At 40.3% G+C, this 72,089-nt stretch overlaps 3 protein-coding genes across 6 annotated transcripts in view; 1 reads left to right on the plus strand and 2 right to left on the minus strand.

The window, feature by feature from the left end:
• Positions 1 to 2,028, minus strand: part of LOC131252885 (ubiquinone biosynthesis protein COQ4 homolog, mitochondrial) — a 7,384-nt gene extending 5,356 nt beyond the window's left edge. Inside the window, exon 1 of one of the 3 annotated variants that reach the window (XM_058253656.1) lies at positions 1,794 to 2,028. The gene's annotated coding sequence lies outside the window, so the exon portion shown is untranslated. Of the gene's footprint in view, positions 1 to 1,770 lie in introns of all 3 variants that reach the window. The other 2 variants (XM_058253654.1, XM_058253655.1) reach the window with 2 other exon arrangements.
• Positions 2,029 to 5,146: 3,118 nt separating this feature from the next.
• Positions 5,147 to 33,986, plus strand: LOC131252886 (AP3-complex subunit beta-A). 2 transcript variants are annotated; one of them, XM_058253657.1, is made up of 11 exons: positions 5,147 to 5,456; positions 11,263 to 11,339; positions 11,665 to 11,914; positions 12,230 to 12,856; positions 21,399 to 21,572; positions 26,193 to 26,319; positions 26,401 to 26,510; positions 28,024 to 28,224; positions 30,477 to 31,528; positions 32,084 to 32,350; positions 33,491 to 33,986. In XM_058253657.1, exons 1-11 carry the CDS (start codon positions 5,241 to 5,243, stop codon positions 33,855 to 33,857), a joined length of 3,468 nt encoding a protein of 1,155 aa, XP_058109640.1. In that variant the 5' UTR covers positions 5,147 to 5,240; the 3' UTR covers positions 33,858 to 33,986. The 2 variants fall into 2 exon arrangements, with proteins under 2 accessions (XP_058109640.1, XP_058109641.1); XM_058253658.1 differs by lacking the exon at positions 11,263 to 11,339 and having other exon boundaries at positions 5,317 to 5,456.
• Positions 33,987 to 53,754: 19,768 nt separating this feature from the next.
• Positions 53,755 to 58,482, minus strand: LOC131252887 (receptor-like cytoplasmic kinase 176). Its single transcript, XM_058253659.1, has 6 exons — positions 58,276 to 58,482; positions 56,367 to 56,692; positions 55,838 to 55,973; positions 55,576 to 55,718; positions 55,288 to 55,411; positions 53,755 to 54,622 (listed from the first exon to the last, which is right to left on the minus strand). The coding sequence occupies exons 1-6, from the start codon at positions 58,337 to 58,339 to the stop codon at positions 54,150 to 54,152; spliced, it is 1,266 nt and encodes a 421-aa protein (XP_058109642.1). The 5' UTR covers positions 58,340 to 58,482; the 3' UTR covers positions 53,755 to 54,149.
• Positions 58,483 to 72,089: the final 13,607 nt, after the last annotated feature.

Raw genomic sequence — 72,089 nt, forward strand, 5'->3', positions numbered from 1 at the left:
TAAATTTTATTGCAAATTATAAGACTCATTATTAACAAGGCTTAGGCCTATGTAAGATAGTCGAATGATGTTCTCTTTTATGAAAATTCTCTTGTTTTCTCTATGGTAGTAGTTGTTGTTGGGGGGGAGTGATCTCTACTTTGAGACTAGAGGACTGTTGATGTTGCTCACGGTCTTGCATTCTTTTCTCATTTATGGTTTGAACTTCAAACCAGTACATTAATTCTTATTGCAATTAGCTTCTTCCTTGATCTGGATGCATTACTCATGACGGTTTCGTCTCAAAAAGCCAATCCATGGAGATTTCCACTTTATTAAGGAAATCAATTGACCATTGGGAGATTTATAACTTCTCCCCTACTCATTATTACCATTTACGATAGACAAATCTACCTCCTTCCTCCATTATAGACAGCTCTAGTTCAGGTAAAGAAGCTCCTCAACTCCATCAACGACCTCCATCCCTCCCTTTCGGCCCAAAAAATTTGCAGGTGCCTCTACTGGCATGTCTGTTTTGATCTATTTCCGGTGAACCGAAAAGAATAAGTAACTCTTCAAATCATGAGAATTAGATCATACGTTCTGTTTCCCTTCAATCATCTCCCCTGTATCATTACTTGAGAGCTCCATCTAGACTAGCAAACATGCAAGAGAGAGAGAGAGAGAGAGAGAGAGAGAGAGAGAGAGAGAGAGAGAGAGAGAGAGAGAGAGAGAGAGAGTCATAGGAGTTTCATTATCATATTTGTACATGAAATTGGGTTTGAATTGTGCAAGCTAAGAGATCCAATTTGTACTTTTCCATGCAAATCCTCAAAAGATATTAGATTGGGGTTGAAGGCAAGATATTTCCAACGACAGATTTGAGGGTTTTGGGGTGTTTTTTTATTAGCTTTTTGATTGTGCCAGGGTTCTTTGTGGGTGTCCTAAAATGTTGACTTGTGGGTTTATTTTTGTTTGTGAATTCAATCTGTTGGCTGGTTTACAAACTTCTTGGTGTGGTACATTTGCCTTAGGTCCTATTTGGTAGATGCCTAAAAATTAGTTTTTCATTTTAATTAATGCTAATTATGTATTAGAGATCTTGGTGATACATAATAAGTTCATGTTAACAGTAATTTTGTATTAGAGATCATGATCTCAAATAAATAATTACTGTTAGGTAAAATGAGATAAACTCATCTTTAGGCGTCTACCAAGCAGGCCTAGTGAATTGTGTTAGAGCAGCTTACGAAACAGTGCAACAGAGTGCCAGAATTTTGTTCTTACTTTTCCATGAAAATCTCAATTGCAAAACACAAATCAGTACTGCAGGATGTGGAACAAACAACAGAATGCCGATTTCATTCCCACCGATTCCCACGTTGTCAGGTGCAACTCGGGCAGGTTGGGTCAGGTTGAGGGTTAACCCGAGCCCAACACGCAACCCAACCCAACCCTAGCTTTTTCCAAACTGAGTCTAAGACATGGGAGAAAGAGGATCTCAAGCTGAAGCAACAGAAATTCCAACCCAAGATGCCCAACCTGAAGTCATCTATACTCTATCCAACCCGATCAAAATACATGTGATTATTCCCAACCCGACCTAACCTGACCCCGATCTGGAGTTTTTCAACCTAACCCAACTCGACCCAGCCCGATAGAACTGGGTTGGGTCAGTCGGGATTTGCCATGTACTCCTTTAGATGTCACCCCAACCAAACAGGCCCTAATCCAGACATGCATAAATGAAGAAAAGGATCGAAATTTTATCGTGGAAGAGAAAACACGAACCGGATTGGAGACGTTTGCCGGACCTGCGAGTCTTTTGAAATTCTGGAATAGAAGAGAAATCCGGCAATGTAAGATAAAAATTCCTTTGAAGAAACCCTAATACGACGGAGGGAGAGGGCTTCAACGTATGTGTAAAACGAAAGTAATGGCCGCGGATTGTGTGGGGTGAGGCGCTTCTTCCCTTACACTGGTGCGAAGACTCTGTCAGGCACGACCATGACGTATGCGTTTTTTCCACGCCGTCCATCCGTTTTGTGAGCTAATTGATCTCTGGGACCGCGATTGCATACGGACCATGGCAGCGGTAAGACGGGAACGGATTGGCTACTCCCCCTGACACCAGCCAATGGCTGGTGGTCGGTGCTCTGTGGGCCCCAACATGATGCATGTGTTTCATCCATGCCGTCCATCTATTTTTCCAGATCATTTTATGGTATGAAATGAAAAATAAGTATATCCAAATCTCAAGTGGGCCACATTACAGGAAACAGTGTTGAATGAGCGTTGACCATTAAAAACCTTTTAGGCGCCATAAAAGTTTTGGATCAAACTGATCTTTGTTTTTTCCCTTCATCTGGGCCTGTATGACCTAATTAACAGATTTGATTTTAAATAAACAGTACAGTGGGCCTTAGGAGTATTTTAATGGTGGATATCCAATCACTATTTTTTTCCTGTGGTGTGGTCCACTTGAGATTTATATCCATCTAATTTTTGGGATCAAGCCCTAAAATGATCTGTAAAAATGGATAAAAGGAATGGATGAAACACATACATCATGGTGGGGCACACGGCACTGACCATCAGCCTACAGGCTAATCGGTTTCCTGGGGAGACGGTGTCGTGTGGGCCCCACAATGATGTGTGTTTTATCTACGCCCTACATCCAGTTTGGATCATTATTTTAGGGCGTGAGCTTAAAAAAGAGGCACATCCAAGTTTCACGTAGACCAAACCACGGGAAAATAGTGGTGATTAAACAGGGAAACGGATTGGCTACTCCCCCTGCCACCAGCCCGGGAGCTGCTGGTCGGAGTTATGTGGGCCCCACTATGATGTATATGTTTCATCCATGCCGTTCATCCATTTTTAAAGATCATTTTATGGCTTGATAAAAAATGAGAGGGATATAAATCTCAGGTGGACCACACCACAGGAAAATAATAGTGATTTGATATGCACCATTAAAATCCTCATAAGGCCCACCATACTATTTATTTCACATACAATCTGTTTATTAGGTCATACAGACCCAGATGAAGGGAAAAAACAAAGATAGCTTGATTCAAAACTTTTATGGCCCTCAAAAAGTTTTTAACGGTCGATGTTCATTTAACACTGTTTCCTGTAATGTGGACCATTTGAGATTGGGATATATCTCATTTTAGTCTCATAGCATAAAATGAACTATAAAAATAGATGGACAGCATGGATGAAACACATACATCATAGTGGGGTCCACATAGCACCCACCATTAGCCATTGGCTGGTGGAGGGGAGTAGCCAATCCGTTTCCTTAAACACCCACCAATAAAAACCACCAGGGGGCTGTACAATGCAGATAAAATACATTTATCATGATTGCTACTTAGCAATGCCAGAATGCAATTAACACCTTGTGGGACCATTGTAGTTGTGAACCAGGTTATTTATTTATTTATTTTCTTTTTGTATTTTGGAATAGATAATTATATCACTCACACCACACTGGGCAGTCGAATCCATTGCCTCTCTAGTTGAAACTCTGGTAAGTCTACCATTGAGCCATGAGTTAAGACCTTATATATTTTCTGATTCATCTCAGTTGAAACTCTGGTAAGTCTACCATTAAGCCATGAGTTAAGACCTTATATATTTTCTAATTCATCTCAGTGAGAATGACCCTATCATTAGTTTATAAATAATTCAGATGCCATAAATGTCATGCCAATAAGCATTTCCATTCCTACTTTTTAAAAAATGTGACCGACTTGAGTTTTGGATTTGTTTTGTTTTTTATGATCCTAACATGACATGCAAAGTGCGATGGATGATAAGTATATGCAGGTAAAAACTGCTGACAAACTGCATACATGAAGTACAAGTAATTTAATATATAAAAAAAAGGCCCAGAATATAAGTATTGGCTTAAGTGCATTATTAAGTATAATTTATTCTTAGCTGGTTGTCCAACTATTAGATTGATGGAGGCTTATTGGACAGTTAATAATAAAAATATTTCAAAGGTTTCATTTTGATAAGCAAGTGCAAGGAATAAAATGCTAGGATTGTTCAACCAACCCCATCTTGAAATTGTAACATAGAGCCAGTGGCCCCACAATTTAATTTAATTTGATAATATTTACAATGTGTAGTACTCTAACAGCACTGAGTATCAAGCATCTTAGGCAGTCAGAGTATCAAATAATTCCCCTTGCTTAAACCAGCTAATTGTGGAACCACTGTAGCTAACAATCAGATTGGTCCAACAATCCTAACCTTTTGATTCGCTGTTGAAACAGGAAAATTGAATACTTTTTAATTTTCAGTTTAACTGTCCAATAAATATCCACAAATCCAATGGCAAGATGATTAAATAAATACTTTTCCATTTTCAGTTCAACTGTCCAATAAATATCCACTAATCCAATGGCCAGACAATCGAATAAGTTATTTTTTCTTTTTAATTCATGGTGCATCTGACCTGTGACATAACTGGGACCGTTTAATTTGATTTATTCATGGGCCGCGTATGCAATTTCTAAGGCCTGCGCATCATCCATCCATCCCAGCTGGAGCATCAAAGTTTTCCCAACGCAGGAACATATATGTACGTACTCCACCAGCGTACCATATAACTGGACGCATATTTTGGATAGCAACGAACTCCCCCGTGGGGCCCGACGTGATGTACGAAATTAATCAACGCCGTCCATCCATTTTTGTAGCTCATTTTAGTTACAAACCCAAAATTGAAGCATATCCAAGGCTTAAGCGGACCACACCACAGGAATTAATGGGAATCGAACAACTACCATTGAAAACATATCAGCGATCAAAGAAGTTTTAGATCAAGTTAATTAAGTAATTTTACTTCATGCAAGTTTGTGTGACTTATGAACAAGTTGGATGAAAAATAAAAATCGCCGTGGGCCCTGTCACTGCTGACGTCATTATTCCGCTCTTTTCTCTGGTGTGGCCCACTTGAGATTTGAACATACTTCAATTCTGGGACCACGCACTAAAATGAGCTGGAAAAACAGATGGACGGCGCGGATAAAACACAGACATCACGGTGGGCCCCACAGAGTCAGCATGGCGGGATCCTCACTTCACCAGAGTTCCAGCAGTAGTTCAAGCCTCGCATGCCTATGCATTTCTCTTCTTCCCTGCACAGACAGGAGCGAATAGAGAGAGAGAGAGAGAGAGAGCAGCAGCAGCAGCAGCAGCAGATTGAGAGAGATAGCAGCAGCAATAGCAGATCGGGAGAGATGTTCCCCCAATTCGGGGCAACGGCGGAGAGTCTGAGCAAGGCGTCGGCCATGGTCTTCCGGATCGGTACCGACGCCCATCTCTACGACGACCCTGAAGACGTCAGCATCGCTCCCCTCCTCGACAGCCGCTTCGACTCCGAGAAATCCCAGGCATTGAAGCGGCTCCTTGCCCTTATCGCCCAGGGCTTTGACGTCTCCAATTTCTTCCCTCAGGTCCCCCCAATTACTCTTCCTTCCTCTTCAAAATTCCTTTATCCGAATCGAATTCTATATATCCAGTTGGTAGATCCACACCGTTCTCTTTTTATATTATATTTCTATTTCTCAAATGAAATTTTACTTGTAATCACGAGTTCCGAATGATTAACTTCTTCCATTCATTCATGGAAATCAAACACATATGCACTGTACGTGTGGCTTGCACGGTGGCCAATTGATGCAAACCCGAAAGTGAAAGCAAATAAATCAATAAGAAAAGAAAGAGATTGCGGGAAAAGATCCAACAATCCTCTAGCCGAATGCTAGAGATCACAAATGCAAGACTGTGAGCAAGCTCAACAGTCCTCTAGTACTGAACTCGGAACCACTCCCCCTCCCTTCAATAGCTACTGTAGAGAAAATAAGAAAATTTCATAAAGAGAATATTAATCAGCTTGTCTTATTCCATGGGCCATAGAAGAAGAAGATACTTATATAAGAAAATATCTAAAATTATTCCCCTGCCTAATATAAAGATATGAAAAAAGAGAGACTTTTCTAATCAAGAGATTTGAAAGAAAAGGAAAGTAGATATGAGCTAAAAAAAGGAAAGTAGGCATTTTCTTGTGCACACGTGCGGAGCTTGCTTGCGTGAGATGCGGGCCTTTTCTTCAAATCTTGATCAATCGGCATGTGTGGCCATATGGTTGCATCACCAATTCAATTCAGAGTGTCCAAATCACAGATCCCATTCACAAACAATCCTTTTGGTCAGTGTATATTAACTTGCACTGTTTGCTGTTTTCTTTTTTCAAATGGCCACTTGATGGCCGCTAGGTCAAATGCCTAGGATTGTACAATTGTCATTACACTGGCACAATATTTCTATCCGTAGTGTGGTCCATGATTTGGACGGTCTAGATTGGTGTGTGTGCAGCATGTGCATGCTGTGATCCACCATACTGTTGGGAACTTGTTGCATGCCATTTAATGTATCCAAACCTGATCAATGTGAACAGTTGATTAGTGAAGGTAAAGTGCTTTGAGGTTGGTGATTATTGGTGGGGGTGAAATGATTTGCAAGAGAGTTTTTGTGTAGCCTCGTAGTTAGTATTTTATCCGCTTTTTTACATGCATTTATAGAGGTAATAACCTCTTGATTTGCCCATTGCATCCCACCATGGAAACGACCCTGATTAATTGACAGTCCATATTAAATAGGCTGTAAACCCTATCTTCAAATGGCAAAGGTTTGTGATAATCCCTAATTAATAGGATCAATGAAGATATTTTTGGCCTAATGGCCACACGTGTCAACATCTCCCACTTAGCCATTAAGGCCGGGTTAACCGATATATCATAAGATTTGCTCTCACTAATTCGTGGTTTTGTCCATTATGATCATACTGCCCATCATGAGGTTTTTCTCACTTTTGTGGATATGTCATTCATTAGTAAATGACCGAGTGCTATGGAATTCTTGACTCACACATCCCCAAGTGCTTACGAATTCCTGACTCAGGTGTCCCCAAGTCCCATTAAGCGAATATTTCTTGAAAGTAACTCTGCATTTACCTTGCTTTGTCAAGGGATCAGCTATCATATCTTGTGAAGGTAAATAGCCTACAGTCACTTCACCCTTTTTAATAACATTGTAAATTTAGTGATATTGGTTTTCATGTGTTTTCCCTTTTAGCTATTGGCTCCATTTTGTATTAGTCTAATCATTACATAATTATCACAGAAAATGTGAATCAACTCATTGGCTATACCACCTTCATGTCCTTGATGAATTTCTTTATCCAGATAGCAAAGTATTAGTGTTACTATAGGCAATGTAATCAGCTTCCTAAGTATACTGGGCAACAAAACCTTGCTTTTTGCTAGACCAAACAATAGCAGCCCCTCCAAAGAGGAAAACATGTCATGAGGTGGATTTATTGTCATCCTTGTCCCCAACAAAATCAACATCTAAATATCCTACAACCCAAAGGCCCAAGCTTCTTCTCTTGAAAACTTAGTTTTAGATGCTTCGTTCCTTTTAAACACTTCAGTGTTCTTTATAATGTTGCTAGTATTTTATACCAGGATTACTTTGATATCTAGGGATCTTTGAAGTTTTCTTTCTATTTCTTTTTCTTTGAAATATTTGTGAAAATAAAAAAAAGGCGGCAAATGTTGTTATCATGGCTCGATGTTGCAACCTGTATATATTAACTGCTAGAGCACGAGGTTAAGCGCCTGATTCAGCAGCGGCAGAGTAAGAAGTGAAAAATTGAACCAAAACAAAATGGAATACAGTAAGAAAGTACATGGGAGATAAAAGCTCTCTTCAAATGCCTCATCAATATGCAGGAAAATCTCGCAAAATATAAGGAAAGGGGACTGTTGGGAAATCTCATCTGCCTTCTAATAGAATATGTTAGAAAGTTGAAGGACCAGTCTTTACTTAAAGTTGCTGGTACTTACAATTGCAAAAAGGACATTAAATGGGTATGTGGACATAATTATATCGAATGTATATACTATTGGTATAGGGACATGATTACGGGACATTACACATGTGCATACTATTGGTATAAGGACATGGTTATAGTACCTTTTCTATTTTCTGTTATCTCTCTCTCAAAAAAAATAAAATAAAAAAATCCAGTCCCTATGCCTACTGTCATTGTATATGCAGGCCTTGCACACACTCATTTTCCTGATACAATCATAACCTCTCGTTGTGTTTTTTCTGAAAGGTAACATCACTTGTAGCTTGCTAATCAAGGTTAAACAAAAAGGAAACTAGCTACTAACAAAAAATAGATAATCATGCTTTACCCACGCATGCATATGAACAGCACACATGTTTGAATAGTATGCACGTGTGAATGATGCACAGGTCTGAAAAATGCACAAATGTGGGGTCTATAATCCAAATGGACCACTTGTAGACTGACCAGTGTAATCTGATTGACTGGGGGACCTGCCAGTCTGGTCAGAGACAGTAGCTTTCCTGGTCAGGGGCCTGGAATATGCAGTAGTTGCTATTAGTAAACTGCAGATGGGCATGATGTGATGTCTTTATTCTTAGTTATCAGCAAGTACATTTTTTCACCTTTCCATGGTTTTGGTTGTGGATATTTTTTTTTGAAAGATGACGATTATATTAAAGGAAGAAAAGGATTACAAGTACAAAAGATAGGTCCACTGAGATAGCAGACAAACTTAAACACCTAAAAAAAGAAAATCACAGTCCTTCAGCCCTTCAACATAAGTGGCCCATTCGATCAAGCTATTCTTAGCCTTTGACGAGACAGCCCCTGTGGAATTGGTAATGTCCCTGAAGCATCTGTTGTTTCTTTCTTCCCATACTGACCACCAGACCACTAGAATAGCCATCCTCCAGATCTTCGTTCTATTCTTTCCAATATGAACCCCATGCCACGCTTGAAGAAGAAGATTGGCATCATCAGGGAAACACCAACTGATGTTGAACCAAAGAAGAAAATCAGACCAGATAAAAGATATAAAAGGACAGTTAACTAATAGATGGTCGACAGTTTCTTCTTCCCGCATACATCATAAACAGATATTGGGAAGAATCATCCCTTTTTTCTTCAGGTTATCCACAGTTAATATTTTCTTTTTGCCCGCAAGCCAACCAAAAGCAACGATTTTAGGAGGAGCAGCATACTTCCATAGAAAGGAGGACTGACTAAAATCAGAAGCAGACTAGGTGGATTGAAACCTCTTATATATAGATCTAACAGAAAATCTGCCAGATTTTTCCAGTCTCCAAATTATGCTGTCAGACAAAGACTGAATAGGATGAGAAGCATAGATACAGTCCAGAAGATCAACAACTTCTGTAATCTCCCAGTCTTGCAGATGTCTTCTACAAGTCACGTGCCACACTATCTTGCCATCGGTCACAGCGTAACAGTCAGCCACGTAGACTCCCTTATCAGGAACGATGTGATAGATATTCGGGAATCTATATTTAAGGGGCGAGTCCCCTACCCAAGTTTCTTCCCAAAATCGGCAAACACAATATCATTGAGCACCTCCTTTTTCGACTTTAAGATGTCCTTCCAGATAGCCGACGCCCTATAGGAAGACTTCTCATTGGTCCACCACCCTCCTGTTGATTTCCCATATTTGTGCTTGATTATAGTGTTCCAAAAACTCCGGTCTTCTGCCCCTAGCCTCCAAATCCATTTACCGAGTAAAGCTCTATTCATAGCCTTAAGATCTTTTACCCCTACACCACCATCAAATATATGGCAATACACCTTTTTCCAGTTAAGAAGGTGGAATTTCTTCTTGCTCTCCTTGCCATGCCAAAGGAAATCCCGCCTTAATTTTTCGAGGGTCTCCAAAACCGAATTTGGACATTTGAGGAGGGACATGAAATATATCGGAAGGTTGGAAAGAGATGCTTTGATTAGAGTGAGGCGCCCTCCTAACGATAAGTATCGACACTTCCATTTGGCGAGATGTTTCTCAAAGCGTAATATGACTTTCTCCCACATCCTTTTAGGCGGCCGACCTATGCACAAGGGAAGGCCAACAAAAGAGGACGGGAGGGCAGCCGCAGGACAACCGAAAACTCTCGCAAGAATGTCGATCTCCTCAGTCTCCATGTTGATCACAAACAGGCACAACTTGGATTTTGCCAAATTTATTTTCAGACCTGAAACTGCTTCAAAACACCGGATAGCGGTACGAAGGTTGTCCACCTTGTCTTTAATTGTGATACCGCTTAAGATGCCTTACGCTTGGCCTTTATGTAGCATTCTAGATAAGGCCTCACTAACTATAAGAAACAGAAAAGGGGAAAGGGGGTCCCCTTGTCTTAGACCTCTCGAGCTCTTGAAGAAGCTTTTAGGGGATCCATTGATAAGAACAGAAAAATGAGCCGACCCAATGCATTCTCCCATCCAAGCTCTCCACTTCTCCCCAAACCCCATCCGGGTCAGCATATACTGCAAGAAACCCTAGTTGACATGATCGTAGGCCTTTTCTATGTCCAACTTGCATATTATATTCTTCTTTCCGGATTTAAGGCTAGAATCCAAACATTCATTAGCAATGAGAGCCACATCCACGATCTGCCTATCTGCAATGAAAGCACATTGGTTACCTGAAATAATCTTTCCGATTACCTTTCTTAAACGAGACGCAAGAACTTTTGCGAGGATTTTATAGGGACCTCCCAATATGCTGATCGGCCTGTAATCTTTAAGAGCGGCCGCATCCGGCATTTTAGGAATCAAGGCTATGAAAGATGCCCCAAGGCCTTTCGATTTCCTGCTTCTACTGTGGAATTCATGGAGGAAATCCATAACGTCTTTCCGGATCACTTCCCAGAAATGTTGGAAGAAAATGATGGGGAAATCAAAAGAAATATCTTGGAAACAAAAAGCTCGGGCTAACTAGATAAAAGAAGGTGACGGAAATATCAGGTTTTTCCATAGTATAGCTAGTATGCATGCCGGGTATAATAAGATCAGCAGTCTTGTTGTGGATGGAGTCCGGCTAGTAGATAAAGACATTATTGTAGACGAGACAGTAGCATACTTCTCTGCTCTGCTTAAGGGGGAGGATTGGCGTAGACCTTCTTTGGATTCTCTTCAGTTTGATGGTATTTCGGCAGCTGAGGCTGATTTGCTAGAATCCCCCTTTTCAGTGGAAGAAGTTAAACAGGAGATAGATTCTCTCGGCGGTGACAAGGCTCCTAGCCTAGATGGTTGTGGATATATCCAATGAGATTCACATGAAATTCAAGTTTGCATCTTTTTAAGGTATTAATTGTCGTTTTTATGGACTGCAGGTAGTAAAAAATGTGGCATCCCAATCTCTGGAAGTAAAGAAGCTTGTATACTTGTATCTGCTGCATTATGCTGAAAAGTAAGCCATCCATTAATTCTCTCACACTTTTATCTGCAGCTTTTTTAAGCCTAAGCCGCTATTATTATGATATTTCCCCCTACCCATGACATAGTTTCCAAGTATAATATCTTTTCTCAAAACTCATAAATTCACAGTTGAATCATGGCTGGGTTATCGATTCTAGGCATCTTCAAGCACACGCGTTGGTGGTGATGATTGATAGCTGTAATTATCTATTTTTCCTACACATGCATTGGCTCATTGTGTTTTTTGCTGCCGGTAAAGGATTGATGTTAAGATTTTTTTTAACATGTTTAACATTTAAGCAAAATTGTTGATTCAGGCGTCCAAATGAAGCATTGCTGTCAATTAATTATTTTCAGAAGGACTTGTCAGATACGAATCCATTGGTGCGTGCTTGGGCTCTTCGTGCTATGGCAGGGATACGTTTGCATGTAATAGCTCCTCTTGTTTTGGTGGCCGTAACCAAGTGTTCCAGAGATCCATCCCCGTATGTTAGGAAATGTGCTGCCAATGCTCTTCCAAAGCTCTATGATTTGCACCAAGAGGAACATGTTTCTGCCCTCGAAGAGGTCAGCTTATTGAACTATTATCTTAGAAGATTCTACTCATATTTTTAAATTTTCAGTAATTTTAATTCTGCTTGTTAGCATTTGCACTTGCCGGTCCCCAGCCCAGGTAAAAGAGGACAGTTGATATTAGGTGGGCAATCTGTCATCAAACTTTTGCCAAGCTTCCATGGGAATGAATCTTGTTTCGAATCTTAGCAAAACAAGACTCACAAAGCTGACCACAAATAGCTGGGACAAGGCTATGATGATGATGATGCTGAGGGTGATCATTTTCAGTAATTTTTTTCTCTTTTCTTTTTGTGATATGTACTGCAGCTTGTTGGTATCTTGTTGACTGACCATTCTCCTGGAGTAGTTGGAGCTGCCGCCTCTGCCTTCAATTCTGTTTGCCCTAATAATCTATCATTGATAGGCAGAAACTTTAAAAGGCTGTGTGAGACTCTTCCCGATGTGGAGGAGTGGGGCCAGATTCTCTTGGTCGAGATACTTCTACGATATATAGTAGCAAGACATGGTCTTGTGAGAGAATCTGTCATGCTTTCTTCTCATTGCACTCAGAGTTCCCCTTCTGAAAAGGATTCTGCAGAAGTTCGTGTTTTGTCTGATAATGATTGTGGCTCTCTGGGAGGCGAGGCATCTGAGTCCAAATTAACTACATTATTGCTCAGATGTTATATGGAAGGATCAGATGAATATTTATCACAATCTGCGTATACGGGTGGAGATGCAACTGGGTTGGATTCTGCAATTTTTACATCTGCTCAAAATAGCAATGTGAAGCTTCTGCTGCAGTGTACATCCCCTTTGCTATGGAGCCAGAATAGTGCAGTGGTACTTGCAGCTGCTGGAGTGCACTGGATTATGGCTCCAAGAGGAGATGTCAAGAGGATTGTTAAGCCAATCTTATTTCTTTTGAGATCCTCCCATGCCTCAAAATATGTGGTAATTTTTTTTCCTTTTCCTTTTTTCCTTTTCCTTTTTGTAGAACTCTAGTTAATGATGCCTTTGGATGGCTTTGCAGCAAATATCATGAATTTTCATGATTTTGCACCAAATTGGACTGACTAATAATGAAATTTCATGATATCTGGTGCAACCAAACACAACCTAAAACAATAGAAAAAATAGGCAAGAGATAATTATAAAAAGAAAGAGTAACAGAACTGGTTTAATACTGTTACTTTTATTATTTTACTAAAATTGCTGAAAAGATTTTTTTTTGAAAGGTAATGAGAATTTTATTAAAAGGCAAACACAATAAGAATACAAAGGAGAGTCCCTCAAAATTACATCTTAAAGAAAGCGGAAAGATCTAAATCTTTCACATCTTTTAACAGAGAAGCCTAATTTGACACAAACCCCTTTGTTGTAGCCACCATTGCCACCTCCAAACTAAAGCTATTTTGGAAACAACGACTATTTCTCTCACCCCAAATAGCCCACCACACCATTGGAAGAATAAGATGCCAGATAACCTTGATATGTTTCCCCACTCTCCCACCGTGCGAGACCCAAAACAGCTCCATCGAATTGCATGGCATAATCCAGGACATGTTGAATAAGGTGAGAAAGTGCGACCACACCTTGTGAGATAAGGGTTAATGGATGAACAAATGGTTGATAGATTTTGCTGCTTGCATACATAGGGAACCTATATTTGGGATACACATGGCCCTTTCTTGGAGATTGTCGATTGTCAAAACTTTGTTCCTTCCCACTAATCATGTGAAGGCAATAACCTTGGGGGTGCTCCATAGAACCACAAATGATAGGCATGATCTTGACCAGTGGCCAATCCGCCTGACAGAATCAACCTATTAAAAGAGCTAACCGAGAACCAACCCAAGCTATGAACATGCCACACGAGTCCTTCCCTCGGAGGTGGTGGGTGGGGTGCACTTCATTTGATCCAACAAAGAAATGAGCTCTTCGAACTCGCTATCCGACAAATATCTTCTACATGAAGGAAGTCAAATAGCCATGGAACCGCAAAGCGAATCACTATCTTTTAATATCTTTGGACGATGCTAAGCAAGCCAACCTATGAAAGGCTTGGTTGAGAGGGGTGCCGCCGCACCACAAATCATCCTAAAATCTGACTTTGTTTCCGTCACTTATTGAGAAGAAGATGCCTTTCTTGTCACAACATACGCGATATAGAGACCACAATCTTTCATTTCCTTTCCAATTGTTGATGATTTCTTGGTGAAATACCACATGTTGTTGATATTTTGCACTATCGATGGATGTTTGGATGGAATGTTGGATGGTTAAATAGGCCAGATGGGATGGTTGGATTAATTTCTTACATCATCGCATGCTTTTAAGGCCCCATTAAATGGAAACTTGTTATGTATGCATTCTTTTTGCAATTTTTTTATTTCTAAATATGCAAATATGTACATTTTAATATCTCCTAAAGTTTCGCTGAAAATTCCACCTTTTTTTCCCATGTTTCCACGCATTTCCGGTTATCAGCGATATTATCGGTGATATCGATATTGTTTCCGTATGGCCAACGAAACTTGTAGCGATATACAGCCTCAAGGATGAGGTTTGGTAAGTGAAAGAATCCTCTCTCTCTATAGGGTGTCCTTCATTTGGAAGTCAACAGCATAATATTGAGATATTATCAATATTATCAATGACAAATTGAACACTACATACAACCATGTGCCCAAGAAAAGAAATTTGAAATAAAAAAAATTCTAATAAATAAAATTTTGATGATATCAATACGTTGGCGATACTGTTGAAATATCGGCGATACACTTATGATACAAGCATTACCTAGAATTTACATAGTCGAAAATATTGGCGATACCTTGGCGATATTGATGCATTGGCAATATGAGCGACACCTAGAATTTACATAGTTGAAAATATTGGCGTTTACATTAGCGATATTAATACGTTGGCGATACTTAGCGATACATTGCTAATACTCGGAATTTCTGATACTACTAGTGTTATCGGTATTGCTACTAGTGTTATTGGTGTCGCTGAGCTAGAGATAAAGATAATATCAGAGATAATTTGAACACTACTTATTAGTGATAATCTCAAGCCATAGGCTCCCTTCCTCTGAGTTAAAGCTCCACAACCATTTGCCCAGGAGGGCATGCATGTTACATAATTCCCTTAAGCCTGCACCTCAACGTGGACCCGACGACATACTTCCTCCCATTTCAAGAGGTGGAATTTGTGGCTTTCTTCGAATCCCCTCCAAAGAAAGTTCCTTCTTAACTTCTCAAGCTTTTCCCTTACGGCTTGTAGGCACTTGAAAAGGGATAAGAAATAAATCGGCATATTGGAGAAAGTTGCTTTGATAAGAGTTAGATGACTCCCTAGCGAAAGATAACGACTCTTCCTTCCTCGACATATCAACTTTGCTACTCCCTCAAACTTTTGCCTTTCTTTATATGAGAATAGACGAGGAGCTGGGTAATGCCGTTGAGATGTTGAACATCAAGAGCTTTGGTAGGAACTCTCACTGCAAAGAGCTAAATATGGTTAGAATGTGGTCAATGAGGAAGAACTCTTGAAGGAGGAAGGTAGACATTGGGTCAAAAAGAAGGAGAAGGCTAAGGTTGGGAGGACAGACAGGGGTTTAGGGAGGGGAGAAAAGGATCTGCCTATCGTGGGTAGCAGCAGAGAGGAGGGTTTGGAGGGAGGAAATCAAGATCTTTCAAGGAGGCTTTGATAGGGGCAATATTCAAGTAGAGCCAGAGGGTTGGAAGCAGGGAAGGTCAGGGGGAGAAGACAAACTCAAGGATTGGGTCTCTTTGGACGCAATGGGATTAGCATGGGGCATCGTGGTAGCATGGAATTCTAACGTCTGGAGAAAGGAAGACAACAAGTGTGGGACATTCATAGTTGTAGCGGTTCTTTCAAAAATATCCTTAAGTTTCATATGGTTCTTAACTTCTATTTATGACCCTTGTAAGGTTAATAAGAGGTCTAGCTTCTGGGAAGAATTACGGGCCATCCTCGAGAAGTGTGTGCTTCCTTAGTGCATTGGTGGGGATTTTAATGTTATTCACTTTAGTCACAAGAAGTCGACAAGCTATCAGTTAACCAAAAGTATAAAAGATTTTGCCAATTGGATCCAAATGCACGATCTATTTGATAATTCAATGATATGGACCGAGTTTACGTGGTCAAATGGCTAGGGCGAGCCAATTCTATCTAAATTGGATAGATTTTTTGTTTCTGCGGAGTGTATGTAGAGGTTTCATCTGGTTCAATTAAGGGGCCTCCCCAGACCAGTTTCATATCACCGCACCATCGTGCTTATGTGGATAATGAGAACTGGGGTTCCAAACCTTTTAGATTCGAGTTTCATATCACGTTGAAGACCCCACATGCATGTTCGTGCATCTTTGAAGACCCCACATTGGGAAGATGCACATGGGCTGCATATAGGAGCTTGATGGACACAGCAGACCGTTGGATTGGGTGGACATGATTATTAGACCGTTAGATCATCATCATCAGACACCTTGATTGTGGACCCCCATGGGCCACAAAATAGTTTACTTGTTTAGATTGTTTACATACTTGTTATTTTTGGTATACCTTATATTTGTGTTGAGATTATGAAGTTAGTAACAACTTTTAATTTATTAAGCGTCTTTATGTTGAGAATCTTATCTGAGAACGTCTTTTTGTAAAAGGTCTTTTCTAAGACTATAAAAGAAAAAGATGGGTGTGTGAAGCCCTAATGCCATTATTTTGAAAAATAATGTGTTTTCTCATCTTCATGTGATTTGAAGAATACTCCATGTGATTTGGAGCTTGGGTGTGGTGTAATTCTATTCCCCATTCAACAAAGGTGCGGGGTTTCCATCTATCTTCCTTTCTATCCAAAAGAAGTATTTTTCCAAAAAACTTTATCTCTCTTCTTCCCTTCCCATCCAAGACCATCCAAATCATCTTTTTCTTCAACTTTTCATGATCCAACTTCAACCCCAACCGAAATCAACCATTGACGACCCAAAAATCTTAGCTAACAACTCACACGTGTGAGCCCCTAGGCTGACCGTATGGACAACTGCTCAATCCTTTGATTTCCCATTGCTTCCCCCATCAGAGCCCCTTGATTCCCCATCCATAACCCTTCCTAAACCATAGATCCCCAATTTTCTATTTTTTCCAATTTCTAAAAACCCTAATTCCAAAATCTCCAATTTTCATGAACTCTAATTTTTCAAATTTCAGATTTTTCCATTCATAACACTAATCATAAAACCTACAAATCTGTCCATTGAGTGTGGAACGTGCCTATGTTAAATCAGAAGTTCTATCCTTCCATTGGGCCTAGTTTTAACTCATAGCCCAGGCCCTACATCCCATGGGTTAGAACATCAGCCGAATCCCCCTCGTGGGCCCCACTTCACATGGATTCTGCTTCACACGAGCCACTCGCTTCACATGGGTAGGGCCCGCCTCACAGACCTCTCGCTCCGATACCACTTTGATGCAGGACAATTAACCACTTACTCTAAAAGTTCGAAGTGATAGAGGAAGGCGAATCAATCCCCTTATCTCATAGCCCAGGCCCCACATCTCATGGGTTAGGACCTCGACCGAACCCCCCTCGTGGGCTCCACTTCATATGGATTCCGCTTCATACGAGCCACCTGCTTCACACGGGTGGGGCCCGCTTCACACGGGCCGCCCGCTTCCAATGTGCCCCTACATCCCACAGGCCACCCCACTCGAGCCCGATGTGAAAATGCCCCTGCATTAAAAATCCACCCTGATCACTAGGTGCATGACTTCATGTTAGGTCAAGGGCCCAAAACTCACCCCCATCCATGATACAGGTGGACCACATGATTGGAAACAGTGTATAGGGCAACAATTGCCCTCCAAAAATTTTCCCTCAGTATGGCCCACCTAAATCACTAATGGACCTTATTTTTAGGCCTTAGTATTCTGGTTTGATGTGGCATATAATGGTTGGAGTGGATTTCATATAACCATCGTGATGGGCCTTGTAAAGATCAAGGTGAACGTCTCTCGCCCTACTGTTTTCTTTTGTGTGGTCCACTTGAATCACTAGTCAACCTGATTTCTTGGTAATGGGCCTAAATTGGGATTAGGCATATAATGGTTGAAGTGGATTGTGCATGGGTCTTGCTGAAAAAAAGCAATGACGTCCCTCTCCAATTGTACAGGGGGATTATTTAGGAAAAAGAAAGGGGAATCGTATGATGTTTATGTAAGATCCGTCCATGAGATATTTAGTCCTATATTAGGCCCAAAGACCAAAAAACCCATTTGACCTATGATTCTTGTGGGGCATGCTAAAGGAAATTGTTGGGAGAGAGATGTCCACCTTTGATTTTTACAGGGCCCACTGTGATAATTCTATGAAATCCACTCCAACCACTATATTTCACACAACAATTTAGGCTCTCGGCCAAAAAATATACTCATTTGTGATTCACGTGGGCCACACTAATTGAAACATTTTGGAGAACGAGCATTGCCCCGTACACTTTTTCCAATCTTGTGGTCCACCTAAATCACACATCGAGCTGATTTTTGGCCCTTTGGCCTAACATCAAATGACTCCCCTGATGATCGTGGTGGATTTTACATAAACATCATGGTGAGGCACGCTCGAGCCACCAATCCTTTGCTCAGATTGCGGCCATGACAGAAAGTAGTGGAATGATAATTATATCAATTAATGAGGTAGTTTTTTAGGTAGTGTTTTGTAAAATTCCCTGTGCACCTTCTTAGGTGAGCACCCAGGCGCACCTTCGCACACGTGTCATGGGCCCCGAATCCGAACAGTCCACGTGATGCAACACCCCATGAAACCCCCGGTGCCCAACTTTCAGCCTGATCCAAAACTCTGGTTGGCCATAGCAAAGAGAGAGGCAAATCAAGGGAATAATTGTTTCCTATTGCCACGGCCCACCAGAATTTTGGATCAGGCTGAAAGTTGGGCCTTGGGGGTTTCATGGGGTGCCACATCACATGGACCGTTCAGATTTTGGGCTCACATCACGTATCAAAAAGTGCTCACGAATTCTCGAGAGAACTGGTTCCCATGTGAGCATTTCACTATATATATTAATTAATTAATGAAAAGTACTAGTGTGTTAGCCTTGCAAGTAACACACTATCTTCACCGATTACCTTTCTCTTTCTCTATTCTCTTCCCTTTCTCCTCTACTCTTCCAGATCTAGACTTCACCTTTCTCCATCACAGGGGTTGAAGTTTTCAATTGCATTCTTCCAGGGATTTTAGGGCCCTGAATGGATGATAATGTGGATCCTTAGGAACCACATCATTATACTCACACCCTGTTGGCACTGAATGTTTCTTTTATCACCCTGTCTCTAAAAGCTGGCATTTAAATTTATTTATTTATTTATTTATTTTTAAATAAAAGGATCTTTACACCTGTCCATGAAGTTAAGGGATATATTAAAGTTATTGCAAAACAATTTCTATTAGTCCTTTTGGAATTGTCAAAGGGAAGAACCCAATGCGCTCTCGATTTCATGCCATGACAATGATGAGTGACCTTGCTGAATCTTGGCCATGACTGGTTTTAGAGCCAGGGTAAGAGAGGAAAGTTGATGCTTGGTAGTTGGTAGGCAGCCAAGTGTAGAACTTTTCCCATTCTACAATTTAAAATGTGCTAATTGCTGAGAGAAAGGCTACGATGATGATGACAATGACAAACACGATGGCAGTAAGTCATGTGTATCACTTACAAGGATAGCAGATGTAATGGGTATTCCTTTGGTCTAGAGTGGTTTTATGAAGGGTAGGCAGATGATTATGTGAAAGGTGTGTGACTGGCTGAGTGGCCGGTCCTTGAAAGGGTAGTCTTTGAAAAGCATGTAGAAGATGGAACAATGTATCCCAACAGGAAGGATATCAATAGTGATTAACAAGATTCCGCGGGCAATTTTCCTTTGACTTGGAGGTTTCATCCACTAGAACATTGTTTACCATCGTTCTAGAGTCTTCTGTGTTTTATGTACTAGAATTTTGCCATCTGGTCCCTGTAGCATCTTTCCTGCTAGTGAGCTGGGATGTAATCACAGGTCTCCAAAATGTCGATGGTTTGATGATTTTTGTAGAATCCTATTTAAACCTGAATTTGAGGTTTGTTGCATGATCTTGGAGCTAATTTTATGGGTATGGATCATTTGGTTACGAATTTGTTGTATGTATTAAATTTGGGTGGCTCTCTGCGACCAAGTCTTGCAGAATGCAGGTTCTGGGGCCTTTCAAATATTATGACTTTTGACAACATAAGTGGGATGCAGAAGATATCAGGGAACAGCCTGGAAAATGAATTTGGTTGCAACTGCTGTGGGAAGTTTGGGTAATACCAGGATTGGTGGTATTCTACGAGATGATAAGGGTTCCATCTGACTCTGTGTTCTCTCATCTCTGGTCCAGTAAGGGATTTGATTCATGCGAAGATCATGGCATTAAAACTTCCACTGCAAAGATTCAAATGAATACACTGCTGTTTCAATGGAGACAAGCTCTTTTCTCATTTATTTGCTCGCCATTCGAGGTTTTTCATCAATGAAATCCAGTGGGCTAGTGTCCCCGAATCCATGGAAACTTGCAGGTGCTTAGACTTGGTGGTCTTTTCCAGCTATTTTAGGTCTCCTTCCAAGACTTCTACCAGAGTCTTACCAAGAGAGATGGGATTGTGGATTTTCCTTGCAATTCCAGAGTGACAAAGTCCTCTTTTTTGTATTGAAGTTCTCTCTCTAATGATTTTCTGTGGATTATCATTAATTATAAATAAAAGTTTAACATCCTTGAGAAAACTGGCTACCGTTATTTTGAAAACCTAAAAATCGATGCGAATGATGTTGAATAGAAAATACAATCTTTCAAACTATTCCAAAATAATCATCAATTGTTTGGAGTTAAAAATTATTTGGATGCATTCTTTTGTATATATATCACCGGTCATTGTTTTGAATCAAATGCCCTGTAATAAACCATATTGAGGAGATTTTAGTTAGAGTCTGCTTGAGTAACTCATTATGGATAATTAGCAGTGAATCAATTCGGAATTTCTTAACTTGTCTAGTACAGTAAATGTCATTGACATGATTCCCTGTGAATGTTAGTCTTCAAGGATTTTTTTCCATGTGCAATTGCCGACATTCCAAAACCTCTCTCCCATCAAACCTTCCACGTCATTTCTTGTAATGCCTGCCTGCACACATTATTATTTTGTATTAACTTGTGGATGGATATAAGAAATGATGCCTCTTCATTTAGAAAGAAATGCTTCAATTAAGATAAGCTGTTAGTGAGCAGGTTGAAATCTTATTAAATTATAATTCTTTTTTGCTTTTCTTTAATTTACATTTGATTCATGTTAAGCTAAGCTGTCAGTGAGCAGGTTGAAATCTATGTTTGATTCAAGTTGGCTTACATTTTGTAACAGGCCTGCTGATCAGATCCATTTGTCTTGTGCAGGTGCTCAGTAACATACAGGTGTTTGCTAAGGCAATGCCTTCAATTTTTGCACCTTACTTTGAAGATTTTTTCATATGTTGTTCAGATTCTTATCAAATGAAAGCTCTAAAGCTTGAGATACTATCTATCATCGCTACAGATTCATCAATTTCATCTATTTTCCAAGAGTTCCAGGTAGTTTTTGTTTTAGTCGGAACTTCTACATGAACTGGTAGCTGCTCCCTGCTAGCAAGCCTAGCTTGTATCTTCTTTTTTTTTGGTGAATGAATTCTTGTTCTTTCCCATCCAAATTATCAGATTTAGTTGAATTATGCAATTTTGGCTGAATTCTCTATGCTTTTCCTTTTTTCAGATGTCCTCCTATAATTAAGTGAATGTATGTGATATCATTGTGGTTTTGTTGCATTGGTTGGACTCACCAAACCTAATAAGAATCCTATTATCTTGGTTATCAGTGTTTTAAATCCTGGATGGACCAGATGGCTGGACCAGTTTGGACTGGAAGTAGCAACAAAAATGGGTTGGGTCACCAGAAACCTGTTTTTGGAAGAAACCATTTGAGCTGTCTGGGTCAACTGGTCCAACCATCTGGGTCAGGTGTTTTGTCTGGTCTGACTGAATGATAAAACTGTTTTTTAATGGATACAATGTAATTTGCACTGGCCAGAGGTCAAACTTACAACCTGCTGCTTAAAAAGCAGATGCACCAATGCTACAAGTTTTCATTCCACCACACCCTTTTTAATTCATTTTATTCCTTTACACTTTACATGGATATCACAGTTCAGATGAGTTGGACTGCTTTGAGGCCGCTCACAAAAATGGGTCATGGTCAGATCCGGGTCTTGACATATTGTTCAACATCATCATCTAAATCTTATCCCAACTAATTTGGGTTGGCATCTTAGTTTGAAACAAACACAAGTGAGTTGAAAATTTTTGAGTCCTGGGGAAAATGAATATGTGGAATTCTTGTGTTTTAGTGAAGTTTTAGCAGTTGGGAAAAGATTAACATTTCACATGCTTGTTAAAGGGAATTTTTGGAGGGTTGAAATCGTAATTATCATCATCTGAGTCTTATTCCAACTATTTGGGGTCAGTTAACACAAGTCCTGCTCCACCATTCCACTATGTCAAGGATCATCTCCTTAGTTGAACCATATGTTATCAAGTCTTTTCTTACTACCTCCACTATGTCCTTTAGGCTTCCCCTTGCCCCTTTGGAGCATTCAACCTAAACCAAGTCACTCCTAACTGGCGCAGTTCTTGGTCTCTGTTGCACATGGCCAAACCATCTAAGTCCACTTTCCCTCATCTTGTTACCTATTGGCACTAGTCCTAAGTTCCCTTGAATGCATTTATTTCTAACTATATTCTTTCTTGTCTTGCCAGTCATTCATCTCAACATCCTCATTGAGCTACACATTTGGTGAATTTGTTGTTCTTTGACTACCCAACATTCTATACCATAAAAGCATGGTTTGTCATGCAACTAACCTAAAAAATCTTCCATTCAGTTTGATTGGGATGTGGCGATCACATAAAACTCTAGAGGCACATCTCCACTTCATCCACCCAACTCTAAATTTAGAGGGCTGAATATTTAACATAAATCTAGATTTTTGGCAATCTTCCCTACCTTGATGTACTTAAAAGGAGAAAACTAAAACAAGCAGGTGAAGTTCTGACAATCGCCGGAAGCTCTGTGCATTAGTCCATGTCTCTAGATTTTAATCCATTTCATCATAGATACCTTGAACCATATAACAACAGTTACAATTTTATTTTATTTTTTCCTTTTTTGATAATTTTTTCAGGGTTATCTATTTTCTCTAAAAGTGAGTAATGTTCATATAAACTACTATTACTTGAGATGATTATTGCGATTTTTTACTGTTTTGTTTGTTGATTATTTGATAGTTTAGGCTGCTAGTAGTTAGATCTATTTGAGTATTCCTTAGCAATTCCCTTTCGTTTTTATGTTTTCACTGTTTACCTTTTCTTTTCTTTTATTTATCAATTGATTTATTTCATTAACACTTATTTATTTGTGTATGGAAATGTCCCTGTGCCTAGATATTTGGATTTTGGAGTTTCCCATGCTGGAGACTTTAGGACACCCTTAGCATGTGTCAAGGCGATGCTGCCAGAATGAGATTGGGCTGGCTCATAATCTTAAGTCTAGTGATTTGATATAAAAAAAAATAGATTGACCATGATAGATACACAATGCACCATAAGTATTCCTGCACACTGTATATAAATGCCAATGTTATTATGTATTATATTTTGAAGAGAACTGATATTTACACTCATTCTTTTTTGTTTGTATTCACCCATTTCCATTTCAGGATTGCAATAGCACCAGTGTACTGCTTCAATTCCCAAAATGGAAAATGGGTTTCTGCAAATAAAAATGGTAGGTGTAAATAGTGGCTTCTTGAATGCTATAGTGTATTAACCATGTCTAAAACCTATGTCGGTTCATCTCATCAAGTGGTGGGGTGGGGCACATTTGTTGCAGATCCAAACAATGAATATGATTATTCACAGTACCAGGGATCTGATTTGAATCTGTTTGGCTCATTATGTTATTAAATCAACATTTTTTTATATATTTAATTTATGATCGCACTGGTAATGGATGAGTTAATGAAGCATTTGGAGGAAGAGATCCCATGGTGTATTTGTTTGCAGATGACATAGTTTTGATTGACAAGATGAGGGAGGGCATAAACACAAAGCTAGATTTATTGAGAGATGCTTTAGAATCTAAATGATCTAAAATAGTCAGACTAAAACAGAGCATGTGGAGTGCAATTTTGGTAACAATAGGAGTCAGAACGGGGAATTAGTAAAGATTGCTGACCAAGAAGTGCCCAAAATAACCACTTCCACTATCTTGGGTCAATAATTCATGAGAGTGGAAAGATTGAGAAGGATGTTGCCCATAGAATTGAAGCGCAGTGGAAGAAATGGAGATGTGCCTCTGTAGTTTTATGTGATCGTTGTGTACGACTCAAACTGAAAGGGAAATTTTATAGGATGGTGATAAGACTAGTCATGTTTTATGAAATAGAATGTTGGGCAGAAAAGGAACAACATGTCCATAGGGCGAATGTAGCCGAAATGAGGATGTTAAGATGGGTGAGTGGCAAGACGGGGAAGTATAGAATTAGAAATGACTGCATTCGAAGGAATTTAGGAGTAGCACCAATAGGTAAGAAGATGAGGGGATAGTAGACTTAGATGGTTTTGTCATGTACAATGGAGACCAAAAACTGCACTGGTTAGGAACGAGTTCGTGCAAGTGGAAGGCTTTAAAATGGCAAGGGGAGGCCCAAAAGGAAGTGAGTGGAGGTAGTTAGAAAACACTTGATGACCTATGGTCTAACTGAAGTTATGGCCATTGATAGAGTGGAATGGCGAAAAGGATTCATGTAACCAATCCCAATTTGTTGGGATAAGTCGTAGATGATGGTGATTATTTATTTATGAAATGGGAGCTTCATGATATCTTTGAATTGCTTTTTAAAAATAAATAAATAAATAATTAAAAAAAAATGTTTTACTTTTCACAAGTGTTGATTGATACTGATAAATATAAAAGGGGAAATGATCCATTGTTTGTCCCATATACAATGATTTGGGAGATCATTAGACAATGATGTTGTATATGCCCTACATCTCATCCGTTTTTATTGGAAGTGGTAGGAAGCAAGGGAGGGTTTTGGAGAAAGATTTGAGCAAAAACAAAAAATAAGCAATGCTATGACCCAAAAATGTTTGGGAACAGCTAGTTTAATCACTGCTTGAGTTTCTTCAGTAGTTTTCCACAAGTCACTGCTTATCAAAATTATGGAAAAGCTCATCCTGTTTGACCCTGATTCAGCAGGAAAATTGTTTAGGTTTCTGTCCCTTACATTTTAACGGGCTTGATATTCTATGTTATGAATGGTGCTCCATTTTCATCATCATCATCAACAGCAATCAGCATCATAGCCCTGGCCCCCTGCCCCAGCTATTGAGGCCTGACAAAAAATTCAAAGACTGGCTGCACATAAGGTCAACCATCCTTCTTTACCTGGGGTGGGAACTGCCTGGTGCATTTACTGCGAGATAGAGTTTAGAGATGTGTCATGGGCCCCACATCTCATCTGTTATTACCAGAAGCACTGGGAAGCAGGAGGGCTCTGGAGAAGGATTGGAAACATAAACAAAATAATCCACGTTATGACCTGAAGTGTTCAGGAATCATTGCTTGTAGTTTACTGAAGTAATTATCAATATAATCACTAATAAAAAATTGCTAACTTTTCTTCTTAACAATTTACTTATAAGAAATTGTAATTTACTAAAATAGTTGTCAATACAATCACTACTTGTAACAAATCACTAATTAAAAAATCCAATTCTGTAAGACACCAATTCAGACAATTTTAACAGATAAGTTCCTTTATATACCCTACTTTGAATGATGCTCTATCATAATCATAGCCTGGTCGAGTTCCTTAGGGTCAGCTTTACGGGAATTGTCTCCGAGGCTCGTCAAAAGTTTGATGACCAGGTGCCCACCTGATATATATCATCCTCTAGATGCTCTATATCTGCAAAAACAATTTGTTTCTTTGAGCCTGGACCAGACTTTCTGTTTCCAGTCTATTTATCTACCTCGTTATTAATTCTGTTATGGTTGGCACTATATCCTCTAGCTTTTCTGCCTGTATGATATCAGTTATCTTTATTTCTTCATGAGATTATGTTCTGATGCTTATCTTTTTAGTGCGTTGCTAGGATTACATTAAAGATTCAGATAGGAGATTTGTTGCCGATACAGTTGCTGCAATTGGGTTATGTGCACAAAGGCTTCCTAATGTTGCTAACACTTGCGTGGAAGGGCTTCTGGCTTTGACTAGACAAGGTTTGCTACTGGATCTCCATGTAAAGTCCAGAATTATTTTAGGAATTTTCATTTTTTTCTAATTACCAGTGCATATTACAGAATCTTCCATTAGTGCTTGTGGCTCTATGGATGGGGAAGCAGGCGTTTTGGCTCAAGCAATTATGTCCATCAAAACAATTATAGACCAAAATCCAGCTAGTTATGAAAAGGTAATCATTGTATTCACTGTATTCATCTAGGTCAATCCATTTAGAAGTCACACAAATTTGCTTGGTTAAATTGCATCATGAAGATAGGTAATGTTTTGAGGTTCATGGTTCCCACTGCCAACATGATGAGTCATGGGTGAGATAATATTGGGACCTCATCATTCTTATCTCAATCATGATATGGTGAGGCAAAAAATGGGAAAAGTGAGCCTGGTTTATATGGGTTGTGTTTTCCATGCTGCCCCAAACACCTATGTTAAGTAGGTTATGGAAGCCCTGTCAGCGATGATTCCACAGTATGCCTAAAACCTTCGTTAGATGTCTCTAAATTTTGGATTGGTACTTGTACTCTAGATCTCAATATTCACAACATCAGACTTCTCACTTATTTTATTTTTAATCCCTTATTGGAACTTCTAAGGGGTTTGTGCTTGATGGGACAACTTAAGCTGCAACATATTGAAAAGTCTCCCAGATGACCACCCAAAAGATGATTCCATTAATATGCAGTCTGCCAATTAGGGCCGTCAATGGGCCAGGCTGGCCCAGTCGGCTTTCAGGTTGGACCAGTTTGGGCCAGGCTTGGGCTGGTTGGCTGGCATATCAGTCATGAGGGCCATGCCTGAGCCTAAAATTCAAGACCCACTTATTAATCTAGAAGCCCATCAGGATGGCCAGTGGGGTTTTCAAAGGCATTTTTGTGATACACCAGATATTATCATGTGTAGTCCAAATGAGCATGATTGGCATATTTTTGGGATGGTACATGCATGGTGGGGCACACTTAATGAACATCCTGGGCAGGACCCAGATGTGGGCCTGACTGTTTGGCCCATCACAGGCCTGGATCTGGTTCAGGCCTAGGTCTGTTGACTGACCTACTGCGAAGCGACTACTCAAAAGATTGTAAACATCAGCGTATATCACTTGATTCCCAAAGAAAGCTGGATTTTGTGAACAAAGTTAGTTGGCATGAAGCATACTAGATCCGTGTTTGAAAAACCATTTGGTATCATCTATCTGCAATAAAATTACCACTTAACCTAGATCTAGCAATCACTTGTATGTGTAATTCAATATGTTGATTATTAGGCAATATTGATCTTCCTCTGACTGCATAAGATTTTAAGCCTAGTGAATCTTGTCAGTTTGCAGCTTTCGGGTTCTTGTGTTCATACATATATCCAGTAAAATGCTTGAGATCAGTTTCATTAGTTCCACACAATCTCTCCTGTAGACTAGGTTTTTCTTTTCTTTTCCTTTCGAGCAAATGACATTTTTTTACTAGATAACTAATCCGTAAGATATTTGTTTCACTTAAATTTTTCTGTGACTTTCAGTTTTTAATTTATTTCAATTATGTCATTCTTTCATTTATTTATTTATTTATTTGTTTTTTTAATTTATTTATTCCAATTGTGTCATTCATTTTTCCTTAAAAAAGTAATTTTAGTTTTATTTATTTTTATTTTTTTTTGTTGCTTCTGATTTCTATTTATTTATGTTCGAAAAGGTGATTATTCAACTCGCTCGTAGCTTGGATGCCATTAAGGTGCCTGCAGCTCGTGCCATGATTGTTTGGATTGTGGGAGAGTATGGCTTTGTCGGGCAGAATATCTGTAAGATCTTACCTACTATACTTAAGTACCTTGCATGGTGCTTTACCAAGGAAGACATGGAAGCAAAGCATCAGATTCTTAATACTGCAACAAAGGTAGTTTCTATTCTGATGATTGTACGCCGTAGTCTTTCCTCTTAAGTAAGCATTTGTTGTAGCCTTCTGCATCATCTAGTTCACGGTCTAATTGTCTTGTTTCTGGAGTTGTTTAAATGGAAAGAGCACCCATTTAGTAGTCTCCAGGATATCTTAAAATTGTAGTCTGGGGGCCCCTCCATGATTCATGGGTTCGGCCTTTGTCAGTTTAACCTTTTGATTGCTGGTCACATTGGAACCCATGGGACTGTCTAATCAATGGGATTTTTGTACATGTCATCTATGTTGTGTCCCACAGGATGAACGGTTCCAATCACAGAGAGTAGGTCCAATGCATGGTGCATGGCCTGAGGACTAACAAGTATGGGTGTCCTGTGGACTTGATATTTCCTCATATGAAATGTGTGCTCATTGAGTGAATGTTTGAAAGTTGCAGTTTGGACCATAATTCAAAAACCCGAATACTCAACTCGACTCGATGTTCAGCCTGGTCAAGTTCACTAAAAGAGTTGACCCGACGTTAATAGATATTTGAAATAGTTAGATAACTTAGATTTAGTATGAGTAATATAAAATGTAACTCAGAACCTACAACTTCACATATACCTCACAGTTAAGGGCGTTGCTTTCCTTGGTCGATGCTGGAGGTGTGAATCTTCACGGCTGCCTTATTTATTTTTAATAAAATCCTGTGACTCGGTTGGAGTCACTCTGAGTCGTGTTGACTCAACCAAGCTGTTTTGTTGACTCGATGACTATCTCTGAGTTCAGGCTGAGTCAGGCCTAGTACCGAGTTTCCCAGTGACTCAACTCGAAATCTAGCTGAGCTAAGTTGACTCGGCTGAGTTTCAAGTCGAGTTAGTGAGTTTTGGTACTATGGGTTATACTTTGGAGTTATACTTCAACTCCAGAATACGATCACAACGAGTTTAACATTGTAGCTCAATTTGGGTTGTGATATTCATGACTCAGCTGAATGGAGAATTCCAGCTGTGCACTATAATATGGGAACTGTGTAAAAGGGCTAAAGGAAAGCTATATGCTAGAAAATGATTATATGGACTGTGGACCTCATATGTGGAAGCATCATGCTTTACATTCATATAACATATGTTCCTAGAATCATCTTCTCAGCCTCCTTTTTTTTTTCCCCTAGCAATTTACGATTTTAAGTTTTTAACTGGTAGTTCAGTTGGAATTTTATGATCAGCTGCCCGCCAGACATCAGTCTTCCTCTTTTTCCAAAGCTTTGGAGTCACCATGGCGGAGGCTCAACATTAACAACACTAACATGCCAGCACTCCTATTCAGTATTCAGCAATAACCCAACCCCCTATTGGACACAAACTCCAAAGCGCAATCGAGCAAAAGATGTCACAAAAGGGTAGTTGCGAAGCATACTGCTCAGCACAAGGTGGTGAATCGCACATTCTGTCCCGCCCAATACTGACCCCCTACCCAGCATTGCGTACACACCTCAAATGGCAATGAAGTAAAAGTTAGTCATGAAGGGCCAATTGCTAGGCATACCGCTGCGCTGGGCATGGGGCACACTCACATGGATGGTCATGCTTGAGTCCTTGGCTCTGCTCGAAATGGTGGGGAGCCCAATACATGTTTACCAAACACTACTCACATGCCTACATGGTCATTGGTCCACCTCCACCCTGGTGCAACTATTGTGCAATACCTATGGATGGAATTTGCAATCAGTTAAGGTTCAAGAGCACTCAGGGCCTTTGGATGTTGGTTTGGGCTTTTCCTTCTTCGTAAGATTCAATGTTACGTTGGTTATGCCTTGGGATATTGGTGACCTTCTGATGGAGTGGCAGGGGGTTACTCTTTGCCAAAAGTGTAAGGCGGTGTGGAGGCTTTGTCTTCTTGTAAGTCTTTGAGAGATTTGGGAAGAGAGGAACAGTAGGCGCTTTCGCAATGTGGGTCGAAGTGTCAGAGGGGGTAGTCTCTCATGCCTGGGATAGTGTTGTTGAGTGGGTGGGAAGTAGGGTTGACTGGACAAGCTGTAATTTCTCCCTTTTCTTTTCATTGCATGTTTCTTGTTTTTGCTTATAGCACTACCTCAGCTCTCTTTCAATGGAAGTTTCCATTATCTTTCAGGGAGGGAGGTGCAACTATGCTATGTGTATGGTTGAAGAGTCACCACATTTTGAAAATGGTGGTGAACTCATAGGAGTCTAGCCCTTATATTCATTTGTAGTATATGAAGTCCCCCCTTTTGTTATTTCTTTCTGCAGGTTGTATTATGTGCACAGGGGGAAGATCTGTATACATTCAAAAGGGTTCTCAACTATGTTCTTGAATTGGCAAAATATGATGTAAACTATGACATCCGTGATCGTGCTCGTGTTATAAATAAACTTCTGTCTTGCCACTTAGCTTCCCAATGCAAAGAGGAAGGAACTCCGGATTTACTGGAAAATGCAGGCTTACAACAAGAAATTGCAGAGAGAATATTCAGTGGAAAGACAAAAGCAACATCGGACACACCCAACAGTTTTCGATTTTATCTGCCTGGATCTCTTTCACAGATAGTTCTTCATGCGGCTCCAGGGTATGAACCTCTTCCTAAGCCTTGCAGTCTTCTGTACGATGACCTTGGTCAGTCTGAAGGGGTGAACCAAGGGGCAAAAATACCACAGCAGGGAACTGATAATAGTGATTCGTTTGGGATGAATGATCCCGATACTTTATCTGGTTCTTTGAATGAAGAAAGTGCTTCTAATTATAATTCTCAAGAATCAGTCACCAGTTCAGTTGACGGTGAAGGAACCGGTTCCGCAAGTGATACAAGTGATGATGGCCACAGCACATCATTATTGGTTGGCCACGACATTAAAGGTGATGATAAAATTGGACCGCTGATTCGTCTTTCTGATGCTGGTGTTGCTACAGCGGAAAATGGTACTGCGTCTGTGTCTGCAGATTTGGGGGAGTTGATGTCTAAGAAAGCACTGGAATCGTGGCTAGATGAGCAACCTGGTTCGTCTGAAGCATGCTCCTCTAAACGAAGGGCCCCACAACCATCTTCAGCAAGAATCTCTATAAGGGATATTGGTGTTGTTGTCAAGCCTAAAATCCATAATCTCCTAGATCCAGCTAGTGGAAATGGCTTGAGGGTCGATTATTCTTTCTCCTCTGATATTTCAAGTATATCCTCATTACTTGTATGTGTGGAAGTTTCCTTTGAGAACTGCTCCACGGGACCATTGACAGAAATAGCAGTGAAATATGAAGAATCTAATGAAAGTCTGGAGTCTTCAAAACAGGCACTGGAAACAGGCGGAAGGTGATTTCATTCCTTTAATTTTCTTTTTGTTTGTAGGTGGTGTTGCTAGACTTTATTTCATTCACTCCCATGCTTTTGGGTTTGGATGGATTATGTGCCTTGACCTGACAATTTGTACGGTATCCTCGGGCCCTCAGTTTTTTCAAGTGGCCCGCATGGTTTGAAATCCTTATCCTTGGCATGATGGTGCCTGGAATGGATGGACCCTGCCCCTGAAAGCCTCAGTATCGGAAGATCCTAGCCATCAGCATGGTTCAAGAATCCATACCCACATCTTTGGCCTTTTCTTTTTTCCTTTTACCTTTTATGTGGTCTGTGGCTGTTTTATGTTCTTAACCATCTTATCTGAAGGCTGTCAATCAAAAGTTAGGATCATCTCATCAGGGAGAGTTCTGGGCATGTTTCATCCAAAGTTGGGCTCACATGATCAAGAGTCTGGACTGCCGAACCATGGGCCCCACATGAACAAACTCAAGGCCTGAGGATCCTGTACGCATCCCCAGTCAGTGAAGGATCGCACTGTTCTTAGATTGTGACACATTGTGGATTTTGCAGCTCTCCGACCGCCCATGATGTCCCAACAGTGATTCCTATGGAAGAGATTACCTCTCTAGAACCAAGTCAAATAGCAAAGAAAATTCTTCAAGTCCGTTTTCATCACCACCTGTTACCCCTGAAGTTGGCTGTATTTCATACTGGGAAAAGGCACCCTGTTAAGTTGCGGCCTGATATTGGGTACTTTATAAAACCACTCTCCATGGATTTGGATGCCTTTACAGACAAGGAATCTCTGCTACCGGGGATGTTCGAGTACACTAGACGGTTAGTAAGACTTGACTTTCCTTTCTTGAGAGATCAACACTATATATCCTAGAAGCTACACTCCAATGAGCTCTTTAGATATAAAATTGCACTCACTTGGCTTAGTGGAACTGTCAATTCAAAAACCCAAGGCAGGTTTGGATGCTCAATTTAATTTAGTTGCAGTGAATCTTCAACAGGGAGGAAATCACCATATTGGGTGTGGCACTATTTTAATTAATATTGCCAATCAAGTCCCCAATTGCAAGTTCATGCATTTCAAGTTGGAATTGATGCACTTGTACTGGTGATTTGGAGGTTAGTCCCTCGTTATCAATGGAGTGGTTAGCCCAAAAATTGTCATTTCCACTCATCTATTTCAGTTATTGCATTTCATTTCAATTGAGCATCCAAACACTCCCTAAACTATTTTCAGATTAAGTGCTTGCTACGATGTTAGGTAGGCACTATTTTTTTGTTTTTGTTTATAAATTACTATTATAAACGTTTGCGAGCAATGTTGCGAAAATGCTGATATTTTCTAACTTCATTTGAGTAGTATGGTGGCACCCTTTCATTTTTTTGAGAAAGTCCTATCTCAGTCCAAGATAGTGGCTTTTCAACTCTAGCCATCTTTCCATCCAAGTGGCACCCACCGTTTACCAATCCAGTCTGTTCATCTGATGGGCCTGATTATGTACAGGTGATGCTGCACACGTGCGTGCACGCGCGCGCACACAAAAAAAAGTTGTTGGACAATCGTTTCCATCACATTGTAAGCTGATAAATGAATGGTTAAAACTGAAGTACTGCCAACAGCCGATATGCAAATGCAATGGGGAAAAGGTCTTCTGATCAGGCACCCATCCGCACTGGGCCAACAGATGAACAATCTGGTTCACAGAAAGGCAGCCTCACCTTGACAGAATGCATGCATAAACAAACAAGTCACTGGTTTGGGCCAAGCATTGGTATTGTGCCTATTATTCGTTGCTGAAGAGGTTTCTATATTAGGAAAAAAAAGGGATTGGAGGTTTTTTTTTCAACGTACAAATGCCATGGAAATCTGAACTAGGTTTATGCCTACGAATGTCCATTACATCTCTTTTGTTTAGAAAATCTAAATCAATTGAGCATTATTATGCGATTGTGTGATAACAGGTGCACCTTCACGGAGCACATCGAAGATCTGAACTCCGACGACCCTAATAGCTCATTCAAGGATGACAAGTTTCTTGTGGTCTGCCGGAGCTTAGCATCGAAGATTCTCAGCAACGCAAATGCCTTCCTTGTATCTGTGGACATGCCGGTTACCATCGGCAACGATGACGTGTCTGGCTTGTGCTTAAGGTTCAGTTGTGAGATCTTGAGCAATTCAATTCCATGCCTAATAACCGTGATGGTTGAAGGTAAGTGCTCCCAACTGTTGAATATCCTTGTCAAAGTCAACTGTGAGGAGACGGTGTTCGGCCTGAATTTATTGAACAGAGTGGTGGCATTCCTCTCATCAGCATCCCCACCTACCTAATTATGAAATGTATTTGAAAGTTTTGGAGAGGACAGTGGTGAGTACTGGATTTTTTATTTTTTATTTTTCCTTAAGTATGGTGGACAGATTGTGTTTGGAATCTGGCTTGTCAAAAATGGTGAGAAATCATTCATCGCATGCTGCAATAAAAGTTTTCATGCTTAGGAACTGAGAGGCAAAGAAGATAAATGTGGGAGGCCAGTTGCATCTCTCGCTGCATGGTCCAATGGAGAATTTGTGTATGGGATCCAGGCCATTCATTCAGATCACCCACAGCTCAAAAATCAGGCTGATCTGATCTGACCATCTAGAGAGATCATACTCTTTCATTCTTTTGGAAAGAAGAAGACACATACAAGTAATCTAGATGATAGGGACAGGGAGATATCTGAATGAATGCTAGCCTTATATATCTTGAGTGGGGCTGTAACCGAACCGGGTTCAGGCAGGTATGCCCGAGCCTGACCCAACTGGTCTTCATCTCAAACACAATCCATGCAGCCGGAGCCCAGCCTTGACATTAAGTCCTAATCTAACAGGTTTTGATATCAAACCCTGCCTAGGCAGCCGAAGCCTCCGGAAGAGAGATTAGCCCCTTTTGTGTGAATGAGCCATCTACAATGAGGCCCATCATATCAATGGTTTGGTTAGTAAGCAATGGCCTTATGTCATCAAACAAGTGCATTTTTTAAGCAATGGCCTTATGTCAAGCAATTGCATTTTTAATCCAAGTTTGCTTCGAAGTCGGAGTGTAACACTTCATACACAGGCACTAAGAAATTGTACGCGTGGCATACATTTACTCATACATTAATCGGAACTAAACCTAAGTTGAACGTGGTGTGGATTAAATTTAGGTCCGGTGTCTGGCCATCGGTCCTAGTATATAGCCCAAGCTCAGCCGAAGTGGGCCAAATCCAAAAGCATGACAGGCCGGCCCAGTCCATCGACAGCCCTAACTAGCTATGAAAGTTCTTTAATAAATTGCAATTTCATTATTTACACTTCATTGAACTAATTAATCATTGTGATTCAATCTTACAATGTATCCAAACACAGAAAAGGAAACAAGCAAATCACAGAAATCTAAAGAGGCAGTTTCTAACATATCTCCCTAACTCAGTGAGACCAAGCTACCTGTATGAGCAAAAGCACAAGAACCGTTTGATTTATGAATTGTGTGTGAAAATCCTATCATTAAGATTATAGGGCAAAAGCTCATAATCCATCTAAGAAGCTTTCAGTTTCATCAAGATCTTGTTCTTCCTTCCTTAATGTTGCTCTAATACCACTTGATGTAGAATTCAAAGAAATACAATAAAGAGAAAAAAAGTAAAAAAGAAAAGAATTTTGTTGCTATAATTTAGATCAAGAGAACATAAGCCAAATGAGAATAAGAAAATGAGATAGTTTGGGAAATCACTTACTGAAGGGGTTGAGCAATCACTCACTCAACAAGTGATAGCATGGGGACTCACTCACCCAAGGGGTTGGGGAATTATTCACCGGACAAGTGATAGTTTGGGGATGCACTCACCAACAAGAGAAGAGAAGAATCACTCAACTCACAGATACAATGCTAATATAAAACAACTCAAAGATTGGATTCATTTTCATTACAAAATATATCATTTTACAGACTAATTACGACCACCTTTCATAAATACATTAATAATAATTTGTGTTTTCAATGTACTACTCTTACATATTTACAAAACCAAAAAACAACTTCCAAAATAATGCCAAAGACATTGCCAAGACAACTACAATTTCAAACACTTCCTTTTCTTTTTTTTTTTCCATGCATGCAATATAGTCACAAAGCCATTAAGCTTGATTGATGGGTTGGGTAACCATGAAACCTGATTGATGAGTTGGGCTTTCCCCATTGGGTCTGCATCAATTCCCCCACTGATCAGTTGCTCTGTCCTTCATACCCATATCTCAGTCATTGTGGTGCATTGATCAAGCAGTGGGGCAAGTATCATGTGGAACTTCACATCACCAAGGTTGAATGATACAAAGTGGTTAATAACCCACTTTTCCTATAGAAAAAATAGTCAATCCAAACCCTAAAGAAGAAAAAAAAAAATGCAATATTACACCACTTGGTATAGAGCAAATGAGTTTTAGACCAGCCCAATTTTTTGGCTAATCCATCATCTTAGTGTATAACACCTGATCAACGGTTTGGATGATATATAGACAACACAATAGCCCCATATGCAAGGTATGCTGCATCCTCATCTTGATTCTTCCCTATGTTGTGGCCCACCTATGTATGTGGCGAATTTTGGTCATCGAAAGGCAAACCTGATGAACGGAGTGTATGCCTTTATATTCAAGTGGGACCCTGATTCACCGATCCAAATTAGTGGTGCGATGGTTAGACCTCACTGTTGAGGAATGCCACACTCCACGGCAAATATCAAGGAACCAACACACAGCAGAAATCACGGGAGGTTTCCTAAGGAAAGAAAGTCAGCAGATCGTTTCAATATGGATAGGAGTGTAAAGATTGATTCTCCTTTAATTACATGTTCCCCAATTCTTTGTATAAATAAGGGGTTGTACAGAGATTGTAAACATATTAATAACAATTCATTCTTTCCTCTTTATTTCCTTTCCGATTTCTTTTTGCTCTAATTTTATCATAGTATCAGAGCAATATTGATCCATGAGAGAAAAAATTTCTGTTTGAGGATAATTCTTTTCAATTCCTCTATTTTTTAATACCACAAAATAGAGGTTGTATTTCTCATATCTTCTCACATCAACGTCACTATCAAACGTTGAGTGTGGGTTTTATTCTTCAAAATTCCACTACTCTTGATTGTGGGATTATTCTGATGATCTTTATTTTTCACTTGGATTGCTACTTTGATTTCTGTATATCATTGGGCATTTTGTCAAACAGTTGGGGTGCAACCTGCATATTTCCTATCCGCTCAAGGTTGAAGAAGATGGCCTTTTGGATTGTTTTCCTAGGCTGAAGCCCAGTCTCAAGTTTTATCTTCCTTTTGGCCGCATAATCTTTTCTTTGCACAGACTCTAATTTGAGACCAGATCCGCGCCCCAAATCCGACCCGAGTCACAGGTCCAGATCACGCCCAGGCTGACCCACGCCCAAATCCGAATCACGCCTAGGTCGACCTGTGCCCAGATCCCACCCGCGTCCCAAGTTCACTTCTCATGGCTGAAAAGGCAACCAAGTTGGAAAAATATGATTAAAGCCAAGTCAAATGAATGAAACTAAGCGTGTTCTTTCATTCATCAACCGCATGCGGGTACAACATGTGAATACATCGATTTAAAAAAAAAAAAACACAAGGGGCCCTGGTTACTGTCCTCCGGTAGGAACGGTACCCGAAGCATTCTCGCATGTATCGGCCTCATCCCCGGCAGTGACTTCAACAGCAGCGTCCGGATTCTCGGATTCCGAGGCTCCTCCACCCTCGATTTCTGAGAGATCAAGGTCAGGAAAAGATTTCTTTATGTCTTTGACACATTCCAGAAATCCGCTTTGGAACAAGCGATCCCTCTCATCCTCGAACTCCGCTAACTCAAGGAAAGCTTGGACGGCTTGGTCCCTAGCCTTCTCAGCCTCCCGAATCTTCTCGTTGGCCTGCTGAATATGCTCCGCCGCCTCAAGCTTAGCCCGAGCCAAGTCATCTGCACAAGAAGCATGGACTGCGAGAACTCGTCGGTTCTCTTCTTCAGCTCTGGAAAGGAGAGCCAATACCCGAGTAACCTCGGCTTGCGCTTCATCAAGGGCTCTCCTGGAGAAAGCAGCCTCTGCTTTTGCGTCTTCGGCAGCTTTCCGGGCAAGGGCCGCCTCGCCTATCAGAACGCCGACCCGAGTTTCGGCATCCTCGCGTCGCCCTTCGGCTTCCGACAGAAGAGTCTGCAGCCGATGAGTCGAAGATAACTCTTTGCTGGCCTTAACCAAGCAGGGAACGAGTTCAAAAAGCACCCTTGCTGCATGGCCGATGGCTTGCAATGAAGGAGCGTTGTAGAGACTGATGAACTCTTTTTCGCCCCCATGGGCTAAGGCCCAGGGAACCATTCCCGACACCATCTTGTGCAGGACGGACGGCCCTTCTTGGTTCGTTTCCTCCCCTCTAGAGGATGCAGTCATCGTCTCTTCTTCCCCTCTGGAGGACTCAGCCCTAGTCTCCTCCTCCTGTCTCGGAACATCCGTCGCAACGTGTCCCGAGTCGGGTGCCGCCTGAGGTTCTGAGGCTGCGGCCACCGTCACTTCCACCCTTTCTTCCGGGTCAGAAATTACGACGACAGCAGGGGCAGAAAAACTCGCAGGCTCCTTCTCCTTCCGCACCACTCTTTGTCTCTTCGGCGGCCGAGGCTCCGACAGAAGAACTGATCGCGGAGGAGCCTTTAACTTCGAGACCGCCCTAAGAGGAGGACGAGCTCCAGTCATTTCCGAGGGGGCCGATTCGGGAACAATCCTGAGATGGGGTCGAGCTTCGGGCAAATCTAAAAACAATTAAAAAAAAAAAATGAAGTAAGTCAGGAAAAATTCAGAAGATATATGAAGATACGTTTTCGATTACCTGTGATGGCCGAGTCTAGACCTGCGAGATGAAGACGCTCCGGCTGTAAGAGCACCTTCCAGGACCTATCTGCCGGATCTAACATCCTCAACTCTTTGATCCGAGCTGAAGCACTGGAGCCGAGCTTTTACCGCTTCTTCGGAATATCTGCCAGACACAAGCCCGTCAGACTCAGAATATTAAAAAAATAAAGAAGGGCAAGAGAGAAGACCCAAGTCACCTGCTCTCTGGAACGCCCGAGGAACACGAGCCTCGCAGGACCCGGACTCAGCCGTCTCCCAGCGACCACAGGCCCAAAACCAACGTTCCCTCCAATGTTTGTTGGAAGTGGGAGGATCAGTTATTAGGGAGCCGCCTCCGCCCCGCCAAGCAGCGAAGACATAAAAGCCGGGATAGTTCGGGTTCACGCGCACTTGGTATAAGTGGAGAAATTCGTCGACTGTTAGCGGTGGCTGTTCCATCTCAGCCCACAACACCGCACACCCGAATAAGTTCCTCCACCCATTCGGAACTATTTGCCCCGGGGCAATCTGAATACGAGATAAAACTCCCCGGACAATGGCCTGAAGGGGCAGACGCAAGCCGCATTGCATCGACACTTGGTAGATCGCGACCGCCCCAGCAGGAGGATGATCCGGCAAGTCATTCGGACGGGGGAGATAAGTGATAACCGATTCGGGGATGTGATACCCGATTCGGATTCTGTCTAAATCCGCCTCAGTTAAAACTGAAGGAACCGGGCCGCTTAGATCATCCCCCGATCATTCTCCTTCAGACTCGGCGGGTGCCGACTTATCAACAGGAACCGGCCCAGAGGTTCCCTCGGCAATCAATATTTCCTCTTCCTCCTCCTCTTCTTCCTCCATGCCCCTTGGCAAATTAGGCCTTCCCGGGCGGGTTATTAAAGACGACCCACCACGAGAAGGATCAACGGAAGCAGGGCGCTCTGCCGAAGCTTCAGTGACCCTCTCAGAAAGAAAAGCAGCGTTTGCATCAACTGCTATCTCTGTCAGTAAGGAAGGCGATTCCGCAACATTCCAAAAACGTTGCGCTTCGCCTTCATCTCCGGAAACTCCCTCCTGGGGACTTCGAGAACCTCTAGCCGCCATTATCACTAAATAAAGAGGAAGAGGAGACTCACCGGAGGGAGGAAGGAAAACGAAAATGGCGAAAGGTGCCGCTGATAGTTAAGAAAGAGGAAAGGAAGAAGACGAAAGACCGAAAAAGCTCCAAAGGAAATGCAAAGCGGGAATGGCAGTAGAAGTTCGAAATGCGGGACCCCCACCATTTTATAAGATTGCCATGTGACGGAAGCAATTAATGGGGAAATGATTCGACGCCTGCATCGACTCCCCCACTCGACACGTGGCGCACGTCGACTGACGACAATAATGCCCTTGCTACGTGTCCAACCCTCATTAGCGGGGTGAGCGATTTGACGGCTGTCGGCGCATGCGATGTCAGAAACTGAACCGTCTCCCGTCAAAGGCGACACAGAATGCATTAAATGACTACTTATTGTCTCGGACTAAGTTATGAACCGACTCAAAACTCGCTACTCCTAAGTGTCATATGAAACACACGGAGTAAGGGGGCTTACTGTTGGGGACAAAAGATACAGGGTTCGGAGACTCGGACTTAATGCCTCGGGTCGCCAAAGGATGTGTCAGATCCGAGGCATGGTTCACTAAACCGAGACAGAAGTTAAGTCGGTTCGGACGACACATCAGCGATCCGGGCATGCATCGGGCCGATCTTCTTATCAGATCGGCCAGCGTAAGATAGAGCCTCATCCCGAATATCTTGGGATAAGATCCCCGACCCCGAAGCTCACGGGATCGGATGAAGACTGGAGATGGGCACGATCTTATCTCCGTGATACCAGGAGAGGATCCCACACACAATATCAGGAGGAGAATCCTCGTACGATTAAATGCTCCAGCAGCTATAAAAGAGGAACCTCCATCTTCTTGAAAGGTACGTAAAAATTCTTTCTCAAAACCCCTCAATACATTTAGACCCAGAATCCAGGCCTGACTTTGGCATCGGAGGGTCCCCTGCTCGAGCCAGGGTCTCCTTTGTCCTCTTTCCGTGCAGGTATACGAAGATCTGAGAGGACGAACCAGATTTTTGCATCAACACTAATCATCACTTATGCCTCCAACAATCAGATTACCCCGGATTGATTTTGGTTTCTCCACCACTCACGGAGGACAATTATTCCACATGAAGCCGTGCGATGATTCTGGCACTCCATGTGAAGAACAAGATCTACTTCATTGACGGCACGCTGCCTTCACCATCTTCCGAATCCTCAAAATACTCACAATGTGGACGATGCAACGTAATGGTAATCTCTTGGCTTCTCAATTCCATTTCAAAAGAGATTTCTAATAGTGTGATCTATTGTGAAACCGCCCACGCCATATGGGACGATCTAAAAGATTGATACTCTCAAGTCAATGGGCCCCGCTTATACAAGCTTAAACAAAATATTAATAATCTTGTTCAAGGATCTTTATCCATTAGTGCATACTTTGCCAAATCGAAGAGCTTGTGAGATGAGTTATGTGCAATTCAAGGAACGTCTACCTGCACCTGCAGCGCACGCAAAGAGACTCTCACACAGCAAGAACTAGAGCATGTCTTGAAGTTTTTTATGGGGCTCAACAATTCCTACACTGCGATCTGTGGGCAGATACTTTTGATTGATCCACTTCCCACTCTCAACTGTACCTATGCCCTTGTGCTTCAAGAAGAACGCCATCGCAACATTCTGTCTCCACCATCTGTTGAAGGTATTGCTCTGGCCGCCACCAACCATCAGCCACGAAAGGAAGGACGCCCCGGTCCACCTAAGAAGTCTCTCAAATGTACTCACTGTGGCAAAGAGGGCCATACTATAGATCGATGCTACCGCATCTATGGCTTCCCCCCCAGGACCTTGTAACTTAAAGCCCAATCAGGGTCCCAAGCATAGTGCCCATCAAGCTTCTTCCAATCCATCTACAAGCAGCCTTCCTTTCACCCATGAACAGTGCCAACAACTTCTGGCCATTCTCAACAACTCCGTTCCCCCTCAATCCATGGCACACCAAGTAGGTAGTGTCGAATCTTCATTGTCAGGTAAGTCACTAATGATCTCTTATGGATTCTTGACAGTGGCGCAACCGATCATATGGTTTGCTCACCCACTGCACTAACCCAATCTTTCCCAGTACATGGTCATACTGTTCAATTACCGGATGGCTTTCATGCCACCGTTACTCATATTGGATCAGTTCACTTCTCTTCCAATCTTATTTTAGACAATGTCCTTTGCGTCCCGACTTTTCATTTCAACTTAATCTCTGTCCGTAAATTATGCAAAACCCTCCATTGTCTCATTATTATTTTTTTTCTGATTTTTGTTTCATTCAGGACCTACGCTTGATGAAGATGATTGGGATGGGAAATGAGCGGGATGGCTTATACCACTTCACCAATACCAGGAATGCTTGTTGTCAGGTGGCTACATCCACATCCACTTCCCAACTTTGGCACCGTCGTTTGGGTCATCTATCAAATAAAAATTTGTCTTTTCTTTCCAATAAATTTTCAAAAATTTGTAGTTCAAATTTGGAATCATGTTTAATTTGTCCATTGGCTAAACAGACTCATGCACCTTTTCCATCTAGTTCCATTTCTTCTCTTAAACCTTTTGACTTATTACATGTTGACATTTGGGGGAGCCATCGGCCTTAAATCTGACACCCGCTCTCTCTTGCAATCCTTCATTCACCTTATTGAAAACCAATTCTCCACCACCATAAAAATCATCCGAAGTGATAATAGGCCTAAGTTTGACATGCCCTCATTCTATGCCCCCAAAGGCATCGTGCATCAAACCAGTTGCGTCAACACTCCCCAACAAAATGGAGTAGTTGAACATAAGCACCGTCACCTTCTTAATGTTGCCCGTGCATTAATTTTTCAAGCTCATATGCCTAAACACTTTTGGGGGGATGCTATTCTTACCACAACTTATCTCATTAATCGAACCCCCTCTCTTGTTTTAGGTGGTTTGTCTCCTTATGAAAGATTGCATAATGTAAAACCTGCATACAGTTACCTGCGAGTTTTTGAATGCTTATGCTTTGCTTCCACTCACTCGCAAAACCCATCTAAGTTTGATCTAAGAACATCTCGTTGTGCTTTTCTTGGTTATTAATATGGTCAAAAGGGATACCGACTTTATAACCTTGCAACACAAAGTCTTTGTGTCTCGAGATGTTCTCTTTCATGAAGATTTCTTCCCCTTTGCATCATCTACTCTTGAGCCCACGGAACCCGTCCTACCTTGTCCTATTCCCTCTCTTGACAACATCACAGAAATTCAATCTTTATTACGATCTTCTTCCTCACCATCTACCTCTCCTCCATCCCCGTCCACTCCTTTACCCTCTCCTCCACCACCCCAATGATCCAGTCGTCCTACTCAGCCGCCGACATACTTGCAAGATTTTCATGTGGAATAGGTTCTGCCGTCTCGGCCCGCTCAATCATCTGACTCTGCAATGGTCCGTTCGTTAGGTAATCCTTATTCCCTCACTGATTTTTTATCCTATTCCCACTTATCTCCTTCTCATCGTGCTTTCACCACAACCCTCTCTCTTGCTAAAGAACCATAATCATTTTTTCAGGCCATAACAGATCTCAACTGGCATACTGTCATGCGTGCTGAAATTGATGCACTCGAGTTTAACAACACCTGACACTTTACTCCTCTCCCTCCTGGTAAGAAACTCATTGGCTGCAAATGGGTATACAAGATCAGATACAACTCTGATGGATCCATCGAACGGTACAAGGCTCCTCTAGTTGCCAAGGCTATAGCCAATAAGAAGGCATTGACTACACCGAGACATTTGCTCTGATTGCTAAAATGACCACCGTTTGTACCATTTTGGCTCTTGCTTCCGCTCGCAACTGGCAGCTCCATCAACTCGATGTCAACAATATTTTTCTCTATGGAGACCTTGCTGAAGAAGTCTATATGCAGCTTCCCCCGGGATTCAGACGAAAGGGGGAGACTAGAGTTTGCAAGCTCGTTAAGTCTCTGTATGGTCTCAAATAAGCTTCGAGGCAATGGTATGCCAAACTTTCATCCACTCTCATTAATGCAGGATACAAACAATCCAAGGCAGATTATTCACTCTTCGTCTGATCCCATGAGGGCAATTTCACTGCCATTTTAGTCTATGTGGATGACATTATCGTTGCAGGAAACAATTTGGAGCAAGTCAATGAGGTCAAGAAATACATAGGCGATCATTTCAAACTCAAAGATCTTGGAATCCTCAAATATTTTCTGGGGATCGAAGTAGCTCGTTCAGCCAAAGGAATATTTCTATCTCAAAGGAAACATGCACTCGAGATATTGAAGATACAGGCTTCCTTGGAGCTAAGCCTGGAAACTTTCCCATAGATCAAAATCTTCCACTCAACAAGAGTGAGGGCGAACTCATCTCAGATCCTTCATCATATAGGCGACTTGTTGGAAGACTAATTTATCTAGCCATTACAAGACCAGACTTAGCCTATTCAGTGCATGTACTAAGTTAATTTATGGACAAGCCACGAATACCACACTTGGACGCAGCACACAGGGTTTTACGGTATCCTAAGAAAACTCCATGTTAAGGAATTTTCCTATCTGCTTCTAGTGAAATTCAGCTCCATGCATATTGTGATACAGATTGGGTACATTGCAGGGACACCAGACGATCGATCACTGAGTATTGCATCCTACTCAAAAAATCACCCATTTCCTGGAAGACCAAGAAACAAACGACAGTTTGACGCTCCTCAGCCGAAGCAGAATATAGGCCTATGGCCTCTACATGTTGTGAGGTTACTTGGCTAAAATCTTTACTCTCAGACCTTGAAGTAGTACATTCTCAACCAGTCAGACTATACTGTGACAACAAGGCCGCTATACACATAGCTTCAAATCCAGTATTCCATGAACGAACCAAGCATATCAAGATAGACTGTCATATGGTTCGAGAAAAACTCCCGAGTGGCATCATTCAAACAGCCTACATGCATACAAGCCAGCAACCTGCTGATCTTTTTACCAAAGCTCTTGGATTCGCACAATTTAATCACTTACTCAGCAAGTTGGGTGTCATAAATATCCACGCCGACTTGAGGGGGAGTGTTGAGGAATGCCGCACTCCATGACAAATATCAAGGAACCAACACACGGTAGAAATCACGTGAGGTTTTCTAAGGAAAGAAAGTCAACAGATCGTTTCAATATGGATAGGAGTGTACAAATTGATTTTCCTTTAATTACATGTTCCCCAATTCTTTTTACAAATAGGGCTTTGTACAGAGATTGTAAACATATCAATAGCAATTCATTCTGCGCTCTTTATTTACTCTCCGATTTTTTCTTTTGCTCTAATTTTACAATCTTGCTATAACCAAAGGTGCTTAGATGGTAAAATAAATAAATCCTAACCATTCCAAAGGTGGACCCGAGCAATGTAAAATATCTTGCTATAACCAAAGGTGCTTAGATGGTAAAATTTGATAACTTTGAAAAAGCCATCTAGCTTTCATTGATCAGAGCCCTTGATATTTTGGGCCTCACATGAAGGTTCATCAACCAAAACTCCCTTGGATGAAAAATCCCAACCAATAGGTTAGGGAAAATATAGTATTGAATGAAAATACCACTATAGTTCACATTCAACTTAAAAGAAGCATAGGCATGGATAACATATTTTGACATTTGGCCCTCTCTGATGAGGGGGTCCTTGGCAAACATGGAATTAAAACTCCGAATTTTTGTATTTCAAATTCTAGATTTCAAATTTTGGATTTTTTTTAAATCTGAGTTTGGAAGCTTTAATTTTTGAAAATTTGTAATTTAGAAACCATGTTTTGGTGATTTTGATTTTGATTGCCGAAAGTCTGAATTTTTTTTATATAATTTTTTTTTTCTTGAAATAATAAATGTGATGAGGTAAATTCTCTTCAATATTTCAACATGAGATCCATGTGCGGCATTTAACAATAACATTATACTGTTGCAAGATAACCTTTGCCCCAAAATAAGATAATTCTGAGCATTTAGTAGCCCACGATAGTGGGTCTATTAATTTTGTAAGTAATTGTATAGGTAGCTTAAAAATATTATAATTCTTCTTGAGCGATTGTAAATTTATTTATAGTGTAGCTTATATGATGATTATATCAGCCTAATTTTTTAGTATCTCATCAGTATAGTGAATGTAAGTGAAAATATTCAACATTATAATTTATAAATGAACATAAATACCTTAAAAAGAAAAGAAGAAAATAGTCATGCCAGTAAAAAAGAATTCAAAGTATTATGATTTTAAAAGCAATGGGTTTCCTTTATAGTTGGAAAGAAAGAAAATTCTCGATTTCAAACCATCTTGGAATTGAAATCCTGAATTGCTGAGGGTGTCAAACGGCCATCCTAGATTTCAATTTTAAGGAGGGATGTTTAGAATTTTGGAAACGTAGTAAAAGTAAAGATTTTTTTAAAGTTTAGATTTTTAATTATGTGCTAACAGAAGTGCGCTCGTTCATGCATAATCATATTATAAGAATATGGCCTTTATATAAGATACAAGTGATGCTTGTATTCAGATGAAGGGTTTGGATAGTGTGAATCGGTATTATAAACTTAATAGTGAGTCCTACGCTAATGTAGTCGAGAATAGTTTATTGTAGGATTGGACCATACTCTTCTTTGATGGAAAGAGTAAACTAACTTTGGTCTTTTTCTCTCGAGCAAGAGAGGCATGGAGATATACTCATATGGAATCCTTTAGAAGGGAAGATTCATTGTTAGTGTTTCTCTATAAAGTATCTAGTCCCCGACTCCGACTTGCATCTTCAAAGCCGGCGAGCTCTTAAATGAAGTTGGAGTCTTGATTATGAAAAGAGTTTTAGGTCTAACCCATCCTGAAGTGGGCCAGGCCTGAAAGTTTATTGGACCAACTTGGACCATTAATAGCCCTATTTTTTAGGGTGTTTTTATTTTTTATTTTAATCACCAATAACAATCCTCCACTTTGTATCTTACATATTCCACTTTCTCTAATCTGACTGACTTCTTTCCACCTTTTAATGATAGACATGGTTCACGTGTTGGGTCCCACCATGGATGTCTAAGTGTCCATTAACATCCGTGGAAAAAAGGCTTTAGATTCTTCCAATTTAGAGACTTTTTGGGCATGGGACATCCATCATGGTTCAGGAAAACAGAAAATTCTGCCAATCTTGTATATGGTCTGAGATAACGTGTGTATGATTATATATACATTAAGTTAAAATAAAATTTTAATTAAAATAATAAGATTTTTTATATTTATGAACAATAATACACAGGAAATGGTGCTATGAGATCAAACTCAGGGAGTTTCCTATGAAGTCGAGCTTTGTGGACCCCACTGTGATTGTGATGGAAATCCACACCATCCATTTGGTAGGTCCACTCTAGGTTGTGGGATATGTCAAAAATCACCTGTATCTGAAACCCAAGTAAGACATATATCTGAAACTATGGAAAATTATTCCTAAAACATTAAAAAGTATTTGGTAGGGCCCACCTGAGTTTTGGAATGGCTGAAAATTTGGCGTGACCCATAATTCAAGTAGGCAACACACAGTGGATAGGCTGGATGTCAAAACCACATCTCAGTGGGTCTTATGTACAATAAAAAAGGTTTTAATGAGCGGACATCCACTCTCAATTGTTGTCTGTGGCATGGCTCACCGAAGTCATAGATTGGACTGATTTTTTGGTCCATGGCTCACCTTGAAAGGTTGCATCTAATTAATGGGATGGATGTCCTCATATATTACAGAGGCCTACAGAGCTATATATATATATATATATAGATTCTATGACAAGAGTATCATTTCTTATTGTTCTTTATTTTTAGTTTTATCAATTGACTTACTTTACTAGAAATTTTTTTTTATAAAAATGGAGTTTTGAATTCTTGCATAACTAAACTTATTTTTATGTTCTGACTTCAATGGCTCTTTTGGGCCGGGACTGTTAGTAACGATTCCTCCAACAAAAGAAAATATATAACTTATTATTTAAATGAACCTTCTTCTCCTATTTCATTAAGTCCCTCATCGGAATACATCAGCACTCATTCTAATTTTCATGATTATGATCGTATCTTGATTATGTCTCACTCCCTTGTTTGACAAATGTTCCATTCGTATATTGGTAGTTGAATAGTGTTCTTTGTCTCTCAAATCCTTTTCAAGTAATTCTTACAGACATTAATTGGTCTCTATTAAAAATCTCTCTCCTTTAGTTTCATTAATGAGTAGTGAACACCAATTTCTAATTTCTTTTAATAACCTCAATTTTTTTCTTTGAACAAAACATAATTTTTTTTAGGAAAAAAAAAAAGAAAGAAATTATTTAATTTGATTTCTCCAAAAAATGAGTTTTTCATTCATCTTGGAGTTTTAAACTTTTGATCAACCATATATAAGAGTTTTTTGTTTTATAAATACGGAGTTTAAAATGCAGTTTTGTAATGAAATCCAGTTTTTTATTCGAATCTTGATGAAAATATGATCCAGTCGACTTACTGACCTAGCCATATTGAGTTCAAGTCTCTAAGGGCCCGTTTGGCCGGGTGGATTGGAAGGGATTGAATGGTATTAGGGTGGATGGCATGGATTTCAAGGTAATGATGGTGTTGTCACTGGATTGTCTTGAGATCCATGGGATTGCTATATCCAGTCTGTTTGGCACGCCGGGCCAATCCCGGGATTAAACCTTCCCATCCCTTCCAATCCCTCGAACCAAACATGACCCAGGCAAATTTGAACGGATTAGGGTGGATTGGATGTAATGATGGTGTTGTCAGTGGATTGTCTTAAGATCCATGGGATTGGGATCAGATCACAGACTCTGTTTGGCACACCCGGCCAATTCCGGGATTTAACTTCCAATCCCTTCCAATCTGACCGGCCAAATGGGCCCTAAGAGTTTTAAACTACACATTATATATGTTAGCCTACTTTTATAGGGTGAAATGGTTTTCCCTACTGAAAATGAAAAGGGTTTTCCCTAATGGGACAGTTTCACCCAATCAGGAACTATGTTAATGGTTTCTTTCTCGACCCTTGGATTGTAAACAACGTAGCATCATTTCATCTCTCTAACATAACTTAGGGAAACAACAATATGGATGAAATTCATCTTGTCTATCAAGTAAACCACTCCTTGTTTGGCCTTGATCCAAAAATCAGGCTGATTCAATAGTCAGGTTGGCTACTCCACTACATTATACCTAAAACCTCTAAATTCACGGCTCATATATGTTCTTTCATCCTGATGAGACACATTAGATGAATGGATTGGATGGCATATAAACACAATAGCTATTAGGGCTACAACTTAGGTGGGTTGGGTTAGGTTGACAGCCAACCCCAGCCAAACCCTACCTCAAGAGTAAAAAGGCTGAAATTAAAAATCACTATGAAACTTTAAACCAGTTGTGAAATTAGTTTTCTATAGTTAATTAGTTATATCGGTTTATGCAGTTAATCAATTATATATATTTTTTGTATTATTTTCTTTTTACATTTGGTTATAACTATACAATTTAATTAATCAATTGTACATTTACAATTTTTATAAATACAATCTCACACTTCTTTGCTCTCGTATAATAAAATATTGAGAACTTGATTTTTCAAAGATCTTTTTCAATATCTTTGTTTTCAAATTCACCATGGTATCAAAGACTTTCTTTAAAAAGAAGAGCCCTCTCAAGATTAAGAATTCCAAGAAAGAGAAAGACGTCCGGTTTGGTAGAAGTTTACCCTCTTGCTTCGCTATTAGAGTGTCCAGCCTAGATATCTCATTGTCCCTTTTAGTAGAAGATAGTTCATTACCTCTCCTCAACTCCAATGATTTCGTCATTAATAGCGAATGCGATTTGTCTATTCTTAGTTTCTTTTTTTTTTTCTTCTGTCAATGTTGCAAATTATGTTTTTATAAAGCCGTCATCTTCTAATTTTCTATAATGATATATCCAAGTTATCTCTGTTGTATTTTGTTTCAAAATAAATATTAAAAATTTAATTTTCAAATTTTTTGGTTTCCTTCCACATTTGAAATTTTTTATGCTATTAAGTCGTGGGTTTTGTCCTACATCGAATTTGACAAAGAAAAATATCTTGTATATAAGATAGGCTTTTTGCCTTGGGGCTTGAGCCCCATTCAGGGGGCATGTACAAGAGTATACTCGTACTTGCGCCTTTTCATTTTAAATCAGAGAGATGTATCTGTTTCGGTTGGTTGCATTTGTTGGGTTTAAACCCAACGGATCTAACTCTTTCTAAAGGGTGCTTATGCACCACTTCGGAGTCTATGTAAAGACTTCCGATTCATATTTTAAATATACGAAAATACTTTCCTCTCTTATAAAACTCTCTCTGCTATTCTGATTTAAGAAATTTTACTGAGTTCATTGCTGAGTCAACTCAACAGTTTCGGGTTAAATTGCAAGTGGTTCAAGCCCGTGTACAGTGAGTGCACCGCTAGGACCAGGTCATAGTCGTTGTATTCTAAAGGTCGATTACTTTGGAAACCTGTTGCACTTGGAACGCTGTCCAAGGGGAGCAAATTCGATTTCAAGCCGAGTGACTCACGTCACGCCTCGACTCAATCCAATAAGTCTTCTTTCTCAAAATTTATTTTCTTTTTTTGGTTCTCGAATTTTATATAGTCTATTTAATTCAACATATATTCCAACAATCTCTCTTCTTGAAAGTGAATATTTGATGAGATTCATTGATCGAGAATATTACATGCCATAGCATATGTTAGAATCCTCTTATGATAAGGAAAATTTAATTGATCTACAATACATCTCCTGAAAGAAATCATATTGTAGAGTAAAAACCTGGATAACGAGTACTCTATCTAATGAAGCTTTGTGAATTTTTCAAATTATAGTTAGGTAAAACTAATGAAGCTTTGTGAATTTTTCAAATTATAGTTAGGTAAAACTAATGAAGCTTTGTGAATTTTTCAAATTATGGTTAGTCTAGAGTTCGCCTTTGATGCATGGAGAACTCTGGAGAAAACTTATGTAGGTAATTCTCAAGCAAGAGTATTTCAACTCACCTTATTACTTTTATGATGACGCTTGCCTAAAAACAAGTAACTTATTAACTTGAAATTTTAAAAAAGTTACTTATTTAGTGGTATCTAAACAAACCCCTGAGGGCATCAATATTTTTGTTAGAAAAAGTAACTTGAGATGCTGGAAAATGATTGGGATTTTTTTAATGAATAGATTAGTTTTTGGCCATATATGAAAAAAGTTGAGAAGGTTATATAAAAAATAAAATTAAAAAATCTCAATGTTATTTAACCATCCATGTAGGGTATACTGTCATATGTGCATGATATTCCAATCACGCACCAAGTAGGTCTATCATGGAATGTTAAAATATTAAGTATATGCAATCATTATATAGGTCGTATGATAGAAAACAATGAACATCTATTTGAAACTTTTGAATTTATGAGGGTCGTCATGTGATTTTTGGATCGGCCTAATTTTTCGGGCATTCTACTTTCTTGGTAGGACAATGAAAGTAGAACAATTCTTCTAAAAGCACTGAATAATGTAAATAAACCATAGTCCTCAATAGAAGAAATTGTAGAATAAGCATTTTCTAGAGATGGTGTAAAGGATCCGACCTCCTATATTTCCACTATAATATCCATCCACTTACATTTTAGCTTTCTCAATCCCATGGCTCCTTGAAGCATTCACACTATTGGAAGAAGATGTGTCCTTAAACGTTAGGATACATAAGAAGTGGGGCCCACCCAAGATAGAATACACTTACCATTTGATCAAATGGGTATGGAGAAATTTAAGGTGGAGGAAGGTCAATCAGAACCGTTCTTTTTCTTTTCTTTTTCTTTTTTTTTTAAAATTTTTTTTGCCATCACTCAGGTTGAATTTATTGGACGGCTATTGAGTCGAGTGTTATGATGAGTGGGCCACTGGCTGCAACCTTCGGGAAAAACGGTGATGCAATAAATTCAACAGAAAACATGATGATGTATTTCTATCCCAAACAATTCACATGAATTTCTGTGTTATCATAAAAACATTATAAAAACATTGCCAGCCATTTATTGAGCAGAAAGAGACATAATCATACCAGTGCACCCGACCTTTCACTTTCATTGCTCCTCCCAAATGAGCTGACCATTTAAGTCATCGTCCCCCGCCCTTACACCACTCATTCATGCCCATGGGACCACACAAGGTTCTTAGAATTCTCTTTTTATGGACCCCACACACCTCATACACCTCGTATGGAAATTAATACCAAGACTGCAATATTAAAACGAGGTTATCTTCACTCAGTCTACCACTTGAGAGCTATATATATATATATATAATGCATTTGGTCAAGGTAAACATGTGGACGACGTGGATATATACATTGAGTTGGGCCCTACAGTCAAGGTCTCACCCACATTGTTGGATTCTGGTCACATCGAAATGGCACTCCTCCTTACATGGCTTAATAGAAAAGTATAAATTTTCATTGAGCGATGTCAGGGGTTACAAAGAATCACAGCCCTAGGTTCTCACTTGGAGTATAGCTTGCCATTTAAATTGGCCCACACAACTGATGGGTGGGCCCATTGATTGCACCAGTGGAGCATGGGTGTCATATAATACCACCCTCATACATATCAATTTCATAATGCACATAATGCTAAAGATCAACGTTGCTAACGGCATCCACGTGTTCAAAGCCATTTGTTTAAATAAAGGTGCATTTCCCATTGGGGAAAAAAGGGAGATCTTTTCAGCCTTTTCCCATAGAAGCTCGCACTTGGATGTTGCATCTCCACCTTTTTCCATCTCCACGCCTTTTTGCCTTTTAGTGGGGAGCGGATCAGGCGAGGCCCTTGAAGTGGGCTCACCTTGATGTATGTATTTTATATCCATACCGTTCATCTGTTTTTTCAGATTATTTTAAGTGTGAGTCCTAAAATGAAGCAAATTTAATTTTTAGGTGTACTATATTATAGGAAATAGTGGTAATTGATTATTAATGAGCTACATAAGTTTCCAATCAAGCTGGTAATTATTGTTTTTACTTTCATTTAGATTTATGTGACCTATCTACAAGTTAGATGACAAATAAACATCACCAAGACATTATGATAGGACTTGGAAAGTTTTTTATAGTAATGCATTCAATCAGCACTATTTCCTGTAGTATGGTCTACTTGAGATTTGGATCTTATTCATTTTAGGCTGATGCTCTATAATAATTAGGCAATACAGATGGATGACACATATATAAAATACATACATTAGGCCTCATGAAAAGGGCCGCACCTTCTTGGGTGAGGCCAAGTCACACTTAATCAGCTCCTATTTTTAATCATGCATATTGTTCATACAGTGGGCCCCACCATGAATGACTAAATATTCAAAATTGTCCTACTCCAACTGCATACCAGACTTTTTCCCTTGGATATATGCTTTGTGAACTGTCCATGTGGAGGCTAACTAGCCAAGAGGAAAAAACAATCAATTACATTGCCTGCAACACTTGGCTATGTAGTATGACCAATAAAACAACGCGATGTGCACTTATTAGATGCAGCTTGCCACCGCAGACATTCTTGCAGCCTTGAGGTGGCCCAGTAAAAAAGTGCATGTACCCCTAATAAATGTATGTACCCTTGAGGTGGCGCAATAAAAAAATATATGTACCTTTAACAAATGTAAGTGGATAAATGCATACCCATATAAGAATGTTATGGCAAAATTAATGTCCGAAATGTAAAGATGTGCACTTGTCATATATAAGCTCAAGAAAAAAAATACGGAGCAAAATTCTCCCATGTGAAATAATGCTTTTGCCTTTTTGTTAAAGTAAAACTCTGAAAAGTTTTCATGCCACTTTTTCATTGGGTCCCAAAACAATAAGTCGGGATCCTCTGTTATCAGGTCAACAGGGAATTCCTGTTACCCTAATGGTTTGGCGTCCGAAGCTGTTTTTTATTTTTTTAGTGAGTGGTGACGTGGACCAATGGGAATTAGGGTATCAGGAATTCTCTGTTGACCTGATAACAGAGGATCCGGACTCCAAAACAATGCAAGTTTTTTTTTAGCAATGTGCTTGGTAGGACCACAAGATGAATGGCTTGGACAACTGCAAGATAAAACCCTGCATAGGTCATGCTCAGACCAATAGAACACAGACACGTGTACATTTTAAACTTATAAGCTCGATTCATTAACGCACGAGTAAGTAAAGATTACATGCAAATACAAAAGAGAATCCCAGAAAAGAGAAATGAAAGCTAACAGCTGTGGAAGAAAAACACACAGACACTCATCCATCTCTGCTTGGTAATGCAATCTTCTACCAAGGATTCTTCGATTCTACGGTTGGGAGGCAAGGTCTGTCGTGGGTTGGTCTGATCACTTCTATGGTGGGTCCCATCAACTCAGAAACATGTCAAGACCCGTTCGATTCCAGCAAAAATTGCTGTACAGTGATCAAATGGGGCATTGATCCACACTGTTCAAGCTCCTGATATTTTTCATCTCCCAAACCACCGGAAAACAAGAAAATACAAATTCATCCGTTCAATCTGCCTCTAAGCATAAAGGGGTGAAGCAGACGGCCTGGGATAAGATACCCTTGTGTCGGTCGCTTCATCTGAACTTCTTCTCCGTGACCTGTGCCCACTGCTGCTGCTGCTGCTGCTGCTGCGGTTGTGGCTGTTGGTGTCTGGTTCAGATCGTGGGCTTCTCATCATGTCTTTGGCATCCTGCAGCTGCTCCAAGGTTGCAACCACATCGTCCATGTTAGGCCTGAATTTGGCTTCCGTCGATATACACTGAAGTGCGAGAGTAGCCACTTTATGAGCTCCTCCTGTCGAATACTGCCCTTCAAGACGGGAGTCCAAGACGCGGAAGATTTTCCGCCTGTGGACCAGGAAGGGCCTGGCCCACTCTACCAGATTGTGCTCCCCAGAAGGCCGGTTCTTGTCAACAGTGCGGCGGCCAGACAGCATTTCTAGAAGGACGACTCCGAAGCTATATACGTCACTCTTGGTGGTTAGATGACCTTCAAAACCAATGTTGCTGTTTGATTAGGTGGGGACTCTTCTCGCTAGTTGTAAGAGAAATCGAGAACGCATATACAAACATTGATTACTCGAGCAATTGTGAAATGTAAGCAAAATAAAAGCATTAACATAACAAATGATGGTACTTGAGCAATCGTGAAATGTAAGCAAAATAAAAGCATGAGTGGGGTATTTGCAGATATTGCTGTTTCATGTCCACCTGGAATCAGGAGCATTTCAGCCAGTTTTGCAGCCTTTTTCAAGGTGGAGGAAACATGATAACCGGAAACTTTCATTTCGCTTCCCGCTTAAAAAGAGTTTTCATTTCATCCCCCTTTGAAGTGAAATGGATAGGACAATCCCATCTGATTAACTCAGCAGATACCCTACATGCAAACAGACCATAAGCTTGCAAGGTGTTTCTGTTCTGGGTACTACATCAGCTCCAAACATCAACAATCTGCTCTACTTTTATCATAAGAACACGCATATGGGTCTCCAGATATCAATCCATGATTCAATAATGCTACGTGGGAAGTTGCTGATCAGAATGGAAGGATAAAGGAGATTGCAAGACACAGACATGGACTGGAGTGTGTTTGCAAGAAATTACATATGGAAATGCAAATGAAGGCATACAGGGACTGCCCACTCTAAAAAATACCTGTTGCAAGATACTCAGGAGCTGCATATCCGTAGGTTCCCATGACCCTAGTAGAGACATGGCTTTTATCACCTGTTGGAGCGTCCTTTGCCAGACCAAAATCAGAAAGCTTGGCATTATAATTCTGCAATTAAAAAAATGAAAAGAAAAAGAGATGAGATTATGAAAACTGAAATGACTGAATAAATCTTTCAGAGGCTAGAGAATCAATGGTGTAAGATAAATTATCAATTTGAGAATAATACTCCAGTAGAAAGACAAACGGTAAACGACTTGTAGGTCACGTACTGAGTCCAGCAGCACGTTAGATGTCTTAAAATCCCGGTATATTACTTTTGTTTCTGCATTGTGGAGAAATGCAAGCCCCTTGGCAGCCCCAAGAGCAACCTTCATGCGAAGGTTCCAAGAAAGGGGCTGGAAATAAGTACCTCCTGCATCAACATGTCAACTACGGCATAAGAACTAAAAAACAACACACACACACACACATGAATTAATCTGGACATGCATCTAAAAATCAGATGTTGGCGGAGAATATTGAAGAACTTACTCCTAAAGAGATGATTTTCCAAACTCCCACGTGGCATGAACTCATATACGAGCAGCCGTTGCTCATCTTCGAAGCAGTAGCCAATCAAGTTCACAAGATTAGGATGGTGTAGCTGCCCCAGATAATTGACTTCTGCCTACAAATTCAAAGATACCACAGAAATTAAGCAATCTCGACATCTGAAATGCCTGTTAAAATCAAAAGCATTTGGAAAGCCATAGGCTACTCTTTAGTTGACTTGGCAAATCTAGGACAGCCCAATCCTAGCAGACTACTCATGCACAACTGCATGCATGATGACAGTGCATGCAACCTTTCTATGTCTGATGTATTAGAAAAAAAAAATGCATGCAGATGCAACCTTTCTATGTCTGATGTATTAGAAATAAAAAATAAAAAATGCATGCATATGCAACTTCTGGACACAAATGCACATACATAAAGATAAAACATCCCAATTTTGCCAGACATTAGCCAGATTACAAAGATAGTGAGAATCCAAACTCCAAATGGGCATAATGATACTCACCAACCATTCCTTATGACCCTGGTAACCATCTTGATTGAGCCTCTTCACAGCAATAACTACACCAGTGCCTGGCCTGGTTGCTGCAAATGAATTCTCATCAATCCACCCTTTAAAGACCGAACCAAATCCACCTTCTCCCAAAACGCTGTCAGGGCGGAAATTCCGGGTTGCACTTTTGAGTTCGCTAAAGGTAAAGCTTTTTAAATTGGATGACTGCAAGATCTCGCCTTCACTCCGAGGGGTTGCAGGCACAGACGCTGAAGAGACCTTGCTGCTTGAACTGCTCAGATTAGTTCCATCTTTGCTAACATATTTTGAAGTCGCTCCTGTACAATCCAATGTGCCATGAGGGAAAGAAAATGGAACTCTCACAACACAAACCGTCACCATTGTCACATCTTCCATTAAATACGCATGACACAATCAATACATGAAACATCGTGCACAAGTGATAACCAAACCCAGATCTTCCAGTGGTTTTAAGAGAAACATATCGGCAAGCCCTGATTTTTGGGTAGTAAACTCCAACTGTATAAATCCACAAATTCCAATAAATCTAACTCAAAACTACACAGTCGGGTATTTTCAGAAATCCGACTTGAAGCATGGCAACCTACAGTTTTCCAGGAAATTCAAAACCAAATTGAAGAACAATCCATATTCTGCAGTAAAGCAGACGAAAAAAATCCGCACAATAAAAAATCTAGTAGAAGTGCCTTTGGGGATGAGGCTACCACAAGAACCTCAAATTCACACCAACACGACTTGATTTGCAACAAAATCCACAGTGAATAAGAAGTCTAGAGAAAATACAACGCAGAACAGATACAAAATGCCCAACTATAGTCATTGAAAACTCTAAAACTGCAACAGAATCAACCATTTTTTGTAAAAATAAACCCAACTAAATGCAAAATGCAGGATTTTCAGTAAATTGAACACGTTTTGAAATGAAAAACACGATTTGAGGGGGAAAACCTCCAATTTCCAGAAAAGAACAAATTAAAAAATAATAATAATAATAGAAACTGATGAAGCCTGTAATTCGAACCAAAGCTCACAGAAAGTGGAAGAAAATAAACAATTTCATTAAAAATAACTCAAAATGCTTTTGAGTTGCAGAGTTTCAGCAAATACAAAGATGAAAATCTGCAGTTTTCATCAAATTCGAATCACGGAAAGGACCAAATTTGATCAATTAAAGCTCAAATCCCTAACTAAATCTTTGGTGTTTCATTGAAATGGAATTACAGGAAAATGAAGAACTTCACTAACCAAAATTTAGAAAGAAAAAAATCTACAATGCCCACAAACAAACAAAAAAAAATGTGGACTTCCATCAAATCACTGAAAAAAAAAAGCCAAACAAACAGGATCCGCAAATTTCTACTTCAATATCGAACAGCTTCAAAACGTAGATTTCAGCAAACCAGAGAAAACCGCTGATTATCATTAGACAGAACTTAACATTACCACAAAAAATACATCTACAGCATCCGCAAATCTCATCAAATCACTCAAAACCTAAACCACTGTATTCCACAAAATTTCCTTGAAAATGCAATCTCCCGTCACCACAAAACAACACAAATTTCCCTAATCACTCTTCGAACAGCACCAAAAACACCAATTTTCACGAAATCAAGAAAAAGAATCCAAATCTCCATCAAAATCAACCTCCAACAGCACCTTAACCCAAAATTTCAGCGACTCAAACTAAGAAACCGAAACTTCCACCCAAATCCAACCCGACCTTTAAAATCCCCCAAATTTCATCCAAAAAACCTCTAAAACCCCACAAATTCTGCAAAATCGATATATATATATATATATATATATATATATATATATATATATATATATATAAACACTGAGAGAGAGAGAGAGAGAGAGAGAGAGAGAGAGGAACCTGAAGACGAAACGCTATGAAATGGGCTCTCCGCCTTGATCCGAGCGCTCAAGCAAATCCCCATCTCCAAAATAACAGCTTCTTCTCTACTCCTCTTCGGCCCTCGAAGCGCGAAAACTAGGGTTTCCGAGAGAGAGAGAGAGAGAGAGAGAGAGAGAGAGAGAGAGATCCCTGAAGGAATCGGGGAAAGGGAGGGGAATCTGATGAGAGAAAAAAAAGGCTTTTCTTTTTGCTTCTGGAAAGAGAGGTTTTCACACCTACGAATTGAAGAATGGAAGTAGATTGGAATGAAAATGTAATAAAATGATGAAATGCTAGGAGAGACAATCTAGTGGGCTGTGTATGGAAACCCTTCCATACAACTAGTTGCATTTGGAATTTTTGTAATCTACATCATCTATCTGGACCGTCAATAACGTCCGTTCCATTATTTTTCCACTAATATGAAGATATCACGGTAATCGGATGGTCCTAAACATTCGTGACTTGACCTATGTTGCATGAACAATCTTGTCCGACCATTTCTTCATATCATTAATTGATTGGTTTCGATCATCCAATCAGTATTATTTTCAACTAACGGAATAAGGGTAAACTAGACCTAATGGACGGCTCAGATATCTGATACGGATAGAAAAAATTCCAGACCCAATTGGATGCATGGAAAGTTTCCAGTCTCCCAGAGCACTATAAGTTACAGTACTCCTAGTTGGGAAACGGATTAGCTACTCCCCCTGCCACCAGCCCCGGGGCTGATGGTCGGTGCTCTGTGGGCTCCACCATGATGTATGTGTTTCATCCATTCCGTTCATCTACTTTTACAGATCATTTTAGGGCAGAATCCCTAAAATTAGAGGGATATAAATCTCAAGTGGAAAACACCATAGGAAAACAATAGTGATTGGATATCCACCATTAAAATCTTACTACTGCCCACTGTATTTTTTATTTGACATCCAATCTGTTGATTAGATCATAAAGACCCAGATGAAGGGGAAAAAATAGATCGTCTTGATTCAAAACTTTTATGGCCCCCAAAAAGTTTTTAATGGTCTACGTTCATTCAACCCTGTTTCCTGTAATGTGGTCCACTTGAGATTGATATATAACTAATTTTTTGTCTCACATTATAAAATGATCTATAAAAATATATGGACGGCATGGATGAAACAAATACATCATGGTAGGGCCCACAGATTACCGACCATCAGCCATTGGCTGGTGGCACGGGGACTAGCCAATCCGTTTCCTCCTAGTTGCATGTAAACTCTTAGACAGTACAATCCATTGATCTAGACTTTTCATTAGGTCCGACTCACATTCCATGGGCGACTATACTAATATCACATTGATTTGACAAATATTGACCATTTGATCACTGGCCTCTCTAATATAAACGGCGGAGATCATTTAGCAAAAGCAGGTCCAATCAACAGATATGTCCGTCTATTTGTTAGGGCCATCATGGATTGCTTGCAAATCTAAAGAATATCTTTTGTTAGGAAACCACAACCATCCTATCCATTAGGTTGGAAAATGACGGCTAGAGAAAAAAAGGCTGAATAAGGATGGATTTGATCATGAGGCAGTGCACGTTTCACACGGTAGTGCATGAAATGCTTTCTAGACTTAATGGACGGTCCAGATCAATAGATTTGACTGTCCAAGTGAGCCTCTGCAGGTAGGAGCACTACAACTTATAGTACTCTGAGAACACTGTAGCATTTCTCATAAGCATCTCTGGTGAGTACGGAAACTTCCATGCAAGCACAGTTGCATTTGGCCTTTGTGGCGGTAAGGTTATCCATCTGAACCGTACATCAGGACCAGTCTACCATACTTTCTCTTCTGTTAAAATATCATAGAAATCAGATCTTGTAAACATCTGTGGCTAGACAGCCTAGACCTATCTTCTAAAACAATCCTGTCCATAATTTGTTATTCTGATTTACTGAACGTCCAGGATCATCCAAAATGTATGATTTTTTTCAAGATAACATGTTAAGAGTGAACTGGACCTGATTGAAGGTCCAGATGGGTGATGTGGATGTGAACGAGTCTAGATGCAACTGTATGTATGGACGGTTACGATCGGGAATCATTTATGCCGTTTATGGAATATCTTGCGAGTCTAGAACAAGCAGGGCTTTTCAGAGATTTTAAATTTTTTATCCGTTGTCATTTATTGGTACGTGACGTGCACATTTCATGGCAACGTTAGCATCCAAATGTTTTTATTTTTCCAGTAACGTGTCACTTTTCTAGAAAATCCTATCCGTAAAAAATGTGGGCCATGGACGGGTGTACATCGAGTCGAGCTGAGGCCATAACTCGGCTCGGCTCGGTCCTCGAGCTTGACTGGCCTGCGGTCAACAGCTCGAATCAGTCCAAGCCAAGTTTAAGCCAAAATTGAGCCAAGTTCACTTGTAAAGCATTTCCATAAACACCTAGAATGCACTTTCAAAATTTAGGTGTTTGTAAATTAGTAGTAATAGTTTTACAGGTATTTCACTAAGCACTTTATGAGTAACATAAAAACTTAGAAAAAATGAATATTTATTTCATATACATACCTTGCGGCCAGCTATATTTCATTGGGTCATTTCATCTAACACTTGGTAAGCAACGTGAATATCAAAGGGAGAAAGATCACAACGAGTTCATAAGGGCATGTTTGATTTTCCGTTGAAACGATAAATGCAGTGTAAAAAAGTAATAATTACTTCCATACATTCACAACTTACTTAATTTGACTATTTACTTTTTGACACGAAAACTAAGAATATTACAAAATATTTGTGGGTTTCACTGTGATGCATTTCGCTTATCTACACCGTTTATCTATTATTCTGGTTGAATTCATAGCTTGATTTAAAAATTGAGGCATATCCAATACTCAATTAGATCACGTCATACAAAAAAAGAAATCGAATACTTACCGTTAAAAACTTCGTAGGGCTACTATTTCTTTTGACGTGGGCCACTTGAGTGTTGAATTCGCTTAATTTTTTGTCTCATGCTCCAAAATATTGTAATAAAATAGACTGACGGAATGGATATATCATTCGCATTGCCTTGCAATTCAAAATTTAAAATTACATCTTTTGAATCAATTTCACAGGTACAAATTCCCATGAATTTTCAAACGCAGTGAAATTGTAATAATTACTATTTTCCAAGTATTTTCTATTCATTTGAAAAACAAACAGGCAGAGGGAGATAAAGAAAGATAGAGGGAGGAAAAATGAAAGAGGGGTTAGAGTTTAGGATGCTGAATTAGGGTTTAGGGGTGTTGATGGTGCCGATAAGAGAAAAGGAATATTAGTAGTAGTAGGGTTTTCTTTTTTAAAATAAAGGGTATATATACTCATGCACTGAGTCAAGTCAGGTCAAACCAAGTTCAAGCTGGATTCGATCCGAGTCAAGCGAAGCTGGGAAAGCTGGGACTCATTTTTGAGCTCCAAAAGCCAGCTCGACCCGATTCGAACTCAAGTTCAAATCGAGTTGAGTCAAGCGAGCCAACCGAGCTAGCTCGGTTCGTGTTCACCCCTAGTCGTGGTATGAAAATCATTGAAACCAAAATTAGAATAATCTGCTCATTAAATGGGCCAGATAGATGCATCTATCTGTTAACGTTGAGGATGTAGCCTTCACGGGAGATGGAACATTTGAAATTTTTTCTCCAAGTTATCTTTATGATGTATACTACATTTTTTGACGGGTCAGATTTTGTATTGACACGAAATGTTCGTGGGAAATAACGCGTTGCATGTAAAAATTCCCATACAACGTTGTATGGGAACTTTACTCTCTTTTATGGTACGGTGGAAACGGGAGAAAGGAACTACGTAGAGCCGTCTCTCCAAAATACTTGTGGAAGAGAGGCAAAGATGCATCAAGTGGCACTATAGATCAGTGATGGATGGTCTATGTTATAAAAATCACAACTACCTGACAATCCTAGACGTGAATTTACTTTACATTTATTCACTCGATATCTACCGTTAATATTTTGGTTACAAACCGAATTTGAGGGCCATTGATCTGATGGCTAGGATCACCTGATATTTATGTATCTTGGACCGGATGATATCAAAGGTGGGATAAAGTATATGGACGGTAGGAAATGATTAGAACTTCACACGTGTGCTGTATATAGACCGCTCTACCAGGCTTCGAGCCCGCATAAGTTTCTTGCCGACACTTGCCGGTGTATCCGCCAGGGATTTTTTTTTTTTAAAAAAAGGAAAAAAAAAACAGAAGAAGTATTGACTTGGTCTTCTTCTCTTTTCTAATAAAATTCCTTTTTTCGGAGACTGGTACCGATACAACGTTGATAAGATAAGCTTATTCTACAGCGCCGTGTGTGGGGCCCACTATGATGTAAGGTCTACATCCAATCCGTCAATAATCTGTGAGTCCTCATATACAAAAAAAAATGCCTATCTAAAATAAAGGTGGATCACATCACAGTGAACAGATGAGGTGGGGACACCCACCATTAAAAACTTCCAGATTACATGTTGGGCCCACCGTATTTTTAATTTTACATCCAATCCATCATAAGATGCACCCTACCCGTAGGAATGGAAGCTCCAAAAATTAGGCCATTAAAAACCACAGGTGGGCCACACCACATGGTTTTATAGATTACAGCATGATTTTACATTGTGGGGACCATCTGGGTTTTGGATGGCCAGATGTCTAAATGCGGGATGCATATGATGGACGAATTGGATGTACTCAAAACATCACTGCGTTGTTGTATTATAAGCATATCCTGCAAGCATTGCAGAGAAACCGGTCTCCACGTGAACTTCTTTCGTGCCGACGTGTCAAGGTACAGTAACGGTAGAAACGGTGGGCCACATCGTTAAGATCACCTCGTGCGAAAACAAGGCTGGTACACTCATCAGGTGGACACAACATCGAAATCAGCAAATATCCGATGGTAATTTTCAGGAGGGGGCATCTAGCGAGTGGATCTGATTGAATTTCAAAGAGAGATTATTTTAATGTGGGTGGCCAACTTTTAGACGGATCAGATTTCCTACACGTGTGATAAAACGGCACGAAAGACGCGGTTGTATGGGAACGTCCGCGTACAGGATTGTATACGATCATTTTCATTTTCTGTATTTTGTTTTGTTTTCTTGTTAGTAATGATGCCTGAGATGATGGCACCGGACCCGGTGCCTGTGGGGGCATGGGAGGCATCGTCCGTTCATGCTATTTTACACACGTGGCATGCCAAAAGCCGTTCATTCGAGAGTAAGAAAGGGTCTATTTATTACATATGGCTCAGATGGTCCACACAAAGCAATTTTTTGTCAGTGGCCAATCAATGGTCGAGCTCGCATGATACACGGTTCGGATGTTCATACACATGTGACACGTGTATGGTACGGAGCTAATGGATCGACACCCGACCAATAAATAATTGGCACAGGCACAACGTGACCGGTTTTGAATGAACAGGAATCGTACGTCGTCATAGATGACGTAGATTGCGTACTGAGTAACTCAGTACGCGAGTAAAATCTGTGGGCCCACCGTAATGTATGCCTCTTATCTGTGCCGTCCATCTTTTTTTACAGCTCAATTTAAAGCATGAGCCCAAAATTGAAGTATATCGGAAGCTCAGGTGGACCACACCAGAGGAGACGGTAGAAATTGAGCGGCTACTTTGAGAACTTCTTGCGGGCAGTATAAGTTTCCGATATTAGTGTTTTTCCTTCATCCTTTCTTTTGACCTCATGAGAAGGTTGGATGACAAATAGGATGAGTACGTCCACTGGAAGGTTTCAACGGCGGACATCATTACGCCCAGGCGTGGTCCAAGAGAGCGTTATATATGCTTTAGTTTTTGAGATATAGCCTTAAATCGAGCTGAAAAAAATATATAGATGGCGTGGATAAGTAGATGTGCATATGAGTCGAGCCAAGCCTGGCTTTGTCCAACTCTGCTTGGCTCGTCCTTCGAGCTTGGAACAACAATTGGTGCTCGGCTACTGGCCGGTCTAATCCAAGCCGAGATCGATCTGAATTTTCAAGTAGAGTTCGCCGAAAAATATAGAGAGAATGGAAGAGATGACTCACTTTGGAAGAGGAGATCGTTCGGACACACGCTAGAAGAAGGAATGTTGTCAGGCGGTAGAGAACGGCAACTGTATTGGATGAACGGACGGCCGATTTGGGCAAAGGGGGAGGAGAAATGGGTTAGGGTCGAGCGATTTAGGTGAAAGAGAGGGAGAAATGAGTTAGGATTGTTGGATTGGGTGAGTAAGGTTGAATGAATGGGATTTTTTTATTCCAAGCTCCTAAAAAAAAGCTCTACTCCTTTTGAACTTTTTCCAGTCGAGCTGAACGAGTTACCGAGCTAACTCTTCTCATGTACAGCTCTATGGATAAGACAAACATCATGGTCGGCCCTAAGAATTTACTCAGCATGCTATATGGTACTGAGTTGGTACACAATCCACTCATCTACCCTTCTAGACCAATCCACACCATCCATCCATATTTGCATATCGTTTTAAGGAAGTAACCCAAAAACAAGCGTATCCAAGGCTCAAGTGGGCCACACCACAGGAAGCATCAGGGAAAATGATGCTACTGTTGAAAACTTTTTTAGGCCCACCATGATAGTCATTTGTCATCCAACCTGTTCATAAGGTCCCGCGGACCTGGATGAAGGTGAAACATAAATTTCAGCTTGATCAAAAACTTTCATAGCCTTTTAAAAGTTTTCAACGGTAGGCATCCAATCCCCACCGTTTCTTATGTTGTGGCCTACTTGTGTCCTAAATTTATCTCTCTTTTTAATCTCATGCCTTAAAAATGATGTATTAAAATGGATTGATAACATGGAAAAAACACATATATCATGATGGCCCCACAGATCCACTGCCAGGATCCAGTCCATCCCGGGAGGAATAGGACACAATCTGTGAGCTAAGTCCCCAGATAGTGCCTATGCCGAGCTTTACAAGTAGGACAACACACATTTCAGGTCTTGAATTCTCTGCTGAATGCATTTGTACCAGACTATCTATCCATAGCAAAACAACCAGGTTTGTGGGGCACACCATGTTATAAATGTAAATCCAACCATTCCACGAGATTTTTGTTCTCGATATTTATGATGAGTGGACAACAAAAATCCCCATCAGGTCCATTATAATGTATACATGATATTCAATGTATCCATAAGCCAACTTATTTTGATGTGTGACCCAGAAAATCATGTCGATCTAAGGCTCAAGTACACCACACCATAGGCAAGCATGTGAGTAAAAATGTCCACCCTTGAAATCTTCCAGAGGCCCACTACAATGCTTATATGATATCAACCCGAGTACCCTGAGGATGAATAGAAAAATTAAAAATTTGCTTTAGCAGGAAGATTTAGATAGCTGGGGTCCTATGTGTGGTCCACTTAAATTTTAAATGAGACTAATTTTTTGGGGTCTAAGTCTTACAATGATTTGATGAACATAATAGATTACATATGGACAGATAGGCATTAATGTCTCACCTACCTCAGTCCAAGCAAAATACACGTGTTAGTATAATAAGGTGAATTGCTTGCACAAGCATCCCAAATAAGTTACTACAGCATTACTGGTCTTAGATATGGATTTCAATTTCATTGTTCCTTATTTTTCTAAGCAGTGGAGATATAGTTGTCCAAGGATAATGATTTGTTTCTATACCTTCCCAGTGCTCATCTAAAAGGGCAGTATTTAAAGCTATTTTTCAATTACTTAATTATCATTTAATAATATTTCCTCTTAATTGGGTTTGGTTTATCTTAAATGTAGACGCTGTCCACATCTTATTATAAATTTCAATTCATTTTGGGTGGGCCTATTTTATTTTTTAAAGAAAAGTATATTTTTTAATATGTTTGGACAACATATCCTACATATGTATACTAAAAGGGGCATTTGGTAATAACAAAAGCTTAATATACTAATATTTTATCCATGATTTGTATATGACTTATCTGCCTTTCAAAGGCTTTCCTTGTTCCTTTAAAAATTAAAAACTAGCTCTTTCAAGCCTGTATGTGTTATATATCCACATTGTCTAACTGTTTTTCCTTTTATTTTAGCTCATTTTAAAAACTGGGCTAAAATTGAAGCAGACTCAAATCTCAGGTGGACCCCGCGATTGGAACGGTGGTGTTTGAACACCAATCATTAGAAACTTCCCAGGACCCTCCGAATGTTTATTTGCCATCCAATCTGTTGATAAGGTCAAACAGACCTCTTTCATATAAATACCAGCTTGATCTAAAACTGGTGGCCCACAAGAAATTTTTAATAGCCAATCACCATTGTTTCCTATTATGTGGTCTGCTTGAGATTTGGATCTGCTTTATTTTTTCCAACGTCCTAAAATGAGCTGAAAAAAAGGATGGACGGCATGGATGTAAAACTCAAACATCAAGGTGGGCCCCACGGACCGGACTGAATATGCACCCCCTTCCCATCATATTCGCTGCCTTGAGTAAGGTGTATTTATTTTTATCTGAAACTTCCATAATTGCAATTAACCAGACAATAATACTTGCTCTAAATATTTTACTAGAATCCTATTTAAAAATTATTTAGCGTGTCCCACAGATTATACAACAAAACCCAGTGTATAAACCATCCTTCCTCAGTACCTACAAGGCTACAACCACCACACCTAACTTTTGATGGGTCATGTCCTTAAATGTGCTCTGTGTTGGGTGGGCCCATGCTGATTCAACATCTCTCACCCATCTGATCAAAAGTCTACGTTTGGATCATTAAGTAAAAGTTAGGCAAGAATCATATAATCCAATGCTCCTTTATACACCGAATATCCATATATTATCCATACACACAACCTTTTATTACTGATTGGTAGATTGACTTCTAAATGGGATTAGAGTCCAACTAACAACATTAATAAAATGAGAAATGATCCAATGGCCAATATCATAAGCTATGGTACAGACATTTTCTTCCCATAGAATATCCAATCCTAGCAAAAATCTGCTCATCCATTACTTAGGTGGGCCACACTACTACACAAAGCCATACCATCGGCTGCCCATTGATATTGACATTGTGTCCCGGTATATATTCGAGTCGGCCTGATTTTCATATGAGGTGATCCTCATGGTGTGGCCCACCTTTTGTACGGATATGATATTGTACATATGTGGCCTACCTTCAGATCAATGCATCTGATCATTTCTCTAATAAAATAGCTCTGTACATGTGAAAGCCCATGCCTAGTGAATGAGCTGGCTCTGGGCTTGAAACCATCACCGACTCGATTGCTATCTTGCGCCGTGGGTGTCATAAGGGCAACCTGCACCATCCCGTCTGAGGGTTGTTAACACCGTCCATGGCATATTATAAAGGCGCCGGGTCCACTGGCAAGCTTTGTAGGTTAAGCTTAATAAAAAATGCGAATGTGTGGCCCACGAAAGTGTGTACATGGCATCCAATCCATCCAATACTAATCGTCCATCATGTTGTCTTAGGTGCCCAAAAATGACCTATCACCAAAACTCACGTGGGCCACACTACATAAAATCATGCCTAAAACATCTAAAACAATAGTGTGGTCCACTTGAATTTTGGAATGGGTCGCTTTTTGGGATGCCACTCATCCCAGTTTCACGCCTTGTGAATGGATGGGATGGCACATATAAAACACGGTGGGTCCCACACACAAGGTAGAAGGTTTTTAATGGTATACTAATCTCAACTATTCCTTGTGGTATTGCCCACCTTAGATTTCTATGCTAAGGAAAACATGACAGGTGCATATGATGGACAGGTTGGGTGTCATTACACGTCAGAGTGGGCCCACACATGGCTTTGTAGGGACAAGATTTGTTTGCCACCCATGGGCCCTACCGTGATGTTTGTGAGATATCGATCTTGTCCATCTGTTTTGTCATCTCATCATGTTAGAACATGAGACCAAAATAAAATAGATTTAATACCCAGGTGGGCCACACGTTGTGAAACAATAGGATTAAACGCTTCGCTATTGGGAATGTTTCAATGATGGGCATTCAACCTTAATATTTCTTATAATGTGGCTCACTTGAGTTTTTATTTTATTTTTGGTCTCACATCTTAATATAACTTTCACTTATATGGACTAGGTGAATTTAGAGCTGGGCATTGAGTCGAGTTGGATGGAGTTAGGGCTGATACGACTTGATTAGGTTTTGAAATAGGCTTGACCCGACTTGATCCGACTCGATACTGAGTCCAGGCATGCCTGACTCGATCCGAGTCCGGTCTAGCCTAGACTGATATGGACCGAGTTCGATCCAGTCAGAAGTATCGAGTTGGGTCGAGTTGGCACCGAGTCGGATTGAGAGATGAGGGAGGGCGAGGCCGAGAGAGTGGAGTGGAGAGAGAGGAGGAGGGTGATGGTGATGGGTGGTTGTCAGGCTTGAAAGATGAGGAGGATGAGAGAGGGAGAGAGAGGCCGGGCTTGTAAGATGAGGAGGATTAGGGAGGGAGAGAGAGATTTTGGGATTGAGTCGGGGTAGGGTACGGCGGGTAGAGTTAGAAAGTTGGGTTTCAGATCGAGTCGGATCTAATCGGATCAAGTTTCGAGTCGAGTTACTAGGTAACCCGAACTCAACTCGGTTTGAGTTCGGATCGGGCGAAGCCTACTCGGTCCAGACCAACTCGCCCATTCAGTTCGGGTCGAGTCGGATGAGTCGAGTTAGCCGGATCAAGTCATCTAGTGCCCACCTCTAGGTGAATTTCTCACAAACATGACAGTGGGTCCCACCTAGCTTTGGGGTCGTAGGCAATCCTACGTCCCGTTGTAGGTTAAAATAACCTACAAAACTTTGAAGTTGATCAGGTTTTTAATAATTTATTTATTATAAAACAATTTTTCATGCCTGAAGGGTTTAGCTTTATTTAATGTCATTTTGGCAGGAGACATGTAAAGGGAAACATAAAAGAGCTTACACTAAGACCGCACAAGCGTGGAGCTGTGACCGTCTACACACAAACATGTGTGCTAGTATGCACACCTTTGTAAGGTTCACCTTTCAATCAGGTGGGCCACACCGACAGATCTTCTAGCCAAACATGCAAGGTCACACTCCTTTCCTTGTGTGCTCTCGTTTGGAAAAACGAATTGGATGGTCATCCAATTTTATTTATTTATTGTAAATGGCCCACCCAGTATGGCCAACCTTGTGAAAAGCTTAGATATTTCATACACGTGCTATATTGGTATTTCACATTGAAGCGCCTGTGGGCTTAATAAGATATCATTTGGAGCTGATGATATTACCGACAGAAAGTATGGCTTAATAAAGTAAATAAGGAAAGATTCGGAGGTAATTGACGGTGATTAAAGAACCGTTGTCTGGCGCTCTATTTCTTGGCAGTTTCTCCTGATATATCGGCTCAAAATCTTGCATTTGTGCTGACAAAATCTCGAGAGTGGAAACCACCGGACCGGAATCCTCTTCAACAGCACCTGCTGTGCTGTAAGAATGTGCGTGCAACACCGGCCCCTGTAACCCTGTGGGGCCCACTGTGATATCTGTGTTATATCTCATCTGTCCATTCGTTGTACTAGCCTATATTAGGACAGGCAAATTCAAAACTCAAGTGGGCCATGTTGATGCGGAAATCTAGTTAACTCTTTTTGGATCTTTGAGTACCTGCACGCAAAGAAGACAAAGAAGACCCCGGCTACAGCAGAGGACCCTCCGATGGTTAAGTCAGACAGGGAATTTGGATCTAGTAAAGCGTAGGATTTTTGTGTGTAGAGTTGTGTGTACCTTTCACCATCGGATGTGCTCATATTTATAGTTGAAAGGAGTCGGTGGTGTAAAGGGCGATTTTCCTGTTTAGTAGGGGTGTATTGCAAAGGGATTCGTATCCCTAACATGTCGCATGTATCTTCCGAAATCCTTGGCTGAGATTTCGGGCAGATCCGTGTCACGGTTATCTTCTGGGATCTTCGGCTGAGATCCTAGACAGATCTCTTTGATAAGACTTGAGTAGTCAGAATTATAAGAAACATATACTAGGAGTCCGATGTTGAGCATCCGAGTTGACTTGCACGGCTGTCCTAATGAGTAGTTCGTTGACTTGGATTCTCTAGTGAGATGTGGTCAAGTTTTTCCTTAGTATTTGACAAATTATCGTCCTGCCGACCTGCCCTTGGGAGTAATGTCTAAGCACTGAGATAGAGCTTCTTTCCTTAGTAGAATATGGACAAGGTATCGGAGATGACCATCCTCTTTATCTTACTGTATGGGGTAGAGTTTCCCTAGGTGTAGCAAGTCGGAGTCTTGCCTCGTGCGGGGTCGTACCTCGGGAGCCCTTACTAAGAGATGTTTTAAGTAGTAGCTCGAAAATGGATAGGACCGTGGAAGGGTTTGATATCTGATGGAAGTAGAGATACCTCATCTTTTGATGGCCAAGCTCGAGGAGTAGGTTGTTTCCCCAATGGTGGATTATTCCACTCTGGCCGTTGAGGGGATCATTGGTTGTGACTGGAGTTGGTTGACCACACGATGAGCACAGATATTCGAGCTGACTCATTCTCCTTAGCCAATCCATTTTTACCCATAATAGGCCACATCACAAAAGTAGTAGGGATCAAATGGCCACCATTGAAACCTACTTACAGAATTCACGGATTAGGTTGATGTTCGTGTTTTACCTTCGCACTTATGGGAATTTTCATGTGGAGGGTGTGTATAAGATGGTTTCAACAGCGGGTGTTTCGGTTCCCTCTCTGGTGCGAGGGAGGAAATTAGTTGTTATCCAGGTAACACTTCACCCTAATTGTGTGGGGCCTACCTTGATGTATTTGTTGTATATTCACGCAGTCCATCTGTTTTTTCAACTCATTTTAGGAAACGATCCAAAAATTAAGAAGATCCAAATCTCTAAGTGGACCACACCACTAGAATCAGGGGGGAGTGACAATTAAAAAGTTTTTGTGGCCCACAAAAGTTTTGGATCAGTCTAATCTTTGTATTTTCCCTTCATCCAGATTTTCATAATATTATCAATAGATTAGATGGTAAATGAACATTACAAAAACCTTACTATGAGCCTTATAAAATTTGGATCTGCTTAATTTTCAGGACCATGTCCTAAAATTAGCTAAAGAAATGTATAGACAGTGTGTGTATATACAACACATCATCAAGGTGGGCCCCATAGTAAGGTTTAGTGTGTATCTACCCACTAAGGTGTTACCCGGATAACACCCACTCTACTCCCCTGCTTGTGGTGCTGCCTGCTTGAGTTTTGCATTTGCCTTCATTGTTTTTTTTCACATGAGTTTTCAATCGAGTTTCATTTGTATTTTCTTTTATTTATGTGGGACTCACCTTATGAGTGGCTCAGATCAGATGGCATCTAAATATCACCATAGACTTAGAAAGGTTTCAATGGTGGATCTCTCTTGTTTGTACTCATGTACTAAAAGAACTCATAAAATGGATGTATACGGTGGATGAAAAATATGCTCACCTATCCACTTTTTTAGGTGAAAACATCTTGTGCACCAATGCACACCCGCAATGGGCATAAAATTTGAAAGTTTCATGTGATGCAACACCCAGTGAATCCCTTAGGGCACAACTTTCACCAGGATCCAAAACTCTGTTGAGTCCCCCTTTATTTGTCACTTCCTTTGTTATGGACCATTATAGTTTGGCTCAGGCTAAAATTTGAGCCACAAGGGTTTCATGGGATGCCGCATCACATGGACCATTCAAACATGTAAAAGTGCGCACAAGTTCTCACCTAAAAAGGTGG

The sequence above is a fragment of the Magnolia sinica genome, chromosome 8 (genome assembly GCF_029962835.1).
Source record: "Magnolia sinica isolate HGM2019 chromosome 8, MsV1, whole genome shotgun sequence".
NCBI lineage: Eukaryota > Viridiplantae > Streptophyta > Magnoliopsida > Magnoliales > Magnoliaceae > Magnolia > Magnolia sinica.

Coding starts and splice junctions, on each gene's coding strand:
- LOC131252886 (XM_058253657.1), top strand. CDS start 5,241: ATGTTCCCCCAATTCGGGGCAACGGCGGAGAGTCTGAGCAAGGCGTCG. Junction 11,340..11,664: donor CTGCTGCATTATGCTGAAAA/GTAAGCCATCCA, acceptor TTGTTGATTCAG/GCGTCCAAATGAAGCATTGC. Junction 28,225..30,476: donor TTCTTAATACTGCAACAAAG/GTAGTTTCTATT, acceptor TTCTTTCTGCAG/GTTGTATTATGTGCACAGGG.
- LOC131252887 (XM_058253659.1), bottom strand. CDS start 58,339: ATGGGGATTTGCTTGAGCGCTCGGATCAAGGCGGAGAGCCCATTTCAT. Junction 55,974..56,366: donor AGGGTCATAAGGAATGGTTG/GTGAGTATCATT, acceptor TTGAATTTGTAG/GCAGAAGTCAATTATCTGGG. Junction 54,623..55,287: donor TCCTGAGTATCTTGCAACAG/GTATTTTTTAGA, acceptor TTGGTTTTGAAG/GTCATCTAACCACCAAGAGT.